General features: G+C 35.7%; 1 non-coding gene across 1 annotated transcript; it reads right to left on the minus strand.

Moving 5' to 3' along the window:
- Positions 1-28,088: 28,088 nt before the first annotated feature.
- On the minus strand, positions 28,089-28,195 carry LOC141694432 (small nucleolar RNA R71). Its single transcript, XR_012563739.1, has one exon. It is a non-coding gene; the product is annotated as a small nucleolar RNA R71 (small nucleolar RNA).
- Between the last annotated feature and the right edge of the window lie 43,894 nt (positions 28,196-72,089).

The following is a 72,089-nucleotide window of genomic DNA, read 5'->3' on the forward strand; positions in this document are numbered from 1 at the left end:
AGATTTTGCTCTGATACCACTTGTTGGGTAATGAATACAACACAAGGGGTGAATGTGTTTTGGATTATTTTAAGCTTTTTGGACAGTTATGGATGGTAAATAAAGTAATCTAACTGTAGAGTAAATATGTTTTAACAAGAATAATAAAATATGCACATGAATACACTATCTTTCAAAACTCACTTAATTTTATATTAAAATCAAGTATGTCTTGCTACAAATTTCTGGGTTCTTTGTTGATTAAGGACTCAGTTTCTCTGTTCAGAGTTACAAGATTTTCTAGATCTATTTTGTTACATCTAAAACAGCATCCAATATTTACTTTATATAACAGTAAACACCAGTTTTACACAGCATGCAATAGCATGTACTAAACCCTACTTTAAGTTAACTAAAACTTTCTATTTCTGGCTTAGTGTATCTTTGCAAATTGTGCATATCTGTGACTTTACTTTGTCAGTTAACCTTGGCCTTTGATCTTGTACTCTTCAAGCTGCTTTTGTAGACTTTTCAAATCAGTGATTGATTTGTTTGTTGAATAATAATCTTGGATCTTTAACTGATCTGCATTCTATACTTGAGTTTTACATCGAGATCTCCAGTTTGTTATATATATAGAGAGAGCTCGATACTCAATAAGTCATAAGTATAATGACTTATCGAGATCTCTTATTACTCTATAGTTGTTTTGACTTATCGAAGTCTCTGAGTTCTCAAATGTGAACATGACTTGTCGAGATCTCTTAGTTCTCGAATGAGCTTGGCTTGTCGAGGTCTCTAAGCCTTCGTATGTAGAATTAACTTGTCGATATCTCTAATCTTCATATCTTCATTTTGGCTTATCGATATCTCTGAGTTCTCTAATGCATAAATGGCTGGTTGATATCTTCAATCTTCATATCTTCAATTTGACTTGTCGATATCTCGAGACTTCTCTATAAGTTGTTTCTTGACTTCTCGATAAGTCATTCTGGAGTTCTCGAATGACTTCTCTATAAGATTTAATATGTGACTTGAAGATTTCTTGACTTAAAATGTTTTTCCCAAAATAGATTTATTTAACTCCAAGCTTCTTCACATTGTCTCTGAGGCATGATCTTCTTCCAGAGTTTATTATTAGGCTTGAGAATGTTTATAGAAAAATACTCCAGTCCAATCTATTTACACCTTTACAGACTTAAGTAATACAATACAAAATGCAAACTTAGATCATCATACAACTTACTTAGGGCTGTCAATTTGACTTAGTCTTGTTATATCACGGGTATGTCTTGCACAACAATAAAAATAATCGATTAACTATCTTTAATTGATCAATTAACCCAGGTAATAACTAACTAGATGAAATCCACAACCAGTTATACCAAGCCGATTTAGATATAGAAAATCCTTTTTCAACAACATATTTCGCAATTGTTTGGGGTATTAATTGGGCGCTTCTTCTTTTAAGAGTGTAATATTTTTTGAAAAAAAATGGGCAGCACTTCCTCTGTGTGACGCACTCATTCTCGGGGTTAGGAAATGATGACCCACACACCTCTAAACTATGAACTAGATAAGTATAAACCCTGATTATCTACTAACAGGATCAAACAGGATAAAGTATGAGACAAGATTACAACTACCAACCATAGAATATAATTTACAACCCAAAATAAAATCAAATATACATAGTCGATCCCGACTTGGAACCGACAGATAACCCATTATATCTTAACAACTTTTCGGCTAAGCGCTTACTCACTCAAAACCTGTACTACCTGCTCTGGCAACCGGAAGCCCTCAACACGGTAGGGACCACCAGGTACGCTCTTACGAGCAGTGCGTCTAAGCCTGGCCATCTTCTTGCTTAAGTGCCATGGTTAGATTAAAACTAACATATGAGTATAAAAATCAGCAAGTAACTAAAAAAATAGCTCTACGATACAAAATCCATAATATACCATTATAGATCTCAGGGCATTCTAATTTATCATTTCTAGGTGGCAGATTTCTATCTTTTGGGCTATAAAAGGGTTATGAAGAAAACTTTGGGCTTTCAAGGAACATGGCTCAAGATAGGGTGAAAGCCGACATTCATCACAAATCATTAATAGGATCACAAATGATCTTTCAAATGGAAAGCGATAATCTTTTTATTATTAGGAATCAACTTATATGATTGATAATATCAACATAATCAAAATCAGGGTTCACAAGCTTTAAGCTTCACAATATCACAATCAATTTTTTCAAAACAATATAAACCTTTTCATTTTCAAGGAATCAATTGTTGAATAGGAAATTCAATTCCTCTTTTCTTTTTAAATAGTTATGGAACCCTTGATTGGACTACTTTATCTTTCATTTCATAATAATACGGGTGATCAGCCCGTATCGACCTCCATCCGGTCTTTAAGGTACCAATGGCAAAATTTCAGCCTTAAACTAGACTAGCCCTGCTAGCCTCTTAACATGACTGGACTAGCCCCGCTAGCCTCTTATCCATCAGAAATTCGTTTGGAAAACCTTGTGTTGGAAAAAGAAGGGTTTTACTAAATTCATTTTATCATTACCAAGAATATGAAATCATTCAGACTATTTCAAGTCGAAACTCATTCTTAAGTTCAATTTCAAGAATTCAAAGTTAAGGAAATGAATCAAGGATAAGCAAGGTTCAATTCTAGGGATCTTAATCAAATGATAACAAGGTTCTCAAGTTAGGGAAATCAAAACCGTTTCAAGGATCAATAGGGTATAAGGTAAATAAAGGAATGAAGGATCATTACACAAGGGATTCGTAAAGGTACTTATAGGGTTTACAACAGTTCATGGTATAACAAGTGATAAGAATAAGAAAAGTTTACCAAAGGGCTGGATCAATAAACTATCAATGACAAGTTCACAAGATCAATGACAAGGTATCTCAAGAATCAATAACAGGGGTACTTTACTATAAAAGTTCAATAATCTACATATCATGAACAATATCCTCTTTATAACCATTTACACAAGTAAATAGAGTTACTTGTCTGAATTCGCTTTCCGGTTTCACAAGGGTTGAACTACAGCTGCCACCTAGTATACCTTTCCCTTTCCTAGCCTGAATGCCCTCACACTCCGAATCTACAATCAAAACCAAAACCTTAATTAGATTCCCACTTGACGTTTCCAGAATGCTTAACATTTTCCTTAATCGCAATACCCTAAGAGTATATATATACTCAAATATATTCACACAATATGTCTATACCATAAGTTGAATACTTTAACCATATAGACTTCGAATCACGCATTACAATATGAAAATGACAGATATCATTTAATCCTTGCATTTTCACTCTATACTTAAGTTATTATATCTCTTATATAGCCTTATATCATGACTATTCAATTCTTCCCTTTTTATCATCCAATTCGAACCAAAACTCACACATAAATCACATAATTTCTAGAAATCACACATGCATTCACTTAGCATCAAATCAATCCCTTTTAATGCCTATTTTTCATTCGTCTATAACCACAAATCACAATCCAAGAATCAATCATTGACATGTATATATCAAAATTGCATAAAAACTTAAGATCAATCCAACTCTTATTCTCTTTAACTCATTTTTAACTTGAACGCTTACATGCAAAGCTATATCTTAACATGCACCCAAATTCTCATGTCGATCCTTGCTAGTAACTAATGCAATAAGAATATAGACTCACAAAAATCAACTTAACCTTCTTCTAACCATAAGATCCATTTGGAATTTTTAAAAGAAACACACATGCATAGAGAAATTTTGGCATGCAAAGATCTGAATCGCAAATTCAACTTATTTTAAGCCTTAACTTAGACATTCAACTCATTTCCCTTAGAAATCAAACCTAACTTACTCGATTATACTCAAATCTTACATGCAATCATCAATTTACTTCTTTTAAACCAATAATTATTCTAATTTCCCACTATTATTGAAAAACTATAATCCACAATCATTTTATTCAACAAAATCAACTTAATAACTTCAAAAATCAAAAACCCATTTGGTTTTTAGGCAATCACCACATGCAAATACCGAAATTTAGTTTTATAAATATTAGAGCTCAGTAATAACATCATCACTCCTCACCGGTACGGTGGCTTCATGGTGGTGCCCTCATTTGAGGGTTTCCAACCATAAAACCCTTGATTTTCCATCAATTTCTCAAAATAACTAACATGCACATCTTAGATATCATTCATTTGCAAGAAATCATGCTTAAACAAGGTGACAACAACAAGAACAACAAGAACCGAGAGGTTCTTGGTGAACACACATACATCGAACACACACAACATACATACACCTACATGCAAGTGTATTCTTGCATCTTTAGAGTATAAGAAGCTTAAATCTTGATTCAAGATTGAATTTTAATGGAGGTTATGGAAGGAACAAGAAGAGAGAGAGAGAGAGATTATACCGAGAGAGAGAGAGAGAGAGAGAGAGAGAGAGAGAAGAGAAAGCCGAGAGAGAGATGAGAGAAAAAGAGAGTGAACTGGGTTAGGAAAAAGAAAGAGGGGAGGGGAATGAGGTTATATATAGTGAGTAGCCAAGGGTATAAATGTCATTTACCCATTAGCTTTTAGGATTTTCCCTTTATTCCTTAATTCGGATTTCAAAAAAAAACAATTTTGATAAATGAACAACCCTCTCAGAAAAGATGGGAATGCAAAGAATAAAATTTTAAAACGTAGATCTCGAAATTAGCTTTCCAACCATATCTTTAGAATAATTTTTGAGCGAACGGTCGATTAGATACGGATTTTACAAAATTACGCTGGAAATAGCATTTTAACTCCATAAAATCAATTTAAAATACAACGATCATGAAATAAATCTGCCAATCATTTTTATAAAGTCTCTAGGACTATTTTGAAGATGACAAAACAAATTTCATGCCTTGACCATTCTCGAATAATTTTATAAAAATGTATAAAGGTTCAATAAACCTTATTTTAAATCGAATAATTCCCTTAAATCCGTTTTAAAAATTAACAGATCACGTAATCATGCATACAGACAAGCAAGCATATACTTTCACACATCATAACTCATGTCTGATCATAAAATTTCCCTCTTTATCATTATTCCTCTTTCTGCGTACCTGGTCACGTTCTGCCTGACGGCCCGACGCTCAGCGTTTCAATTATGCTTCATAATTACATTTACCAACCGACACGTCACTAGAACGCAATACTTACTTAAACATTCCATTCATATAAACACACACATTTCATATTTAAACATTTTAATCCCTTTTTAAGACGAGTTCCATTCTACCTGACGGCCCGACAACACAGCTTAACCCCTAAGCTGACTCTTTAAATTGGAACGTATCTATCTATATTCCCAGATACTAATATACAATAAAGACAATTAACCATCACTTAATCACATAATTTATCATTATACCACAAAATCATATTTATTCAGTTAATTATGTCACGAAATTCCCAGTCGTTACACTCTGTATTATTGACTTCAAATCAAACTCAAGCTAACACCCACAACCACCAAGTCATAAACAAGTATATCAATAAACTTCTATCAACCAAACTTATGATTTCATAATACTTTAACATGTATAATAATGGTAACCACACGTACGTGGAATTGACATCGATCACAACGTACATCTTCAATCATACTAAGGTCGATGGCGAATATTTAATTAATATGATTACATATTTTCTGCTCCTTGAAATATAACAGAATATCTCTAATAAATATAATTACCAACTTATACCAATATTTCTTGAAAATTACGCTCATTATTTTCATAAACTTTTGGTGCTTTTGTCAATCTAAATGCCCTTATTAACAACTCATAATGTTTATACCTGATTCGTAAAGTTGTTTTATAAATATCTTCTAGCCTGATTTTCAATTGCTAATACCTCATGTATACACTATAAGAATTTGGTTAATAAACATCGGTTTGTGGCTGATGTCTATGTTGTTTGGCAACCAATGTTGATACCGGTGATGTATATTCTAGACATCGGTCATACACCGATGTCTTTTACCCCATTAGACGTTGTTTCTGGCAGACTAGTTGATGTCCATGCATTGATTTTTCATAAAAAATGTTAAAAATTAATAATTTTATAAATAAATTACACCTAGTACACGATATTAAACATATAATGTCATATTTTTTTACCACGTACACATCATATGTTTTATTTTAAGTGATGTATAAAACTATGTTAAACATCAATTTCTTTCATAAAGATGATGCCTATCTGTATTTAGACATCAATTTTAAAATTAAAAAGGTGATGTCTATTTGGCCAATTAGACATCAAGTTTTACACGTTTTGTCTATGTCTTTTCTACTATTTAGATATCGATTTTTATTCATCGAAAGTGATGTTAAAAATATATTATAACAGTACTAAAATGTTTTATATGCATAATTTGAAGCATTATTTAAACCCACAACCACCAAATCAATAAGTAAACAATGAACTAGCTAAACACTTATATTAACCAACATAAATATCAAGTATCTAGTTTTGTTACATAATCATTCAATACCAAACTAAGAGTTATTTACCGTAGTGCACATAAGGCCTACATTATTCAATAGTAATTTTACTATCATCAGCTGTTGCAATGTATTAAATGGCTACTTAAAGGGTATCATTCTTTTGCTTTGTACTTTTGTACCAAAGAAATTTTCTAAATAGGAACTTATTCTTTATTATCAATCTTTTTCATTATACATGACTTGAGTTTCACTAACAAAGATGTAGTTATCTGAAGGTGAAGAACATGTTGATGGTGAATACTCATAATGATTTCCATCCCTCAAAATATTTCCTATCGCTGCAATATTCCGCCGCACTTCAACATGCATCTCGTTTGCAAAACTCTTTATATATTTCTTGTTCCTCTTACTAGTACATGTACCACTTAGAGAAGTGTTACGAAACCTTTGACATCCATATATCAAATTCTGACATAGAATAAATAATCGGTGTTCGGCTCTATCTAATTTCCAGTTTGCCTCCTCTAAATCAGCTCGGAGACTTTCAACTTCAATTTCAAGGTCAGCCTTTCTAGTATGATTATTAATGATTTTTCCGAGATTTTCATGAATAGACTCATCACTATCGGAAGCATCACCGAAATTATTCACGAAATCATCACTATCGGAGCTAGGGTCATAATTTGACGAAGGTGGTGGTAAACTATCAACATGATCTTCTTTGTCAGACATATCAACCTCAACGTATTCATCTGCCATCTATAAATACCATAATAAAATATTAATATCTTTAAAACTCTCAACTCATAGGTTGCGCCTAAAAGGCAGTCTACATAAAGCTAACCTAGACTCTGAATACCAACTGTAATATCCTGACTTTCTAGACAATAAATTACACTAAAATATCAAACTTTAACTATAAATTTTGTTCATGCTTAAAATAAGTCTCAAATAAGACAACACGATTTTTAAATCCAAAACAGAAATTATATCATATAGATGAAAATAAAGCAAATCCAAAGAGACGCAACTCTAAATAAAACATTATCACTATAATATTATTTCGAATAAGCTCAAGCCAAATTCATTTCCTTGTCCGTCCCAAAAGTAGCACTTGAAAATTTGTAAGTAATGAGTCAACAACCCAACAAGAAAATAATTCGACACTGGTGGATCAAGTAGTTCATAATTTTATAAAACCTAAATTATTGTCCAAAATTCATATGACATAAAATATAAGTTAATTCAACAGCTTGTTAAGGCCACAAGTACCTGGTGACACAGTATCAAAAGTTCATAATTTCTGTCAATAATGCGCCCATTACTAAGGTATTATAGAGTGTGCGCTCCAGAAGACATCATAAGTAGCACTCCTTAATAAGGTATCAAAGGCTAGTTCCGGAACTATGCGCAATTACTAAATGGTTCATATGGCAGAGCTCCCTACAAATTCTTATTTCTAAAACAGGGTACTTGATCCATAATTTTTAAAATAAAAGCAGTGCAAAAATATTTAAAAGATTTCAAATAAAAATAAATTGTGAAAGTTAACTTACATTAATGTGCTAATGACAGTCCAAAATATTGTCAAGTAATTTTTATATTTAAATAAATCAAACAAAGATGGTTACTAACCTAATTTATACAAGTAAGGCAAATGCATTAAATCAACGTGGTAAAACATCATGTTGAGCGGCAGTGTCACAGTCAGATAGATCAATACATATTAGGATTATGTACACTAGCATGCTGACAAATAGAGTAATATGCCGACAACAAAAACAGAGTACAAATGGACAAATTTTAAGATTTTAAAACATAATTTAGATAGTGTAAAATATATAATAATTAACAATAGCTTTTCATTAATTAAATCAAATAAAATACTTAGTGACTCTATCATAATATATAAATTAAGCCAAATACATTATTAACACAAAAATAATTTATAGAGAAAATGAAAATAAATTTACACATGTTACCGTACACATTAAACTTACTAGATATATAACATTATGAAAAATAAATAATAAAAACATAGAGTAAAAAGCACTTTGTGTACGTACACTTTAGATGTCAGACCACTTGAAATACTATAGTTCATAAACTAGCACTTGTTATACTGCAGTTCCAGTTTACTTAAAAAGTGTGGCTCCCCGTATAACACCCAAGCCCACAACCGAATGCGTACCGGACCCAATAACCCACCACAGGTCAGTCCGAAAAAGCTAGTGATTTGGTACACATTGGTTGTTTACTTGTATCTATAAAGGTCTCAAACACTCTTATTCATATCGATGTGGGATGTTACAAACACCCCCTCTTATAGGATTCAACATCCTCGTCGATCTCACAAACAAACATACGGAACTCGGGCAGTATCTTTGAACTTCCGGCCGGATAGAGCTCTGATATCATTTATAACACCCAAGCCCACAACCAAATGCTTACCGGACCCAACAACCCACCACAGGCCAGTCCGAAAAAGCTAGTGATTTGGTACACATTGATTATTTACTTATATCTATAAAGATCTTAAACACTCTTATTTATATCGATGTGGGATGTTACACGCCGTCTATTTTGTTTAACTCCGTTACTTTTTTCAGAGGTAAATAAGTCTTTTTCACTTCATCTTCTTCATGTCTTCTTCCCCAACCCCATTTTCACCATTAACACATATCTGGGAAATTAAAACTTGAATATCTCATTCGTTTCTTAACAAAATCATGCATTCTAGTTATAACGCCCTCAATCTCGGGGTTAGGAAATGAGGACCCACACACCTTTAATCCATGAATTAAATAAGCATAAACCCCGATTAGCTACTAACAGGATCAAACAGGATAAAGTATGAGACAAGATTGCAACTACCAACCATAGAATATAATTTACAACCCAAATTAAAACCAACATTGTATAGTCGATCCCGACTTGGAACCGACAGATAACCCATCGTATCTTAACAACTTTTCGACTAAGCGCTTGCTCACTCAAAAACATATATTACCTGCTCTGGCAACCGAAAGCCCTCAACACGGTAGGGACCACCAGGTACGCTCTTATGAGCAGTGCGCCTAAGCCTGGCCATCTTCTTGCTTAACTGCATGGTTAGATTAAAACAATACATATGAGTATAAAACTCAGCAAGTAACTATAAAACAGTTCTATGATACAAAATCCACAATATACCATTACTGATCTCAGGGCATTCTACTTTATCATTTCTAAGTGGCAGATTTCTATCTTTTGGGCTATGAAAGGGTTACGAAGAAAAGCTTTGGGTTTTAAAGGAACAAGGCTCAAGATAGGGTGAAAGTCGACATTCATCACAAATCATTAATAGGATCACAAATGATCTTTCAAATGGAAAGCGATAATTTTTTCATCATTGGGAATCAATTATATGATTGATAATATCAACAGAATCAAAAATCAGGGTTCACAAGCTGTAAGCTTCACAATATCACAATCAACTCTTTTCAAAACAATATAAGCCTTTTCATTTTCAAAGAATCAATTACTTAATAGGAAATTTCAATTCATTTTTAAATAGTATGGAACCCTTGATTGGATTACTTTAACTTTCAATTCATAATAATACGGGTGATCAGCCCGTACCGACCTCCATCCGGTCTTTAAGGTACCAATGGCATAATTTTAGCCTTAAACTGGACTAGCCCCGCTAGCCTCTTAACATGACTAGACTAGTCCCACTAGTCTCTTACGTCTCAATCCAATCCATCAGGAATTCGTTTGGAAAACCTTGTGTTGGAAAAGAAAGTTTTTTATAAACTCATTTTATCATTACCAAGAATATGAAATCATTCAGACTCTTTCAAGTCAAAACTCATTCTTAAGTTCAAAATTCAAAGATAAGGAAATGATCAAGGATAAGCAAAGTTCAATTCTAGGGATCTTGATCAAATAATAACAAGGTACTCAAGTTAGGGAATCAAAACCGTTTCAAGGATCAATAGGGTATAGGGTAAACAAAAGAGTAAAGGATCATTACACAAGGGGTTCGTAAAGGTTCTTATAGGGTTTACAACAGTTCATGGTATTAACAAGTAATCAGGATAAGAAAAGGTTACCAAAGGGTTTGAACAATAATATTATCAATAACAAGTTCACAAGAACAATGATAGGGTATCTCAAGAATTAATAACAGGGGTACATTACTATAAATATTCAATACTCTACATGGCATGAATAATATCCTCTTTATAACCATTTACACAAGTAAGTAGAGTTACTTGCTTGAATTCGCTTTCCTGTTTCACAAAGGTTGAACTACTGCCACCTAGTATACTTTTCCCTTTCCTAGCCTGAATACCCTCACGCTCCGAATCTACAATCAAAAATCAAAACCATAATAAGATTCCCACTTGACGTTCCCAGAACCCATAACATTTCTCTTAATCGCAATACTCTAAGAGTATATATATATACTCAATTATAAATACAAGCACATTTATACCAAAACCTGTATACCTTGACCATATAGACTTTGGATCACGTATTGCGATATAAATATGACATATAATATTTAATCCTTGTGTTTCAAACTCTATACTCGAGTTATTATATCACTTATATAGCCTTATATCAAGACGATTCAATCCTTCCCTTTTCATCATTTAATTCGAACCAAAACACACACATAAATCACATAATTTCTAAAAATTTACACATGCATTCACTTAGCATCAATCAATCCCTTTTGTACCTATATTCCATTCGGCCCTTACAACCAAACACAACCAAGAATCAGGCATTAACATGCAAACACCAAAATTGCATAAAAACTTGAGTTCAAGTCACTACTATTCCTTTAAATCATCTTTTAGCCTAAACGCTTACATGCAAAACTCTATCTCGACATGCATCCAAATACCCATGTCGATTCTCGCTAGTAACTAATGTTGTTAGCACATAAACTTACAAAATCAACTTAATCTTCTTTTAACCATGAGAGCCATTCGGATTTTTCAAAAGAAACACACATGCATAGATAAATTTGACATGCACTTTCTAGAACCAAATCGAAATCACGCCTATAGTTCGTTTAAACACATCAATCAACTTTAATCCCTTAAGATCAAGCAAGAACACCTGAATTTTCCATTAATCAAGACATGCATGCATCATTTGGAGTTCTTAACCACATCTCAATCCACTTATTCAAGAATCTCTACAATCAATCAATCAACAAATCATTTTCATCATAAAATCAACTTAATAAACAAGAACCATTCGGTTTTCAAGCAAAACATCACATGCAACTTCTATTTCGATTCTTTAAATCATCAACTAATCAAATTTCTCAATTACTTATAAGAATATTCATTAACAAGTCATTTTCATCCAAGAAACAATCAAATTTATTTTCCCAAAATCAAGGACCCATTTGGGTTTGTATGAAATCACCACATGTAAACTTTGAAAATAGATTTTATGATTAATAGAGCTCAGTAATAACATCATCACTCACTGCCGGTTCACCGGAGTTCATCACCGGTGGCGGTGGTTTCACGGTGGTGCCCTCATTCGAGGGTGTCCAACCACAAAACCACCAATTCTCCTTAAAAATCACAGCAACAAACACATGCAAGACATAATCATCATAAAATCGCATCATCTTGGTTCTATAAAATAAGAACTCGGCAAAAACCGAATCCAAACACACACACACACTCGCATGCAAGTACCAAACCACACATGCAAGTGAATCAAAGCTTATATAAGTAACAAAGATGAAGTTTTATGGAAGAATCCATAAAAATTAAGTGAAGAAGAGAGATGTACCGAGAGGAAAAAGAGAGCGAGAGACTTCGAGAGTGAGAGAGAAAAAGAGAGAGAGAAATGAGAGAATGTGAGAAATGAGTGTGGTCATTGTTCCATACTTTTACATTTCTTTTCCTTTTCTCTCTTATTTTCAATCCAAAAACGAATTTAATCAATAAATAGCTCTCCCAAAAAAGATGAGAATGAAACGAATAATAATTTTACAATATAGATCTCGAAATTAGCTTTTCAGCCATATTCTCGGAATAATTTTTGAGCGAACGATTGATTAAATACGGATTTTACAAGATTATGCTGAAAATAGCATTTTAGCTCCATAAAATCATTTTAAAATACAACGATCACGAAATAAATCCGTTTATCACTTTTAGAAAGTCTCTAGGACTATTTTGAAGATAACACAACTAGTCTTATGCCTTGACCTTACTCGAATAATTTTATAAAAATGCATAAAGGTCCAATAATCCTTATTTTAAATCAAATAATTCCTTAAATCCGTTTAAAAATTAACAGATTATGTAATCATGCATACAGAAAAGCAAGCACATATATTCACACATCACAACTCATATATGATCATAAAATTTCCCTTTTTATTATTATTCCTCTTTTCACGTATCGGGTCACGTTCTGCCTGATGGCCCGACGCTCAGCGTTTCAATTACGCTTCACAATTACCTTTATCAACGGCCACGTCACTAGAACGTAATACTTACTTAAATATTCCATTTCACATAAACACACATATTTCACATTTAAACACTTTAATCCCTTTTTAAGATGGGTTCCGTTCTACCTGACGGCCCGACAACACAGCTTAACCCCTAAGCTGGCTCTTTAAATTGGAACGCATCTATCTACGCTCCCAGATTCTAATATACAATATAGACAATTAATTATCACTTAATCACATAATTTATATTCATACCACTGAAATCATACTTTATTACATCGCGAAATTCCCAGTCGTTACACTAGTAATCAAATTGAATCCTAGATCATCCTTGTTGTGCAAGACATGCCTGTATCATAACAACACTAAGTCAAATTGACAGTCCTAAGAATTAGTTGTATGATAATCCTAAATTTATATTTTGTATTGTATTATTTGAGTTTTTAAAAATATGAAAGATCGGAGTATTTTTCTGTAAACAGTCTCAAGCCTAAGAATAAACTCTGGAAGAAGATCAAGAAGATCATGCCTCAGAGAAATTATGAAGAAGCTTGGAGTTGAATAAATCTGATTTAGGAAAAATGTTCTAAGTCAAGATATCTATAAGTCACAGATCAAGTCATATAGATAAGTCATTCGAGAACTCTAGAATGACTTATCGAGAAGTCCAAAATAGCTTATAGAGAAGTCTCAGAGATATCGACAAGCCAAATGAAGACATGAAGATTGGAGATATCGACAAGTCAAATTATCATTAGAGATCTCAGAGATATCTACAAGTCAAAATGTATATAGAGATCTCTAAGATATCGACAAGTCATTTATGCATTAGAGAACTCAGAGATATCGACAAGTCAAAATGAAAATATGAAGATTGGAGATATCGACAAGTCAAATTATCATTAGAGATCTCAGAGATATCTACAAGTCAAAATGTATATAGAGATCTCTGAGATATCGACAAGTCATTCCTACATGCAGAAATTTGGAGACCATGACAAACCAAGTTCACGTTTAGAGAACTTAGAGAGCTCGACAAGTCAAAGACACTTATAGAGAACTCAGAGATCTCGATAAGCCATTATACTTATCGAGATGTCAGTTCTCTATAGATCAAACTGGAGATCTCGATATGAACCTCAAGTACATAATGCAAAAAAAGTTAAAGATCCAAGATTATCAATCAACAAATGATCTAATCAATTAGATTGATAAGTCTACAAAAGCAGCTTGAAGAGTGCAAGATCAAAGGCCAAGATTAACTGACAAAGGAAAGTCATAGACCTACATGATTTGCAAAGATTCACTAAGCCAGAAATGGAAAGATTTAGAGATAACTTAAAGTATGGTTTAGTACATCTTATTGCATGCTGTGTAAACCTGTGTTTACTAATCTATAAAGTAAACATTGGTCCTTAGTTTTTAAGAGTATCAAACAGATCAAATTTTTCTTGTACTCTCTCAAGGAAGAAGCTGAGTTCTTTACTTACAATGAACCAAGGATTTGTAGCAAAATAATAACTTGATTTTAATACAAAATTAAGTGAGTTTTGAAATATTGTGTGCACTATTTTATTTCAACTAACATAATATTACTGCATTTCTAATCTGCTTTGTTAATCAAGTAATAAACATTCAAAAAGCCTAAAAAATATTCAAAACATATTCACCCCCGCCCCCTCTCTGTATTGTATTCATTACCTAACAATCCTATATCCATTTATATCATCAAAATCATCAAAGTATGATGTTTTAAATTTCTCGATTTCTTATACATTTTTATCAAATTTGGGGGTTTTATTTTCAATCATTTATCATAAAAGATGATGTTATGAATATATTTATCTCGTTGTTTACTATCGATTCTTGTATATATATGTGTTGTTGGATTATGGAATCGATAATCGGGGTCGAGGGTTTTCTTCTAGATTTGTTTTGCTTTTTAGTTGATTGGTTTGACGTATGTTGCTAATAATGGGTTTAATAGATTGATAGGAGTTATAGCTTCATTTTGTGACATGAATCGTAATATTTTATTGTATTTTGATTAATTCAAGTTTTGACTAGAAAAGGTTTGGGTTTAATCGAGGATTGAACGGAATTGATTGAACGTTCATTCATAGTAGTTATCGTAGTGGTTATATGTGAGTTGTTGAAAGGCATATGTCATAGCCTATTTGTTTATTCGAGGATTTAACTCAACTCAAATAAGGATGTCACAAGTAAATAGTGGTTCTATCGTCAAAGAGATCTCACTAAGTAACATATGTCAAAGGATTAAGTAACATTGTTCATCTACAGACTTGAGGACTTAATTCACTGGAAGAAGCTCAAGAAATTGATCAAGCCTCGGTGATATAAATCAAGATAGTGGATTTAATCAAGTGACAGAGATCTCGTCAGGGTATCAAATATTTACAGGGATTTAATCTGAAGAAAATCAAGTTATTAAAGTCAAGACATGAAGAAACGTCACGGAAGTTAGTCACTCATGAACCAGACAGTACATCGAGTGTCAACATTGAAGTGTGGGATTGATTCATAATTATCAGAAGATTTTCAGAAGAATGGTTGTTGTTCAAGAGTAGTATTAATTCTCTATTAATTAATTAAGTCGTATAATTTAATTAAGAAAATAAATTATATCTGCAAAGATTAATTTATTGATTAATTGGATTAATTGATTAATTAATTCTGAATTAATATTATGCATTTTCAGAATTGATTTTGAATTTAAATTCAAAATTAATTCAGCAAGACAATCTTTTGTATTAGTATGACAATCGGTATGACAATCAATAGTCATACCGAAAGTCATGCCAGTTCATTTAATTGTCTTACTGGAAGTTCTACCAGCTGTTGGGATTGTCTTGCTAGTTCATTCTTTTGTCATATCGATAGTTCTACCAGCTGTTGGGATCGTCTTGCTAGCTCAAACGGATTGTCTTGCCAATTTAGTTAATTTCTGTTGAATGAATATAAAAGAAAAATCTCAGACAGAAGCCAATTGATAACAGAACAACAACCTGAAGAAAGAAAATATCAGAAGCATTTCATCTCTCTCAACTGCATTCAGAGCCTATTAATTTCTAGTCATTAATGTTAAATTCAAACCACTAGAAATCATTATCTTGTTGTTGTGTAACTATCTTGCGGATCAAAATCCCTAGAACTTAATCTCAAATTGCTTTAAGCATTTGATCTTTTTATTTCAAAAATAGAAAAAGTTCATGTCGAATTTATTCTAGATTTGGAATAATTTATTTGAGATTAATCCCTTGTAAACGATACCGTTGTTGTAACGCCTTTCAAGTTTAATAATAGTTTTATTTAACTTGAATTTTGTTTCACTTTTTTATTCCGCATTTTATTCGATTAAACGGTATAGTTTGTATTCAACCCCCCTTCTACAAACATATTGGGACCTAACAGTTGTAAAGTAAGATTTGATCATGTTTGGTGTGAAAAACGTGATGAACCATACTGTTTTGGTTGTATTGAAGGTCTTGGCGGTGGCCAGAATCTGGGTTTCTCATATTCCGGTGAACCTGTTCTTCAAATGAAGAAGATGAAGTGCAGATGACTGTTTTACTCCTGCAAATGTTAACAGAGTTTGACGGAACGGACATGAAGCCACACTTTGTAAGTAAACGGTAAATATAGTATAGCAAGAGCTAGTTTATGAATTGTACTATTCCAAGTGATCTAACACCTAAAGTGTACGTACACAAAGTGCTTTTCACCCGCTCTGGAAACATGTATAAACTTTACTTTAACTAACATACAATTAATAAGCACATTATTAACCCATATCTAATATAAGAATAAATATATACATAACATATTTAGTATAATAATATGTCAAAACAATACAAATTCATTTTCTTTTAACAATAAACTATCCATGACTACCAAAATCAGATAATATATAATAATAGTAGATAATACAATAATAGCAATAATTATAATAATACATAATCGTAATAATAATAATAACAAAAAATATGCAAGTTATTGAACATGTTATATAAAATAATAATATTATAATGAAACACATCCATACACGCGTATATATATAGTTATAATTGTATCAAATGAGAACATAAATTATTAACCTGCTACTTTGTAGACACCTACATAATCTAATAAAATTATATAAAATCACATGTGCATAGATTTCCTACCATAAATTAATGACTAATTTTAAAACATGACATTTAAATATTTAACTAATTACATACCCAAGTACATAATAAATATCAATATCTAATAGCATGTATAAATCTTGTATTATATCACATCAACAAGTATGCGTACATGAATACGCATTTGAATGAACTTGACAGCTATATAAATTAATTGTATTAAAGTGAGTATAAAAAAGTAAAAAAAATACATTTTAAAAGAATGTTAGAAGAAAACAGAGATAATGAGGAGTACATGAGAAATAATATGTTGTGCAAGAAATAAATGAGGTGAGATACATATATTTATTTATAAATTTGACATAGTACACTCTTAATATAATAGTTATTTTTCACCCACTATTTCAAAATGACATATATCTTATTTCTGAGTAACGATTCTGTTAGATATATTTGAGATGTCATGTCTAATATGTTTCATGTTTAGTTTTCAGATCTTAACAAACAGGAAATATCAGTACTTACTGGAAGTCAGAACTTAAGGATTTTAGAACTTAGATTATCAGAAGATAAATATCAGAAGATGGATATCAGAACTTAAGTACGAGAGGACTAACAGTTAAGGAAGGAAGCTGATTTACATGAAAGAAGATCGAGACTAATAAAAAAGAAGATATGCATGGAAAGAGTTAGATGATAAGAAGACTTGTATAAGATATCTGATTGATATATTTTAGGAGACAGAATTATATTCCATATCAATTAGAAGTTATCTTGTAACTGTGTACTATATAAACACAGACATAGGTTTACACTATATGTGTTATCATTATCGATAAGATCATACATTATAACCTAGCAGCTCTCGTGATAATTGTTCATCACTAAGAGAGAACAGTTCCATTGTAACATAGTTTATTATATCGAATATATCTATTTACTGTTACTTGTGTTCGAAATCAATTTGATTGTATTCTACACTGTATTCAACCCCTTTCTACAGTGTTGTGTGACCTAAAAATTGGTATCAGAGCCTATCTATTAACAAACATACAGTAAAGATCCAAACAATCATGTCTGAAGAAGCAGAAAATCCAACCAAGCCCACCAAAACTGAAGAAACTAAAAATACTCAAATCCACAGTCGATATGAGACTATTAGGGTTCCCATACTGAGACCTTCTGAGTATCCCATATGGAAAGTGAAGATGGTTATGTTTCTGGAAGCTACAGATCCTGAATACCTTGACAGAATTAATGAAGGACCGCATAAGCCAACCAAGCTCTCCGTTGTAGTTGCAGATCAGCCAGCAAAGACCGTACCGAAGGAGAAAAGTGAGTACACAGCTGAAGATATCTCATCTATTGCCAAGGATGCAAAGGTAAGGCATTTGCTGCATAGTGCCATTGATAATGTCATGTCAAACAGGGTAATTCACTACAAGACTGCAAAGGAGATATGGGATGCTTTGGAGACAAGATATCAGGGAACTGATGCAATCAAGAAGAACAGGAGGACTATACTCACTCAAGAGTATGAGCACTTTGACTCAAAAAGTGATGAGTCATTAACTGACTTATATGACAGGTTTGTCAAACTCTTGAATGATCTATCACTGGTGGACAAGGAATATGATCTTGAATATTCAAATCTAAAATTCCTTTTAGCTCTTCCTGAAAGTTGGGATTTGAAGGCTACTATTATAAGAGTCAACTATGCTCTTGATGAAATTTATGGTATGCTCAAGACTTATGAACTTGAGATGGATCAAAGAAGCAAGATATATGGGAGAAAGTCAAGGACAATTGCTCTTAAGGCTGAGGAGGAATCCCCCAAAGTGGTTGTCTCAAAGAAAGGCAAAGGAAAAGCTCTCATCACAAAGTCTGATTCAGAATCATCAAGTTTTGATGATGATGATTCAGAAACTGAAAGTTTACCTGAAATAGATGCTGATGAAGAGATTATGAAATTTTGTGCTCTTATGGTGAAGGGTATCACAAAGATAGCCTACGGGAAATTCAAAAGGAGAAATAAGTATTTCAAGAAAGGTGGAAGTACTGATAAGAAAGGGTTCAGAAAGTATGAAGGTAAAAGTGCAAAGTCTGACAGAGGAGACAACTCAAATGTCAAATGCTACAATTATGGTAAAAGATGCCACATATCTCCTGATTGGAAGAAAGGGAAGAGTGACAAAGGCAAGGCACTTATCACAAAGAAGAAAAGCTAGACGGACACTTCAGATTCTGAAGATGAGGTGAACTATGCCTTGATGGAAAATGTTGATGGCAACCCTGAAACTGCTGAATTAAAGGTACCTCAAACAACTTATGCCTTTCATACTGATGATATTACTGAGTTGAGATTATATCTTAAAACCATGTTTATTAGCTACAGAGATCAAACTTTGACATGTGAAAGATTAACTTCTGAAAATCTTGCTTTTAAGAAAAGGAATGATTATTTAAAAAAAGAGTTAGTTATGTTCCATCAAACTGAGAAAGAAAGAGATGATGCTTTTATGTTAGAGATAAATTGCTAAAATTGAATAAATCTTTAAAAACTGAGTTAGAAAAAGAGATTATCAGGACTTGAACTAACTCTGGCAGAACAACTCAGAATTTATTAAGTAGTGGAAACTGGAAAGAGGGCTTAGGTTATGGAGATGATAAAAGTGAAAAAGGAACTGAACAAATTGAGCCAATTGTTGTTAAACAAACTGTTAAGCCAAAGGTAAATCTTGTTAAGTTTGTAGCTAAAACTGTAAAGTCTGATTCTGAAAAGATGAAAGAGTTAGTGACAGAAGTTAAGGAGAAGTCAACTTCTGACAAATTAGAACAGGATAAACCCTGCTGAAGTCAACATAGGCTTAATAACAAAGAAGTAGCTTAAGCATAAGCTGAAAGAAATAAGGAATGTCAACAAGGTTAAGGCAGCTAGGAAAAATAGGAATGGAAAGGAAGGTGTGAATAAAAGTAATAATTATATGCCTGTTCCTAATGCTCCTAGAAAGAAATATTATAACTGTGGAAACTCTAACCATCTTGCTTCTTTTTGCAGGAAGAATAAGAATATAAACTCTTTACCTCCTAAGTCAGGAGTTAAGAGTCAGTTTGTTAGGTTTAAGCCACAAAATCCTTATTTTCATTGTGGTAGTTTATGGCATTCCATTTATACTTGTAAGGAATATCATAATTTATACTACGATTATTATCAAATAAAACCTTCTTTGAAGAAAGTTGCTTTAATTCCTTCTAGTGTAAAGTGTGATTCAAAGTCTGATATAAGTTCTGATAAACAACATGTTAGCATAAACTCTGATATTAAATCCGCTGCAAATGCTAACAAACTTAAAAAGGCCAAAGGATCCAAGCAAGTCTGGGTCCTTAAAACTAAGCATTAGTGGTCTTTGTGATTGCAAGGCAACAGGAAAAACATCCTAGTACTGGATAGTGGATGTTCAGGACATATGACAGGAAATAAAGCCCTGCTCTCAGACTTTGTGGAGAAAGCTGGCCCAGGAGTTTCTTATGGAGATGGCAACATGGGAAAAACTCTGGGATATGGCAGTATTAATCTTGGGAATGTCATCATTGAAATAGTAACTCTTGTCTCAGGACTTAAACACAATCTGCTGAGTGTGAGTCAAATCTGTGACAGAGGTTATCATGTGGATTTCTTTGAAGAACACTGTGAAGTTGTAAGCAATTCTACAGGAAAAGTGGTTCTGAAATGTGACAAGCATGGTATCATTTATGAAGCCGGACTTTCAACAAGTTCTGATGGTTCTGCAGTCTGTCTGTTGAGTAGAGCATCAATTGAAGAAAGCTGGAATTGACACAAAAGACTCTCTCATTTAAACTTCAACATAAATGAGCTTGTAAAGAAAGATCTTGTGAGAGGACTGCCAAAATTAGTATTTGCTCCTGATGGCCTTTGTGATTCATGTCAAAAGGCAAAATAAAGAAAATCTTCTTTCAAGATCAAAACTGAGTCATCAATTTTTGAGCCTTATCACCTACTGCATGTTGATCTATTTGGTCCAGTCAATGTCATGTCTATTGCAAAGAATAAATATGTTATGGTTATAGTAGATGAGTTCACAAGGTACACTTGGGTGTACTTCTTGCACAAGAAGAATGAAACTACATCTACTCTAACTGATCATGTCAGACGGCTGGATAAGTTGGTTAAAGATTCTGTTAAAATTATAAGAAGTGATAATGGCACTGAGTTCAAGAATTCAATCATGGAAGAATTCTGCAAAGAGCATGAAATCAAACAGTAATTTTCTGCACCTGGAACTCCACAGCAAAATGGAGTTGTAGAAAGAAAGAACAGAACTCTCATTGAAGCTACACGAATTATGCTTGATGAAGCAAAGTTGCCAACCTACTTTTGGGCTGAAGCTGTGCAAACTGCTTGTTTTACACAAAATGCAACACTCATAAACAAGCAAGAAAAAACACTATATGAGATGGTGAAGAAAAAAAAGCCAAATCTGAAATACTTTCATGTATTTGGTTGCAAGTGTTTTGTTCTTAAGACTCATCTTGAGCAGCTGTCAAAATTTGATATAAAAGCTGATGAAGGAATTTTTGTTGGATATCCACTTTCCACAAAAGCCTTCAGATTCTACAATTTAAGAACAAGGGTTGTCATGGAATCTATCAATGTATCTTTTGATGATTAGAAGATTACTGGACTTGAAGATTTCAATGATCACGATCAGCTGAGATTTGAAAATGAAGACTTAAATTCTGATTCTGTAATTCTGATGACTTAAACTCTGATCCTGTAAGTTTTGATATCATTGAATCTGTGGTAACAACTCCAAAGGAAAATGCACCTATCCAGGGGGAGCAAGCTGGAAATCCTACCACATCTCAAGACTCTCAAGAAGCATCGGAACCTGTCACTGGCTCTTCAAGTTCTGATTCATCTAGTTCTGATGAGCTAAATTCTGATAATTCTGGAAGTTCTGATACTTCAAATCCTGAAGGATCCAAGTCAAACTTTGAAGTCTCAGAGAGCATAACTATAGGGGGCATCAGAAAATGCTGATGCAGATAGCATGGATCATGGGGGAGGATCAAGTTCTAGAAGTCAATTTCAATCTGCAAGGAAGTGGACCAAATCACATACACCTGACTTAATAATTGGAGATCCTGAAGCAGGTGTCAGAATTAGAACTGCAACATCAAATGAATGTCTCTATCATTCTTTTTTATCTCAGACTGAACCAAAGAAAGTGGAAGAAGCTCTTCAAGATGTTGATTGGGTGCAAGCAATGCAGGAAGAGTTAAATAAATTTGAAAGAAATAAAGTCTGGACCCTAGTGCCAAGACCAAAGAACATATCAGTTATTGGCACAAAATGGGTGTTCAGAAACAAAACTGATTGTGATGGCATAATTAAAAGGAATAAATCAAGGCTAGCTGCTAAAGGCCACTCTCAACAGGAGGGTATTGATTATGATGAAACATTTGCGCCAGTTGCTAGATTAGAATCCATAAGGATCTTTTGGGCTTATGTTGCTCACAAAAAGTTTAAAGTCTTTCAAATGGATGTGAAAAGTGCTTTTCTTAATGGAGAATTGGAAGAAGAGGTCTATGTTGAACAACCTCCAGGCTTTGTGGATTCAAAATTTCCTACAGGCTTGACAAAGCACTTTATGGCCTTAAGCAAGCTCCTAGAGCATGGTATGAGACTTTAGCTCATTCCTTCTGGAAAGTGGATTTCACAGAGGTACAATTGATAAAATACTGTTCAACCTCAACCATGGAAAGGACTTACTTTTGGTACAAATATATGTTGATGATATCATATTTGGTTCTACAAATGCCAAACTCTGTGAGAGGTTTGCAAAGCTAATGCAGTCAAGATATCAAATGAGTATGATGGGAGAACTTAGTTATTTTCTGGGCCTTCAAGTCAAGCAGAATGAAGAAGGTACTTTTATCTGTCAATCCAAGTACACCAGAAATTTATTGAAGAAATTTGGAATGTAAGATAGTTCAACTGCATCCACTCCCATGGCCACTGCAACCAAATTAGATAAAGATATTGGCTCATCAGTAGATATTACTAACTACAGAGGTATGATTGGTTCATTACTCTATTTAACTGCAAGTAGACCAGATATCATGTATGTTAACTGTCTTTGTGCAAGTTTTAGGCTGATCCAAGAGAACCTCACTCAATAGCTGTGAAAAGAATTTTCAAGTATCTTAAGGGTACAGCTGATCTGGGATTGTGGTATCCTAGAGAATCAGATTTTAAGCTAATAGGTTACTCAGATGCAGATTTTGCAGGATGCAAAATAGACAGGAAAAGCACTAGTGGAAGCTGCCAATTTCTTGGAGGCAGATTGGTTTCTTGGTTTAGCAAGAAACATAAGTCAATTTCCACATCAACTGCAGAAGCAGAATATATTGCTGCAGGAAGTTGTTGTGCACAGATTCTTTGGATGAAGAATCGGTTACTGGATTATGGGTTAGAATTTTCTAAAATCCCTATTTACTGTGATAATTAAAGTGCTATTGCTATGACAGGTAATCCAGTTCAACACTCAATGACAAAGCACACAAGCATTAGGTACCATTTTATAAGGGAAAATGTGATGGAAGGTATAGTGGAATTGCATTTTATTCCAACAGATCAACAACTAGCAGATATCTTCACAAAACCACTATGTGAAGCTACTTTTATAAGACTGGTAAATGAACTTGGAATGGTTTCAGGTTCTTTCTCTAAATCTGCTTAGTTTTTGTTCTCATGCATCAGACTTTATGATCAGTGTTTACAAATTGTCTTATCTTCATGAAATCTGTTCTTTAATTGAAATTCATTATATACTGATTATTATCTGATGTGGATCTTTAAACTCTGATAGTGTTTTGAATGTTCTGTGACTATTCAATCCAATGAGGATAACTGTGCTAGATGCTGACCTATTAGTCTTTAACATACTAGAAATCCCATGTTTGAATTAGTTGTTTATGTGGAAACTCATTAACACAAGCAAATTCTGATTTTGAGGTTAGTCAAGTTTACTTTGTGTATCTTATTACTAAGTCACAAACTAGATCCTTGCTTCTTATCTGTCAGATTCTGATGTCAGTAAATCTTAAGAATGAACTAAATGCTGATAAGCCTCACTTATCAAAAGAAAAGAAAAGAAAAGAAAATACAAGTCAGGTACTCCTTTGAGATCTAGAGTAAATATGTGAAAGGGAAGACCCAAGTGCATTGCTGGTATTAAGTAATATGCATTTAAAAAGCAAATAAATTTTCTTGGTGACTTTTCACATTCTCTGATTACTGGAAAAATACTATGACAACAGCATAAATTCTGATAAGCAGTCGTGACTCACTTACACTGAGAAGCCACTGTAAAAAGGAATTTCAAAAGATGCATAAAATGAGCACAAACAGTTGAGGTGGACTCTTGCATAAATTTGTTCTATAGTAGACTTCATGATTGATGACAGATTTTAAGCACTTTTCTTAGTTATGCCTTATTTCTAAGATGTACTGAAGTTTATCAGACTTTAATCTTTATCTGATATTTTACTGAATGCACACACTTTCACTCCATATGAATGATGAAAATTACTGTGGTGATTAAGTTATTTCTGTCAAACAGTTAAGTGTCATTTGCATAAATTCTGAGGACAAGTTTTGATGGAAGTTCTAATGATTAAACTCTGAAGAAAATAAGTCAGTATTTGTATGAAGAATCACAGAAAAAGATATTCACTTTTTGAGTTCGGAAGCCATATTCTGATGACTGTTAAAATCTGATATAAGTTAAGTTCTGATATTAAATCCTGATGGAATGCTTGATGCTTACGTGGCATTGTTCTTTACTTGACTTATTTGTGGTTAAAACTGAAACAATCATATTTAAATCAGAATATATTTGGGTAAGATAAAAACAGTCATAATCATTATGGGTTAGTGGTAAATGTGTTTGTCCTGAAAAACTGCATGTGCACGATAATTATTGCTTATTTTACGTGCTCATTAACTCATGTTTTAACTGTTTACTGACTGTTCACACGTTGCCAGGTGTAAAGTGTATCTCATGCTTCAAAAATATAACTGTTGAGTGGAGAGAGTATATATATATGGGAGTTAAAAGATTTTCTAATCTTTTACTTACTTTTCTATTCTTAATCTCTTTTATTCTCTCTCTCTCTCTCTCTAATATTCTCTGAAGCGTTTTCTTTCAGGACTTTTATTAAACACCTTGCAAACAATATCTTTCTCACTTAATTTCTTCAGAGATGGCACCAAAAGACTTGATTTTCAATGGAGCTAAGTTTGTTCCTAACAACTACTCGTCTATTCTTAACAAGGTTGAAGCTCCATCGGAACTTCACTTTATTCAGGATTTCCTTGCTAATTCTGATATTGGGTATGTTTTGACCCAACCTGAAGTAATCTCTGGAACCCAAGTGCTGGAGTTTTGGAGAAGTGGAATCTATGATGATGGTGGTGCTCAAGGGTCCCCAAGTATTATCTTTACAACAGGGGAGGATTAGCATGTCGTGACGTTGGCTACAGTTTGTAAGCACTACAGCTGCCTGAGAACTGCGTTTATACAACTGTTGAGGAGCCAGTTCTTCAAAATATGATGGCCAGTCTGGGGTATGAAAAGACATTGGCAAATTTGGGTCAATTGAAGAGATCCAACATAAGGAGGGAATGGAGTTTCTTCTTTGACTGCATTACAAAGACCTTCGCCAACAAATGTTCTAATTTTGATGTAATCCCCATACTCAGTCAACAAATCGGGTATGCTCTCATTAATCAAACTGATTTTGATTATGTGATAAGTGGTATTTTATACCACTTAGAACGTCTTATAATGGCTTGAATTGATGTCTTGAAATCAAGTATTTTGTGTATTTGATGCGTTTTTCTAGTATTTGTGCATTTCAGGGTATTACTTGTGTTTGAGGGGAGATTTCATCAGGAATAAGCCTAAGTTTGTGCTTGGTATTGCAAGTGGGAAGTTAGGAGCAGAACGCAGCAGAAAACAGGAGCAAATTAATAAATTTTCCAGTAAGGTGTTGGGCGCCCGCTCAGCCTGGCTGGGCGGCCGCTCAGGAAGCTGGGCGCCCGCTCAGGATTGTTGGGCCGCCGCTCAGGGGCATAAAATAAGATACTGATTTTTAGACTCCTGATTATGTTGGACTTCCGACTTCTGAGATAGCTGGGACTTGTGGGGCTTCTATATAAGTAGTTTTCAGAGACGTTTCACATGTAGAGAATCATGATATCAATCAAGGAGTAAGGAGAGAAGGAAGAAGACCGTTTTAGCACATCATAATGAAGAAGAGAAAGCATAGTTTTCTTGTGATTCTTTTATTCGTTGTATCAGTGGATGCTAGTTTTCTTTACTTTGAACCTTATTACTCTTGTGACGTACTCTGGTTTTAATAAGTATTTTTATTAGTTATTCTCGTGTATTATTATCATGTTTTCATATGAACCCATGGTGACGATGAGTTCAATCATGGGCTAATCGTGATCATGTGGTCATAACGGATTTACTATGGAATTCTTTAGTTAGTTGTTTAATACCTTAGTGTGTGATGATTGTATGATATCTAGTATTGGTTGTGCTTATTCGTCTTATGTGCGTCGCGAACATATAAGATAGGGTATTAATCTCTTGTAAAGCGACAATGGATCTTGAGGTTTAGAACTTGTCATGCTAGCATAGGTTCATGTATGTGTATGCATGATTAGTGGGTAACTCCAGCCGTTTTACTTGCCCTGTGTAATCATAAGGAATAACTTGTGCTTAAATCGTTATGTTGTCAAATTCTGTAAACATATAGGGTCTCAACATAATTGATGCCTATTCAACTTCTATCTTAATTATGGATGTTTGGTAGAATGGTATTAGTACAACGAAAGTTGGCTTTTATCGGTTTCGTGTTGTTTGATTAATATCATCACCGTTACATGCTAAAGGTAATAACAATATCTATTGAAGGAAGTAGTAATGAAGTTATGATCTCATGTGTGTTTAATATTGTCAATTCAAGTATCAATTAAGTGTTTAATTCTCGTAGTTAATTATAGTTAATAATTAGTTAATCAAATCTACGTGTTATTGTCTTGACATTGAGAAGTAATCATATATTGGTGAGTAAGTGTTAATTGAACATAATTAGTCTGAGTCTCTGTGGGAACGAACTAGAAATTATTCTATATTACTTGCGAACGCGTATACTTGCGTGAATTATTAGCGCGTGTCTTTCCACCTAACAAGTTTTTGGCACCGCTGCCGGGGACTCGGCGTATTTGTTTAGTTTATGTACTTACCGTCAGTGGTCATTAGGACTCATTGATTAAGACGTGTTACTTATTGTTTCCGGTTGTGTTTCAGGTACTTTAGCGAGCATTTATGCAAACACGTTCTCGTACTCGCAAGAGGACTTTAGATACGGCTGAGGAGACAGACTCAGTTCTTGATATTCCGGAGAAGATAGATTTTGAAGATTCGGATAAAGAGAGTGAGCAGAAAGAACCAGTAATCATGGGTGATCGTATAGTTCCGGCAGATCCAGCTCTTATGGACTTTTCTCGGCCTAAAATTGATGACATTCGGTCAAGCATCCTTCATCCGGCTATTCAGGCCAACACTTTTGAAATCAAGCCGGGCACTATTCAGATGGTGCAGAATTCTATTTCTTTCGGAGGTGCTGCGACTGAAGACCCCAACATGCACATCAGGAATTTTGTCAAGATCTGTAGTACTTTCAAATATAATGGTGTGACTGATGAGGCTATCAAGCTGAGGCTTTTCCCATTCTCTCTAAGGGATAAAGCTAAGGACTGGTTACATTCTGAACCAGCCGGGTCCATCACTACTTGGCAAGATCTTGCGCAAAAGTTTCTGGTGAAGTTCTATCAAATGGCGAAGACTACAGCTATAAGGAGTGCTCTTACTCAGTTTGCGCAGCAACCAACAGAATCTATGTGCGAAGCTTGGGAGCGCTACAAGGAGATGTTGAGAAAGTGTCCACATCATGGTATGCCTGACTGGATGGTGATCACTGGTTTCTATAATGGTTTGGGGGCCCAATCTCGGCCCATGCTCGATGCAGCAGCTGGAGGCGCCTTGTGGGCCAAAAGCTATACTGAGGCTTATAATCTTATTGAAACTATGGCTGCAAATGAGCATCAAAACCCAACTCAAAAGATGATTCATGGGAAGGTAGCAGGTATCCTGGAAGTTGATGCAGCTACAGCTATTGCAGCGCAGCTTCAAGCGCTATCTTTGAAGGTCGATTCTTTAGCCACCTATGGAGTCAATCATATAGCTATGGTCTGTGAGCTTTGTGCAGGTTCTAATGATACGGATCAGTGTTCTCTTGTTAATGAATCTGTTCAGTATGTGAACAATTATCAGCATCTGCAGCAGCCTGTGCCAGCTACTTATCATCATAACAACAGAAATCATCCCAATTTCAGCTGGAGTAATACTCAGAATGTTATCCAGCAACCATATCATCAAGGCGTAAGTAAACAGTTTAATCCACCTGGATTCCAGCAACCACAACATTATGCTCAAAGGCAATCATATCCTCAACAAGGAGGTGTTGCTCCACCTTCTAGTGCTGATTTCGAGGAACTCAAGCTGTTGTGCAAAAGTCAGGATGTTTCTATCAAGATCTTGGAAAATCAAATCGGTCAAATAGCCAATGCAGTGCTCAATCGTCAACCTGGCACACTTCCCAGTGATACTGAAGTGCCAGGCAGGAAGGAAACTAAAGAGCAAGTCAAGTCTATTACCTTAAGGTCTGGAAAAGTTGATGATGCTGAAAAAGCGAAAGACGAAGAAGCTGAAGTTGTTGATGAAGAAGAAAAGCAAAAGGAGAAAGCGGCGGAACCAAGGAAGACTACTGTTGAACATACTCTGCCTGAGGGTAATACAGGGGAGAAACAACTTTATCCTCCACCACCTTTCCCTAAGAGATTGCAACAATAAAAGCTGGATAAGCAGTTCGGTAAGTTTCTGGAGGTGTTCAAGAAACTTAACATCAACATACCTTTCGCTGAGGCTCTGGAGCAAATGCCTAGTTATGTGAAATTCATGAAGAGTATTCTTTCAAGGAAGGTGAAACTGGATGACCTTGAGACCGTTGCTCTAACGGAAAAGTGCAGTGCTGTGCTGCAACAAAAATTACCTCCAAAGCTTAAAGATCCAGGTAGCTTCACCATTCCCTGCACCATTGGCAAGTTATCTTTTGACAAATGCCTGTGCAATTTGGGAGCAAGCATCAATCTAATGCCATTGTCTATCTTCAAAAAGTTGAATTTTCCTGATCCAAAGCCCACCTACATGTCTCTACAATTGGCTAATTGTTCTATTACATATCTACGAGGCATAGTGGAGGACGTGTTAGTAAAGGTGGATAAGCTCTTCTTCCCTGCAGACTTTGTTATTTTGGATTTCGAGGAAGATAAGAAGATCCCCATAATCTTGGGAAGACCTTTCTTGGCTACAGGCCGTACCTTGATAGATGTGCAGAAAGGTGAACTTACTATGAGGGTGCAGGATCAGGATGTGACATTCAATGTATTCAAGGCGATAAAATTCCCTACAGAAGACGAGTAATGCTTAAAAGTGGATTTGATTGATTCTGCGGTAACTTCAGAACTTGATCATATGCTAATGTCTGATGCATTAGAGAAAGCCTTAGTTGGGGAGTTTGACAGTGATGATGAGGATGGCAATGAGCAACTACAATATCTAAATGCTTCTCCTTGTAGGCGAAAGCTAGACATACCATTTGAATCTATTGGTACTTCTGATCTCAAGAATGCTGAAGGAAAGCTCAAACCATCTATTGAGGAAGCACCTACTTTGGAGCTTAAACCGTTGCCTGAACACTTGAGGTATGTTTTTTTAGGCGATGCATCTACTTTACCTGTTATTATTGCATCTGACCTTTCAGGTAGTGAGGAGGACAAGCTCTTGAGGATCTTGAGAGAATTCAAATCAGCTATCAGATGGACTATAGCAGATATCAAAGGGATCAGCCCTTCGTGCTGCATGCATAAAATTATGCTAGAGGAAGGTAGTAAGCCGACTGTTGAGCAACAGCGACGACTTAATCCTATCATGAAAGAAGTTGTGAAGAAAGAAATTCTGAAGTGGCTAGATGCAGGAATCATATATCTTATTTCCGACAGTTCTTGGGTGAGCCCCGTGCAATGTGTACCTAAGAAAGGAGGTATAACTATGATAGCAAATAAGAAGAACGAGCTCATCCCCACTCGAACAGTCACAGGATGGAGGGTATGCATGGATTACAGAAAGTTGAACAAGGCCACGAGAAAGGATCACTTCCCTCTTCCATTTATTGATTAGATGCTTGACAGGTTGGCCGGTCATGAGTATTATTATCTTCTGGATGGCTATTCGGGGTATAATCATATTTGCATTGCACCAGAGGATCAAGAAAAGACTACCTTCACTTGTCCATTTGGCACATTTTCTTTTCACAGAGTTTCGTTTGGCTTATATGGCGCACCTGCCACTTTTCAGAGATGTATGATGGCTATATTCTCTGATATGATTGGAAATAATGTCGAAGTGTTCATGGATGACTTCTCTGTCTTTGGACATTCGTATGATGAATGTTTGAATAATCTTCGTGCGGTTCTCAAAAGGTGTATGGAAACTAATCTGGTGCTCAATTGGGAAAAATGTCACTTTATGGTACGTGAAGGCATTATTTTTAGGCATAAGGTCTCTAGCAAGGGTCTTGAGGTGGATAAAGCCAAGGTGGGAGTCATTGAAAATCTTCCACCACCAATTTCTGTGAAAGGAATCCGTAGTTTTCTTGGTCATGCGGGTTTTTATCGTCGTTTCATTAAGGACTTCTCGAAAATATCTAAGCCGTTGTGCAATTTGCTCGAGAATGATTTGCCTTTCAAATTTGATGACGAATTGTTAGTTCCTTAACAATATAGCAAGAATTACAAAAGGGGGTTGAATGGAATTCTTGAACCTTTTTTTTCTTAAAATAAAAATGTTCAACTCGATTATGGATATATTTGTTTTGATTAGCACAATGCGGAATGTAAACTTGAATGAATCAAAACATAAGTAATTAAAAACAAGAGTCTTTAAAAACTTTCTGGTGGATTTAAACAATTCCACCAGAGATATATTTAATATATCGAGAGGACTCTGTGTGCAGAAATGCCCACAGCTGCTTACACAAAAAGAACTGCTAAGAACACAGGAAATGCTAAAGATAGTGATTACAAAGATTTCTCTGATGTTGTTTCTTAGCTCTCTCAGTTATTTTTCTATTTGCTACTCTCTTGGTTTATATAATACCAAGAATACAAAGTCAAAAGAACTGAACAAATATAAAATCTAACAGTCTTGATCTTTGCTGCTTTTCGTCCTCTATTACCCAGTTAATGAGCTTCCACAGTGTACTTGTATCCAACTCAACGGCTGTGTGTCAGCTTTCACTGTTCAACTGATGTTTGAATCTTGATCATCTGTCGACTTTCAGATCATCCGTCGATGACTTAATTGATCATCCGTCGACTGCTATGTTAAACATCCGTTGATAGCTATTTTGGTCATCCGTCGAAGCTTTGTTAATCATCCGTTGGTAGCTATTTTGGCACTTGACTTCATTTCACTTATACGGAATTACAAGACATTGCTTATGTACAGTTAATCAACCTATTCTGCATATCTAGTTAAAGTCAACATGACTTATATGCCACTACAGATTCTATACAAAGGTGCATACAACACCGTGCTACAAACTTATTACATAAGCTACTCACTCGATGGATAATAAGTTAATCATCCGTCGGGACTATAATGAGTTATCCGTCGGGACTATAATTCTTATCCGTCGAGTGCTACATTATTTCACTAAGTAAAATCTACTTAGATGTTTTGTTTAGGTAATCATCAAGTACTCAACATATTCACAACAATCTCCCCCAATTTATGTCTACTGGAATTGTAGCCATAAATTAAGAGATACTTGATGATGACAAAACATCCTAAACATATATCTTTAAAGATAAGTAGATAAAACTGAAAGTGCTTCAATTTAAACAAAAATGTACAAGGTTTGGATCACAGTCAGTTCAAGATGCTCTTCTAGTCTGAGCAGATTTTTCTAGTTTCTTGAAGGTCTGGATCTTCTTCCAAGCTTTCTGTTGTTTTCTTCAATTTGATTCTGGAGCTGTCTGTGGAATTCTAATTCATCAGATTCTGAGAGATCTAACATTTCTTGCATTTCCAAGAGAGTCTCATTGCTAGAGATACTCAATTGGTCTTCTAATCTGAAGAATCTTCCCACACCCTTGTCATCCATGAATTCCATCAGCCAGTAGGGCCTTAGATGCACTCTTCTCCCTGTGTATGGGATGATAAGAGTTTTGGGTAGTGCATCTTTGACTCTAACACTCCTTAGCTCTTCAATCTTCTTCAATACTAATCTTCTTGTAGTTACATTGCACCCAATGTTTTTCTTGAAGGATGAATAGATTTTGATCAACACAACTTGGCTTTCTTGAAGTATCCTGTGAAGAGGCCACTGAATCTCCCTTCCCCCTTTGTACTTGAACACCAACCTTTCAGGTAGGTTTCTGTATGCATCAATTGCCCTTACCTCATCCAGCTCCTCCAGATAAAGGTTTAGATCTAAGAATTCTTTGATGTCACTGTTGGATTTTAATCGCAGTGGAGGCATGGAAAAACACTTTTACACATACAAAATCCAAATAAAAGCATATAAATCGTGGTAAAAATTCGAGGGATCGAATCTAACCTTTAAAATAATTCGGAGACAACGATCAGAGATCCTTAGCAGTTGCTCCTCAAGTGTGAAGCACTTCACCAGTATCCACCAAGAAAATGATGTTAAGGAGGAGGAAGGAGGTGGAGAGAATTGGGTTTTCCAAACTTTTTGGGTTTTGGGGTTCGAATAAAATATAGGGTCTATAATAGTATATTTATAGGCAAAATTTTCAGCTGAAATTTTCCCATAAATATTATTATTATTATCCCATTTATTATTCTCATTAATAATTAAAACACCTTTTAATTATTAATCCTTTTTCTAAACACTTTAGAAATAATTCTCTCTCTTGATTTAATTTCCAAAAATTAAATCCTTAATTAATAATATTAAGAACTTTTCTTAATTAATTTATAATCAATTAAATCTCATTTAATCAATTATTAAATTTGCCAATTAATTATTTATTTCACAAATAAATAATTATTAGCCATTATTAATTAATTTCTCCACCATTAAATCATTCTCTTTTTATGGTGTGACCCTGTAGGTTTAATATTAAGCCGGTAGTAGAAATAAATAATAATAAAACTATTTTATCATTATTTATATAAATTCTCTAATTTATTAAATATGATTAATTAATTAATCACATTTATTCTACATCGTGAGGGATACTTCTCAGCATATCGCGACTATCCGGATAATATGAATTCACTGCTTAGAATACCAAGAACCTATTCAGTGAATAGTTACCGTACAATAAACTCCTTCTACCCTACAATGTCCCGATTAAATACAAGGCATGGATCTCGTGTCAACCCTATCTAATTCAATCATTTGCTTACCATTTACTATGTGTAGTTCTATGCAAATTAGAAACTCCTTTCTAATTTCATTCACTCTGGTCAGAGATTCCTGAACTAGCATAAGTGGATCAGCCTTGAACATTCGCTTCCTTCACTGGAAGGGGTAGATCCTTTATTGATCATACACTATCTTCGTGTACAAATTCCTATACCCAGTAGAGCCCTAATAATTGTCCCTGGAGACTAAGAACTAAACCAAAGCATAGTTCAGTGTACACAAGATGACTATGATGACCTCAAGTCTAAGGATACTTGTACAACTATCACTATGTGAACAACTGCTGACACGTGAGTGAACTCCATCAGTTGTTCAGCTGTGCGAGTCATGTTCAGTGAACTTATTCTATAATAAGCACCTACATACTAGCTATAGTGTCACCACACAAATGTCTATGAGAACAGACATCCTTCATAATGAAGCAAGCATAGTATGTATCGATCTTTGCAGATTATTAATTACCAGTTAGTAATCCTATGACCAGGAACTATTTAAGTTTAGAGTTATCATCTTTTAGGTCTCACTATTATGATCTCATCATAATCCATAAAAAGCTTTACTCTAAACTATGGTATATCTTATTTAAACACTTAAATAGATAGAGCCCGTAATAAAAACAAAACAAGTCTTTTATTAATATCAATGAAATCAAAACAGATTACATAAAAAGTTATCCCTAAATCCTAATACATGATTGGACTTAGGACATATTCCTTTCAATCTCCCACTTGTACTAAAGCCAATCACTCTGGTATCTAATACCCATCTAGTCTTTATGACGATCAAAGTGACTTTCAGAAAGTAGCTTTGTGAGTGGGTCTGCTATGTTATTATGTGTGTCAACTTTATTTCAATACAATACAAGAAATGTTACCGCGCTCCCACTAACCCTTTTGTAGACACATGGTTCATCTACGTTTTCGATAAAATCAAACTCTTCGATTGTCTCATCAAAATAAATGTTCCATCTACGAGAAGCTTGCTTTAAACCACATATGGTTCACAGCAGCTTACACACTAGGTTTTCATTTCCCTCGGAAAGAAAACCATCTGGCTATATGCCAGATCTAATAGTCGTAGTAAGCAACAATCGCAAGCAAACTACGAACTGATTTTAACAGGGCTACAGGTAAAAGGTTTCATCAAAGTCAATCCATTGCCTTTGTTTGAATCCTTTTATCACAAGCCTGGCCTTATAGGTCTCCACCTGGCCATCTGCTATAATCTATCTTTTGTATACCGTATACATAGATTCCATTCCGGATTTCATGGCAATATGCCATTTCTCTGAGTCAACACTACTCATAGCCTCATTATAGGTCACAGGGTCGTCATCATCAATGATCGACAACTCATTGTCATTCTCAATGAAAACGCCATATTACCTCTCAGGTTGGCGAGACACTCTCCCTGATCTATGAATGGGCTGTTCCACAAAAGGTTGGTAAGTCAGAACAGGTGTTTCCACTTGATCCGTAGTAGTTTGTGCTTCTTGAACTTCATCAAGTTCAATTTTGCTCCCACTGTTTCCTTCAAGGATAAACCCCTTTTCCAAGAAGGTAGCATGTCTGGAGACAAACACCCGATGATCGGTGTAAAAGTAATACCCCAAAGTCTCTTTAGGATATCCCACAAAACTACATTTTACGGATCGATATTCCAGCTTATCTGGGTCAACTTACTTGACATAAGCTGGACATCCCCAAATCTTAACGTGTTTAAGACTCCGTTTCCTTTCTTTCATATCTCATACGAAGTTTGAGGAACAGATTTGGAAGGCACCTTATTCAGTAAATATGTTGAGGTTTCCAATGCATAACCCCATAGGAATACTGGAAGATTTGCATAGCTCATCATGGACCGAACTATGTCTAACAAAGTTCGATTTCTCCTTTCAGATACCAATCTGGAGGAGTCCACTGGGAGACTATACCATTTACTTTGAGATAATCTAGAAACACTCCATTAAAGTATTCACCACCTCGATCTGATCGAAGAGTTATAATACTATATTTGGTTGTTTCTCCACTTCATACTTATATTCTTTGAACTTTTCAAAGGCTTCAGACTTGTGTTTCATCAAACACATATCCGAATCTAGATCTATTATCCATGAAAGTAATGAAGTATGAAAATCCACCCATGGCTTGCGTAGACATTGGTCCACATACATTTGTGTGTACCAATCCTAGCAAATCTGCAGCCCTCTCTCCATGTCTACTAAATGGAGACTGCAGTGCCACTAGGAAGTGAGATTTTCATCATCCCTTTTCTTTTATTAGTTTGTTCAATCTGAAGTAAATTATGTCACATTTATACAGACCATTATTTAAAGTACCACGTTCAGAAAGAATATTATCTCTAAGAATAGAACATTCATTATTCTCAATAATAAATGAAAATCCAGCCAAGTCTTACATGGGAATAATATTCCTCACAATCGAGGGAACAAAATAACACTTATTTAAAACAATAGTCTTGCCCGTAGGCATATGTAAATGAAATGATTCTACATCTTCAGCAGCAACTCTTGCTCCATTTCCCATCAGTAGAATCACCTCCTCTTCCTCAAGAGTCCTACTTCTCCTTGGTCCCTGCAACAAATTGCAGATTTGAGAACCACAGGCGGTATCTAATACCCAAGTAGAAATTTGATTTAATGACATATTCACTTCTATCATGAACATACCTGAATCAGAAGCGGTAGTCTCACTACCCTTCTTCTTCTTCAATTCTGCAAGGTAAACCTTGCAGTTCCTCTTCCAGTGCCCCACCTTGTTACAGTGAAAGCAAACAACTTTGCATTTGGGGTCTTCAGCTTTTGGTGGAACCGGCGTTTTCTCACCTACTTTCTTCTTCTTGGAAGGGTTCCTCTTCCTTTTCTTAGGATTGGAACCTTCACCAATTAGAAGAACAGAACTCTTCTTAGGGGGAAAATTCGATTCCGTAGTCTTCAACATGTTGTGGAGTTCAGGCAGGCTGACATCCAACTTATTCATGTGAAAGTTCACAACAAACTGCGAGAACGAACTCAGAAGCGATTGCAAGACCAAGTCTTGGCTCAGCTCCCCATCCATGGCAAAACCAAGTTGTCCAAGACGTTCAATCAAATTGATCATCTTAAGTACATGGTCATTCACAGATGATCCCTCAGACATCCTACAACCGAACAGCTCCTTCGATATCTCATATCGAGCTGTCCTCCCTGCCACATCATACAACTCTGGTAGATGCATGAGGATAGTGTGAGCATCCATATGCTCATGTTGCTTCTGTAGCTCAATGTTCATGGAAGCTAGCATGATGCATTGAGCAATATTTGCATCATCTATCCACTTACGATACACAACATGTTCATCATTATGTGCATCACTAGCAGGTTCAGTAGGCTTAGGTGAGTCAATCACGTATTCCAGCTTCTCAATCCTGAGAACAATTCTCAAGTTTCGAAGCCAGTCAGCATAATTAGGACCAGTCAATTTGTGAGCATCTAGTATGCTCCTGAGTGATAGTGCAGAAGACATAACGTAAAAGTAAATCTGTAAATGATAAACACATAACAACACTTAGCAAATAATCAATTTCATTTTAAAATACTATATGAATCAGGTCTTTATTTATAAGTGGCTCCCACTAGTTTACCTAATTTATTCAACCCCCTACGTGAAAAATTAAGCATTCATAATGCTAGTGGGAATAGGGATCCTACATTCCAATACACAACCCAGGTTGTAGCACGAACCGCCATGTAATGTTCAATAGGCAGACAACTCTTGTCAATTACATCTTATGTTATTCCCTAATCAAACTTTAGCCTCTTGAATAATTGAGTCTCGGCTGTGGCACGACAAACTCAATATTCTAAGTCAAGTCTAACCCAACATTCCGTACAGTTGAATCAGTCCCCAAAGGCCCACGGTTGTGGCACGTACCGACCTTTAGATTCTTATTCAATGTACACATCTCTATATAATAGACAAGTATTTCTTATTTCGAAATCAAAGCCCTCGGCTGTAGCACGAACCAACAATGATTCAAAAATAAGAACTACTTTCTATCATGTTGGAAGGCTGTGACCGACACAAGCCCGTTGTATCATTGGCCAATTACTACTTGATATTATTTAATTTTAGAGGGATTATATTACGTTACAATCATAATCATATTATAAAGAGATTCTTCCTTTTAAATTAAATATTTCAAATCAATAATCAATAATCAGATGATTCCCAGATCGGGTGGAGCATTGTCAAGAGGCGTCACTTAATAACCCTTTCTTACAGATAGAAATCTGTTGTTGACAGAATCATCCTTTCTCTCATATCGAAAATTCATATTCAATTATGTGTTTCATAAACACAAGAATCTCATGATTGTATTCATAATATTATTCTTAAGGTTATGAAACAATTTCACTATACTAGGTTGTCTAACAAACGCCTTATGTTCATTTAAGTTCACCTAAATCTATCATCGCATGATAAACTAAGCATATATCACATATATCAACATGAATAAACATCAAGGTAGGCATGTTATATCATCTAGCACATTAGTCTAAGCATTATACATCTCTATGTATCACATGAAGCATTTAAAAGCAGTTAAAACAGTGAAAAACAGCTTTAAAACACTTACGGAAATATAAACAGTTCAAAACTTTTATATCAACTAAAATTGATCACTCCATTAGATCCGTCTCGGAAAAACGAATCCAACGGTATATTGCACGCCCAAAACGGAGTTACGAAACTCCCAGAAAATCAAATTTAATGTGGACAGTCGGGCTGTAACGCATTACAGGAACGCGTTACAAGTGAAAGGAATATGTCCTAAGTCCAATCATGTATTAGGATTTAGGAATAACTCTTTATGTAATCTGTTTTGATTTCATTGATTTAAATAAAAGACTTGTTTTGTTTTTATTACGGGCTCTATCTATTTAAGTGTTTAAATAAGATATATCATAGTTTAGAGTAAAGCTTTTTATGGATTATGATGAGATCATAATAGTGAGACCTAAAAGATGATAACTCTAAACTTAAATAGTTCCTGGTCGTAGGATTACTAATTGGTAATTAATAATCCGCAGAGATCGGTACATACTATGCTTGCTTCATTATGAAGGATGTATGTTCTCATAGACATTTGTGTGGTGACACTATAGCTAGTATGTAGGTGCTTATTATGGAATAAGTTCACTGAACATGACTCGCACAGCTGAAAAACTGATGGAGTTCACTCACGTGTCAGCAGTTGTTCACATAGTGATAGTTGTACAAGTATCCTTAGACTTGAGGTCATCATAGTAATCTTGTGTACACTGAACTATGATTTGGTTTAGTTCTTAGTCTCCAGGGACAATTATTAGGGCTCTACTGGGTATAGGAATTTATACACGAAGATAGTGTATGATCAATAAAGGATCTACCCCTTCCAGTGAAGGAAGCGAATGTTCAAGGCTGATCCACTTATGCTAGTTCAGGAATCTCTGCCAGAGTAAATGAAATTAGAAAGGAGTTTCTAATTTGCATAGAACTACGCATAGTAAATGGTAAGCAAGTGATTGAATTAGATAGGCTTGACACGAGATCCATGCCTTGTATTTAATCGGGACATTGTAGGGTATAAGGAGTTTATTGTACGGTAACTATTCACTGAATAGGTTCTTGGTATTTTAAGCAGTGAATTCATATGATCCGGATAGTCGCGATATGCTGAGAAGTATCCCTCACGATGTAGAATAAATGTGATTAATTAATTAATCATATTTAATAAATTAGAGAATTTATATAAATAATGATAAAATAGTTTTATTATTATTTATTTCTACTACCGGCTTAATATTGAACCTGCAGGGTCACACCATAAAAAGAGAATGATTTAATGGTGGAGGAATTAATTAATAATGGCTAATAATTATTTATTTATGAAATAAATAATTAATTGGCAAATTTAATAATTGATTAAATGAGATTTAATTAATTATAAATTAATTAAGAAAAGTTCTTAATATTATTAATTAAGGATTTAATTTTTGGAAATTAAATCAAGAGAGAGAATTATTTCTAAAGTGTTTAGAAAAAGGATTAATAATTAAAAGGTGTTTTAATTATTAATGAGAATAATAAATGGGATAATAATAATAATATTTATGGAAAAATTTCAACTGATGCGTTACAGCCCGACTGTCGATATTAAAATTGATTTTCTGGGAGTTTCGTAACTCCGTTTTGGGCGTGCAATATATTGTTGGATTCGTTTTTCCGAGACGGATCTAATGGAGTGATCAATTTTAGTTTATATAAAAGTTTTGAACTGATTATATTCCATGAAGTGTTTTAAAGATGTTTTTGACTGTTTTAATTGCTTTTAAATGCTTCATGTGATACATAGAGATGTATAATGCTTAGACTAATGTGCTAGATGATATAACATGCCTACCTTGATGTTTATTCATGTTGATATATGTGATATATGCTTAGTTTATCATGCGATGATAGATTTAGGTGAACTTAAATGAACATAAGGCGTTTGTTAGACAACCTAGTATAGTGAAATTGTTTCATAACCTTAATAACAATATTATGAATACAATCATGAGATTCTTGTGTTTGTGAAACACGTAATTGAATATGAATTTTCGATATGAGAGAAAGGATGATTCTGTCAACAACAGATTTCTATCTGTAAGAAAGGGTTATTAAGTGACGCCTCTTGACAATGCTCCACCCGATCTGGGAATCATCTGATTATTGATTATTGATTTGAAATATTTAATTTAAAAGGAACAATTTCTTTATAATATGATTATGATTGTAACGTAATATAATCCCTCTAAAATTAAATAATATCAAGTAGTAATTGGCCAATGACACAACGGGCTTGTGTCGGTCATAGCCTTCCAACATGATCGAAAGTAGTTCTTATTTTTGAATCATTGTCGTTTCGTGCCACAGCCGAGGGCTTTGATTTCGAAATAAGAAATACTTGTCTATTACATAGAGATGTGTACATTGAATAAGAATCTAAAGGTCGTTACGTGCCACAGCTGTGGGCCTTTGGGGACTGATTCAATTGTACGGAATGTTGGGTTAGACTTGACTTAGAATATTAAGTTTCTCGTGCCACAGCCGTGACTCAATTATTCAAGAGGCTAAAGTTTGATTAGGGAATAACATTAGATGTAATTGACAAGAGTTGTCTGCCTATTGAACATTACATGGCGTTTCGTGCCACAGCCGGGGTTGTGTAATGGAATGTAGGATCCCTATTCCCACTAGCATTATAAATGCTTAATTTTTCACGTAGGGGGTTGAATAAATTAGATAAACTAGTGGGAGCCACTTATGAATAAAGACTCGATTCATATAGTGTTTTAAAATGAAATCGAATATTTGCTAAGTGTTGTTATGTGTTTATCATTTACAGATTTACTTTGTACGTTATGTCTTCTACACTATCACTCAGGAGCATACTAGATGCTCACAAATTGACTGGTCCTAATTATGCTGACTGGCTTCGAAACTTGAGAATTGTTCTCAGGATTGAGAAGCTGGAATACGTGATTGACTCATCTAAGCCTACTGAACCTGCTAGTGATGCACATAATGATGAACATGTTGAGTATCGTAAGTGGATAGATGATGCAAATGTTGCTCAATGCATGATGCTAACTTCCATGAACATTGAGCTACAGAAGCAACATGAGCAGATGGATGCTCACACTATCCTCATGCATCTACAAGAGTTGTATGATGTGGCAGGGAGGACAGCTCGATATGAGATATCGAAGGAGCTGTTCGGTTGTAGGATGTCTGAGGGATCATCTGTGAATGACCATGTACTTAAGATGATCAATTTGATTGAACGTCTTGGACAACTTGGTTTTGCCATGGATGGGGAGCTGAGCCAAGACTTGGTCTTGCAATCGCTTCCGAGTTCGTTCTCGCAGTTTGTTGTGAACTTTCACATGAATAAGTTGGATGTCAGCCTGCCTGAACTCCACAACATGTTGAAGACTGCGGAATCGAATTTTCCCCCTGAGAAGAGTTCTGTTCTTCTAATTGGTGAAGGTTCCAATCCTAAGAAAAGGAAGAGGAACCCTTCCAAGAAGAAGAAAGTAGGTGAGAAAATGCCGGTTCCGCCAAAAGCTGAAGACCCCAAATGCAAAGTTGTTTGCTTTCACTGTAACAAGGTGGGGCACTGGAAGAGGAACTGCAAGGTTTACCTTGCGGAATTGAAGAAAAAGAAGGGTAGTGAGACTACCGCTTCTGATTCAGGTATGTTCATGATAGAAGTGAATATGTCATTAAATCAAATTTCTACTTGGGTATTAGATACCGCCTGTGGTTCTCAAATCTGCAATTTGTTGCAGGGACCAAGGAGAAGTAGGACTCTTGAGGAAGAGGAGGTGATTCTACTGATGGGAAATGGAGCAAGAGTTGCTGCTGAAGATGTAGAATCATTTCATTTACATATGCCTATGGGCAAGACTATTGTTTTAAATAATTGTTATTTTATTCCCTCGATTGTGAGGAATATTATTCCCATGTTAGACTTGGCTGGATTTTCATTTATTATTGAGAATAATGAATGTTCTATTCTTAGGGATAATATTCTTTATGGACGTGATGCTTTAAATAATGGTTTGTATATATGTGACATAATTTACTTCAGATTGAACAAACTAATAAAAGAAAAGGGATGATGAAAATCTCACTTCATAGTGGCACTACAGTCTCCATTTAGTAGACATGGAGAGAGGACTGCAAATTTGCTAGGAATGGTACACACAGATGTATGTGGACCAATGTCTAAGCAAGCCATGGGTGGATTTTCAAACTTCATTACTTTCATAGATGATAGATCTAGATTCGGATATGTGTTTGATGAAACACAAGTCTGAAGCCTTTGAAAAGTTCAAAGAGTATAAGTATGAAGTGGAGAAACAAACCAAACAGAGTATTATAATTCTTCGATTAGATCGAGGTGGTGAATACTTTAATGGAGTGTTTCTAGATTATCTCAAAGTAAATGGTATAGTCTCCCAGTGGACGCCTCCAGATTGGTATCTGAAAGGAGAAATCGAACTTTGTTAGACATAGTTCGGTCCATGATGAGCTATGCAAATCTTCCAGTATTCGTATGGGGTTATGCATTGGAAACCTCAGCATATTTACTGAATAAGGTGCTTTCCAAATCTGTTCCTCAAACTTCGTATGAGATATGGAAAGAAAGGAAACTGAGTCTTAAACACGTTAAGATTTGGGGATGTCCAGCTTATGTCAAGAAAGTTGACTCAGATAAGCTGGAATCTCGATCCGTAAAATATAGTTTTGTGGGATATCCTAAAGAGATTTTAGGGTATTACTTTTACACCGATCATCGGGTGTTTGTCTCCAGACATGCTACCTTCTTGGAAAAGGAGTTTATCCTTGAAGGAAACAGTGGGAGCAAAATTGAACTTGATGAAGTTCAAGAAGCACAAACTACTATGGTTCAAGTGGAAACACCTGTTCTGACTGAACAACCTTTTGTGGAACAGCCCATTCATAGATCAGGGAGAGTGTCTCGCCAACCTGAGAGGTAATATGGCCTTGTCATTGAGAATGACAATGAGTTGTCGATCATTGATGATGACGACCCTGTAACCTATAATGAGGCTATGAGTAGTGTTGACTCAGAGAAATGGCATAGTGCCATGAAATCCGGAATGGAATCTATGTATACGGTATACAAAAGATAGATTATAGCAGATGGCCAGGTGGAGACCTTTAAGGCCAGGCTTTTGGCAAAAGGATTCAAACAAAGGCAATGGATTGACTTTGATGAAACTTTTTACCTATAGCCCTGTTAAAATCAGTTCGGATTTTGCTTGCGATTGCTGCTTACTACGACTATGAGATCTGGCATATAGCCAGATGGTTTTCTTTCCAAGGGAAATGAAAGGCTAGTGTGTAAGCTACTGCGAACCATATGTGGTTTAAAGCAAGCTTCTCGAAAGATGGAACATTCGTTTTAATGAGACAATCAAAGAGTTTGATTTTATCAAAAACGCAGATGAACCATGCGTCTACGAAAGGGTTAGTGGGAGCGCGGTAACATTTCTTGTATTGTATTGAATTAGAGTTGACACACATAACAACATAGTAGACCCACTCACAAAGCTACTTTATGAAAGTCACTTTGATCGTCATAAAGACAAGATGGGTATTAGATACCATAGTGATTGGCTTTAGTACAAGTGGGAGATTGAAAGGAATATGTCCTAAGTCCAATCATGTATTAGGATTTAGGAATAACTCCTTATGTAATCTGTTTTTGATTTCATTGATTTTAATAAAAGACTTGTTTTGTTTTTATTACGGGCTCTATCTATTTAAGTGTTTAAATAAGATATACCATAGTTTAGAGTAAAGCTTTTTATGGATTATGATGAGATCATAATAGTGAGACCTAAAAGATGATAACTCTAAACTTAAATAGTTCCTGGTCGTAGGATTACTAACTGGTAATTAATAATCCGCATAGATCGGTACATACTATGCTTGCTTCATTATGAAGGATGTCTGTTCTCATAGACATTTGTGTGGTGACACTATAGCTAGTATGTAGGTGCTTATTATGGAATAAGTTCACTGAACATGACTCGCACAGCTGAACAACTGACGAAGTTCACTCACGTGTCAGCAGTTGTTCACATAGTGACAGTTGTACAAGTATCCTTAGACTTGAGGTCATCATAGTCATCTTGTGTACACTGAACTATGCTTTGGTTTAGTTCTTAGTCTCCAGGGACAATTATTAGGGCTCTACTGGGTATAGGAATTTGTACACGAAGATAGTGTATGATCAATAAAGGATCTACCCCTTCCAGTGAAGGAAGCGAATGTTCAAGGCTGATCCACTTATGCTAGTTCAGGAATCTCTGGCCAGAGTAAATGAAATTAGAAAGGAGTTTCTAATTTGCATAGAACTATGCATAGTAAATGGTAAGCAAGTGATTGAATTAGATAGGCTTGACACGAGATCCATGCCTTGTATTTAATCGGGATATTGTAGGGTAGAAGGAGTTTATTGTACGGTAACTATTCACTGAATAGGTTCTTGGTATTCTAAGCAGTGAATTCATATTATCCGGATAGTCGCGATATGCTGAGAAGTATCCCTCACGATGTAGAATAAATGTGATTAATTAATTAATCATATTTAATAAATTAGAGAATTTATATAAATAATGATAAAATAGTTTTATTATTATTTATTTCTACTAACGGCTTAATATTGAACCTACAGGGTCACACCATAAAAAGAGAATGATTTAATGGTGGAGGAATTAATTAATAATGGCTAATAATTATTTATTTATGAAATAAATAATTAATTGGCAAATTTAATAATTGATTAAATGAGATTTAATTAATTATAAATTAATTAAGAAAAGTTCTTAATATTATTAATTAAGGATTTAATTTTTGGAAATTAAATCAAGAGAGAGAATTATTTCTAAAGTGTTTAGAAAAAGGATTAATAGTTAAAAGGTGTTTTAATTATTAATGAGAATAATAAATGGGATAATAATAATAATATTTATGGGAAAATTTCAGCTGAAAATTTTGCCTATAATTACACTATTATAGACCCTATTTTTATTCGAACCATTGAACCCCAAAACCCAAAAAGTTTGGAAAACCCAATTCTCTCCACCTCCTTCCTCCTCCTTAACATCATTTTCTTGGTGGATACCGGTGGAGTGCCTCACACTTGAGGAGCAACTGCTAAGGATCTCTGATCGTTGTCTCCGAATTAATTTTAAAGGTTAGATTCGATCCCTCGAATTTTTATTCATGATCTGTTTGCTTTTATTTGGATTTTATATGTGCGAAAGTGTTTTGCCATGCCCCGCTGCATTTAAAAATCCAACAACAAGCCATGTAACGCATTCCGGTGATGCGTTACAACCCTTTTAACCAATTAAAAGGTGTAACGCATTCCGTGAATGCGCCACATGGTGTAACGCATTCCCGGAATGCGCGACACCCCCTTTTTTTTCTTTTGCAGCAGCCGCTTTTCTTTCTCGGAAAACGAGCCTGACATCTGTGTACCTTTCTTCCCGTGCAATCACAGACAGCATGCAGACAAGCAATAGATGTACATATATATACTTACAAATAATATATATATATATATGATTTATTTAATTACGAATTTAATTGTAAGAACTTCAAAAATTCATAATAAAAAATCTATACATCCTAAAATTATGAAAAAATACCCAGACGATCTACAACACTTGTAGAACCCAGATCAATATTCAAAAATATTCTGAGAAACGATTTCTCATCAGACAAAATTAATCCATGATATAACTTGTAAAAATCATAATTAATTCATACAAGCACATAAAATTCTGAAATTTTTACCACAGATCTATATGCATACAACCTATGCTCTGATACCATTGTTGGATTTTAATCGCAGCGGAGGCATGGCAAAACACTTTTACACATACAAAATCCAAATAAAAGCATATAAATCGTGGTAAAAATTCGAGGGATCGAATCTAACCTTTAAAATAATTCGGAGACAACGATCAAAGATCCTTGGCAGTTGCTCTTCAAGTGTGAAGCACTCCACCCGTATCCACTAAGAAAACGATGTTAAGGAGGAGGAAGGAGGTGGAGAGAATTGGGTTTTCCAAACTTTTTGGGTTTTGGGGTTCGAATAAAATATAGGGTCTATAATAGTATATTTATAGGCAAAATTTTCAGCTGAAATTTTCCCATAAATATTATTATTATTATCCCATTTATTATTCTCATTAATAATTAAAACACCTTTTAATTATTAATCCTTTTTTCTAAACACTTTAGAAATAATTCTATCTCTTGATTTAATTTCCAAAAATTAAATCCTTAATTAATAATATTAAGAACTTTTCTTAATTAATTTATAATCAATTAAATCTCATTTAATCAATTATTAAATTTGCCAATTAATTATTTATTTCACAAATAAATAATTATTAGCCATTATTAATTAATTCCTCCACCATTAAATCATTCTCTTTTTATGGTGTGACCCTGTAGGTTCAATATTAAGCCGGTAGTAGAAATAAATAATAATAAAACTATTTTATCATTATTTATATAAATTCTCTAATTTATTAAATATGATTAATTAATTAATCACATTTATTCTACATCGTGAGGGATACTTCTCAGCATATCGCGACTATCCGGATAATATGAATTCACTGCTTAGAATACCAAGAACCTATTCAGTGAATAGTTACCGTACAATAAACTCCTTCTACCCTACAATGTCCCGATTAAATACAAGGCATGGATCTCGTGTCAAGCCTATCTAATTCAATCACTTGCTTACCATTTACTATGCGTAGTTTTATGCAAATTAGAAACTTCTTTCTAATTTCATTCACTCTGGCCAGAGATTCCTGAACTAGCATAAGTGGATCAGCCTTGAACATTCGCTTCCTTCACTGGAAGGGGTAGATCCTTTATTGATCATACACTATCTTCGTGTACAAATTCCTATACCCAGTAGAGCCCTAATAATTGTCCCTGGAGACTAAGAACTAAACCAACGCATAGTTCAGTGTACACAAGATGACTATGATGGCCTCAAGTCTAAGGATACTTGTACAACTATCACTATGTGAACAACTGTTGACACGTGAGTGAACTCCATCAGTTGTTCAGCTGTGCAAGTCATGTTCAGTGAACTTATTCTATAATAAGCACCTACATACTAGCTATAGTGTCATCACATAAATGTCTATGAGAACAGACATCCTTCATAATGAAGCAAGCATAGTATGTACCGATCTTTGCGGATTATTAATTACCAGTTAGTAATCATATGACCAGGAACTATTTAAGTTTAGAGTTATCATCTTTTAGGTCTCACTATTATGATCTCATCATAATCCATAAAAAGCATTACTCTAAACTATGGTATATCTTATTTAAACACTTAAATAGATAGAGCCCGTAATAAAAACAAAACAAGTCTTTTATTAATATCAATGAAATCAAAACAGATTACATAAAAAGTTATCCCTAAATCCTAATACATGATTGGACTTAGGACATATTCCTTTCAGTCACACAAGTACAGGTAGTCTCCCCTGTTGACCTTGGGTTGAGCTTTGACTACTGACTTGGATTTGAGAGGTGACAGCTTCACTCTCTTGACTGCCCTTGATTTTGTCCTTCTTGGCTTAGTAAGAATTGGAAAGTTGAAGTCAGGAATTGGTAATTTATCCCACTCTATTGGCTCATCCTTTGGCACAATAGGCTCTCCATGTATGTTCCTGTAGGGGTCCACCACCCTTATGTCTTCAAACACCACAGAGGGCTTTGATGCTTGAGTTTCAGCTTGAGTGGATTCCTTTGGAAATTGATCTTCCAATTCCTTGTCAACAACATCCAACTTTCTTTTTGTTCTTTTAGCCAGTTCTTTCTTTCTTGAGGATTTCTTCTGTTCTTCAATCTTTTTCTCTCATTCAGTAGCTTGAGATGGTTGAGAGGGAATTTGTTGAGAAGAATTCACAGCCTGTAGCTTGGCCAAGATAGCAAACTGTTCTTTCTTTTGTTTAGACTTCTTTGAATCTAGAGCAGCTTGCCTCTTTTCCTGCTTCAATCTGGCTTTTTCTTCTTCCTTTGCATGAGCAAATTGTGGATGTCCAGCTACCACACAAATTTCCTTCCCATTTCTGAATATCTTTGCAATTCTCTTTCTTGAGGCTGAATCAGCTGGATCTTTGTAGAGGAGAATAGATCTTGACATAAGCTTCTTTTCATCAGGCTTGGGTGTCTCATACACAGAATCCATAGGGTTCTTCAAAGATAAATTTGGATAGTTTGCCCTTGGTTTAAGAATTATCTCAGCCTTTGTAGTTTTGATGCAGGAAGATTGTCCTTTCTCCAGATAGTTCATGCTCATCTCATTCACATTGATTGGCTTGACATGAGAGTGATGGATGGCTGACTGATCTGGTTCCTTGACTAATTGAAACTTTTGCTGTATTTCCTCATCAATCTTTTTCCAGTTGATCAGAGTCAACTCTCCTTTATCAGCATCTTTCAAATTTGCTGCTGCTGCATTTATAAGATCTATACCATCTGCAACTGGTGGCTTGGAGATAGTAATTGAAGGTACAATTACTTTGCTGATTTGAACTAGAAATTTCTCCCCCTCAGTTGGTCCTTTCTCCCCCTTACTTGATTCTCTCTCCCCCTTTTTGTTATCATCAAGTGTAGGAGTTAGGCTTTGTGCTTTAGCCAGTTGCATAAGAAGATTTGTCTGAGTCTATTGATTTTGAAGAAGTAGAGCCACTGAATTCTCAATAACCTGAACTCTGTTCTCCAGCTTGGCTATCTTCTTGTCAGAATCTGATTCTCTCCTTAATCTTAGTAATAGATCATGCATGGTACCATATGGCATTATTGAATCCAGCTTCTCAGAGTTGTATATCTTTAAGTCAGCTATATCCTTTTTCAATTCATCCACACTGAGATTCTGCCTTGAGTGTTGGATCTTCATTAAATGTAAAGAGTCTAGGTGAGCTTGAAGAACAGCCTTGGTACCAGCATCTGAAGCTTCCTGAAGGGCCTGCTGAATAGCTATCACTTGTTTTACCAAAGACACCTCAAATTGCCCTGGTGTAAATTCCTTTGCCCATGCCCATTCAGGTAAACTGAAAGCAGAACTTGGGCCTTCAGCTCCCCCTAAGTCCATGCTTCCATCCAAAGAACCAGAGTCATCATCATCAGAATTTACTCCAAATTCTTCAGATGGCTCTCCAGCTTGAGAAGGCATTCTGTTCACAGCAGCTTTATCTCTTTGAAGAGATTATGTGGTGTGCACTAGATTCAAAGTCTGCTCTGCCTCCACATTGCCCTGAGCAGCCAATAGTTGATAGGCTTTTTAGCAACATCCACAATGATTGACTCACTAGCAATGGCTGGTTCCATCCTTATTTCTCCAGTACCTGCCTTTCTCTCATATTCTCTCTTTTGTTGCATCAGGGTCTCACCCTGGCTCCCCACCCTCACACCCTCACCTTTACCTACTAAGGTGGGACTCCTCTCACTCACTTTTGTCAATCCTGAATGAATGGATTGCTGAGATTCACTCTTTTCCTCTCCTTTTGCCTGGGAGCAACCCAGCCTCTCACTCAATGCACTCTCCTCTCTCAGTCCTAAGAGTGATTGTATTACCACCAAATCTTCTGCACTTGAAATTATTGAATTTTGAAGTTGTGCAGAGACACTCGACGGATAAGTGATATCCGTCGGGTGAGTGGTAAAGCTATCCGACGGATAACTGCTGTTAAGCTTATCCGTCGGGATACAATCACTACTCAACGGATGAGCAATATCCATCGAGAGAGTAGAAATGAATGAGGTGGGAAGAGAAACGATTGTTGACTCTGTGTTGATTGAAGTTATTTGAGGCACAGATGTCACAATAGAATCAGAAAGAATTGGCAAGTGAGCCAACAAATCATCTAAAAGATTATGCTCACTTGCACTAGATTTTGGCTTCCCCAACAGAGTTAAAGAAAGGGAATCAGGAATTGAAGTGTTTATCATGTCCACTTCCAGTGAGTTAGTTGGTGAGTATTGTGTTTCTGTGGCTTCTATTGTAATAACCCCCAAAATTTTCAACTTTTTGTAACCCTTGTGAATAGTGTTTTAGCTGAATGAGAAAACTTTTCATGCCACACTATGTAGGGGTTCTGTTATGGATATTCTGGGATATTATTAGTACTCTATGTGGTATATAAGTGTATGTAAAGATCGTCAGAATCCAATTTCCGAACACTTGGATTTTTCCCGGAAATCCACTAGATACGGAAAGGATTGAGTATAAGGTAACAGGATAAAAAGGATTTAAATTAAAGGATTATAATAGAGGATCATAAAAAGGAATATAATGTATTGAGAAAGGTTAAGGGAACCTAAGTAATAAGATCCCGGGTATGATCCTTCAAACGATAAACGAGAACGAAAGTTAAGCGAACCGTATAACAGATCAGCGGTCATTAGGCAAACGATTAGGAAGTTAAGCAAAGGGATTAGAGGGAGTTATGTCACCCAACCAATGAGAGGAGGACAAGGAGGGAAAGATGACATCACAACATGACATAGGCATGACATGGGAAGGAAGGAGGTGTGGTTGAATGAGAACCACACAAATTCAAGGGCAACAAGGTAATTAACTAAATCAAACACAAAAGCAAATCAACCAAGCCAAGTAAATTCATTCTTCATCAAAATCAAAAAGAAACCAAGGCTTTGTTCTTGAGAGCTCTCGGCTTTTTACTATTCAAAAGGCAAGGAAATTCAAAAATCAAAGATCCAAGCTTCCTAAATTGGTGAGTTAATTCCCTAATCATCTTCATGCTTAGTTAGGGCTATATCATGAGTTTAATCCATCAATTCCTTCTCCATCTTCTTCATTTAATCAAAGAAGAAGACTATGAATAGTGTTTTCAAGTTTTTAACTTGAAATTTTTCTTGTTTTCCTTGAAGATCCAAGCATTCCTAAGACTTCTCAAAGCTTCTTAAGGCTTCCTAGCTCCTCCCACCACTTCAAGGAAGGTATATCATCTCCAAACCCTATATTCCTATGTATTATAAGATGATTTTGATTAGTAGGATGATATTGTAGCTTGATGTTGGTGATTTAGAGTTTGGGATTGAATTGGTATTGAAATGGAATGGTAAATGTTGTTGTTTTAATTAAAAGAACTTAAGTATGGTTAAAGTTAAGCTTAGGCATAAGTATGAATGTTAAAATTGAATTGGTTGGGGTTGTTATGATGTGATAAGGGTGGATTTTGGTTGTATGTTGGATTTGAGGTTGAATTGGGTTGGTTTTGAATGGTTTAAAATTGGGAAATCGCGTAAACATAGCCGTCGTAACGTCCGATTTTCTTTAGACTGTTTTTTTTGCATAACATTAGGACCCGAGAACCCCCTTCTAGATTATGACCATTGCCATGTTTAGATAGCTCATGTTACGAGCTTCGTTTTGATATGTAGTTCGTTCGATTCCGATGCACGGTTTAGGAGAAACGACCGTTTCAAGTAACGGCGTTTTGCGAACGAAATTTTTCCCCTCGCCTTACTTTGAAACATAGGTTAAAGACCAAAAAGGGTTAATTAATGCATGAAACATTTATGGTAAGTGTGTTAGGCAGTTGGTAAGATACTCGCGAAGGAATCGCCTTAAAACTCGTAAAGGTTAAATTATTAAAAATGGTGGAGCCGAGGGTACCCGAGTGACTTAAGAGAATCAGTAAGCGCAAAACAAGCGTTAGAGTCTAAGATAGTTAAAGTATAGAATTACAAGTGACTTTGGTTTAATTCCAACTTACTTGTTGTTTATAGGTTACCAAACTCGTCCCGAGCCTTTTATCACCCCAAGTCGCTCAGGCAAGTTTTTCTACCCGTTATACTGTTGTTGTGATGTATATGTGTATATGCATTATCTTGCGATAGATGCATGTTGGTTAATTAGCAAATGTTGTTATATATTGAAGCATGTTGCTATGGTATATATATATGCATGCCTGTTTCGTATTTTTTCCATATATAATTGTTGATAATACCTATGCTAGAGGATAGCGGTAACTTGCATATACCCTTAGTATAGGGACCCAAAGGTGAAAACATTTTCTAAAACCGGGAGTCGAGGATCCCGAGTAGATTTTGTATATATGGATATAAATATATATATATATATATATACTTATATATATATGGTCATAGTTTTCAAAACTATTAATCGAATAAGGTTTATTCGATAACTTTAACTTTGTTTTATTAATGAATATTATTTCGAATATTATTCGAAGGCTTATGACTCCTTTATATTAAATGAATATTATTTTGAATATTCATTCGAGGGCTTATGACTCAGTTTATATTATTATTGAATATTACTTGGATATTCATTTGAGGATGTATGACTCCTTTATTTTATGAATATTATTTATAGTATTCATTCGAGGTATTATGACTCCGCTTATTACTTAATAATATTCTTTATTGTATTAAAGAATAAGGTGTCGATAATCAAACTTATTTTTGATTATTCAAATAAAGATATTACTTTCGTATAAGTATATCTTTGATTATTTGCTATTCATTCAAGTATAAGTTTTAATACTTCTACTTCAATTATTTTTATAAAGATTATTCTTTATGGAAATATTATTTAAATAATAATATTCAGTCATTTTCTAAATATTCTGGGGACTGATTTACTTCATTAGATCAGCTTTACTCCAAACACTCTATAAAGTGTTTTCGAGTCTTCAAAATGATTTTTAAAAGTTAGAGCGGATCCCAAAACTCATTTTTATATTTAAGATCTTCCTTTTTAAGGGGATTTAAATACTCGCTCAAAACCTGAGGGATCCGGCTCTGTGGTGTATTTTATATTCGCAACACGGTTGCAGTTTTGGTAAATGACTTGATTACTTACCCAACGTTCGGGAAGTAAGTCCATCTATTGAGTCGGCATAAGCAACATGGGCTCAGTGGGCGTCCATAATAGTGTAAGTGGCTCAGTGGGAGTCCATCAAATGCATAAGTGGCTGAGTGGCAGTCCAGCATAAGGTCCTATTGAGACCAGGGTGATGACCAGTGGGGAATTCGTCCATCTACTAGTAGAAAAGGTTACTTATGGGTATCTTTGCCTGATCAACAAGATATCTGGTTTATGCCAAAATTCTTTTTCTTTCCAAATTTATTGGATATTGCAACTCTGTTCATACTTTACATGACAGAGGTTTTCAGGAAATTGTATAGAGAAGATGTATATGTGGATATATATATATATATATATATCAGAACTTAATGAAGTATATCATGACTTCATTTCCTTTAATAATATTTCAAAGAATTAATCTATTCAAATCTTGTCTTGTAGTCTCATCTATGTGATGAACTGTTGAAAACTCTTTATACTTTGAACAGTGGTAGTTCAAGTAGTTTTATAAATGATATAAGTGTAGTGAAGTATTTGGTAACTTCATCCCTTGTTTTTACTTATATCTAGTAAGTAATTATCTTACACTTGATAAAAGATTCTAGTAAGTATCCATTTAGATACTTATATTATTGTTATCACTATATATTATCTTGCGAGCTGTAAGGCTCACTCTTGCTTTATTTCTTCATCACACAACAACAGTTAGGAAAGATGGCCAAACTCCAGCAGACCCAGCGCAAGCGCGTGGGAAGCGTCCCGCATCTTCCCGATGATGTTGTAGCTGCTATAGCTGCAGAGGTAGATCTATTGTAGATCAGACCATCTACTTTTGAGAATCAATTATGTATAATTATAACTTGTGGCAGATAATGGCAATTAACTGTAAATTTATCAAGTAATCATTTTGGGTTGTAATAACTTTTAAATTGTGGATTCAAAGACTTGTACTTATTTTCATCTCTGAGACTATAACGGGTTGTGGTGTGTGTGTTAGTGTGGGGTCACAGCATAAGGTTATTTATTATTAATTAAGTGAAGTGATATTGTGGAAAGAAAGACCGTGACGACCCGGATCCCCGACCCCGGATCTGGGGGTGTTACATCTATTATGAGAGATTTTGGCTGTGACTTCACATTTATTGGAGCCACATCAATCTGAATTTGAGAAGGTGCAGGGACTGTGTCTTTAGCACCAGTTTGCACTAAGTGTGTGCCCTGTGCATCCCCAGTTATTTTGGATTTCTTCTTTCTAGTGTAGGTTTGGTGTGAGCATGTGTCCCTAACCCTCTTGGCCTGTGCTCTTGGATGAGAGCTTTGTTCAATAGCCATATCCTTTTGGGAGGATGCAGCTAGAAGTGAGCTTTTGTCCTTTTTAAGCACTACAGTTTGTTGGGAAACTGCAGTGTGGCTAGGCTGGGATTCACTCAACTCTCCAACCTTATCCTTGGGGTTTCTTTGATGTTCACCCCTTCCCTCACCTATCTTACCCTCCTTCACACTCCCCTCTTTGGTTTTGGTAGATTTTTGAACTGGTACCTTTTGAGAGATACCAGAGGGGGTTTTCTTTGATTTGAATTTAGAAATTGCAGTTATTTTGGCAGCTTTGGTAGGCAACTGTTTGGTCATTGTTACAGATGCCATAGCTATGCCTGAAGTCAAAGAAATAGAATAGATTGGAATAGTTGAGGGTCTGGATGAACTTACCTCACTTACCTGAGGTGTCAGCATTACAGGGAAATAGAACATTGGCACATCCTTGTGATGGTTGGCTCTGTTCAAGTCTGTAATGATTCTCCTCTCTTGAACCCAACAAGCTAATTTGTTGTTTGGGTTCTCAAGTTCAATCTTTTGACAAAGATGGTTAGCCAAAAGCATAAAAAATCTAGCATAGTAAATATTCTTTCCTCTTTTGGCTAAGTCACCTAGTTTAAAACCTAACTCATACACAACAAGGTCACTGAAATTGTAATATTTGTCTGTAACTAGCATGTATAGCATGTTAAGCATGGAAATGTTCACAGAATCAAAATTACTGATTTTTCCAGAAAAGACTTTAGTTACTACATCACACAAGTAACTCCATTCCTTCCTAAGACCTAGTCTTCTAATTTCACTTAGTTTTGCAGTAGGAAGTGCATAGTGAATGAAATTGAGCATATTGACAATATCAGTGTCAGTGTGTGGTGCAGTTACATTATCATCAGGAATCTTGAAACATGCTTTTATTACATCACTATTGATACAGAAATCATTACCTTTGATGGTTAGAATGATGGTTTTGTCAGTAGAGTTGTAAATTGTTGTTGTCCACATCTCCTCAACAACTTCACAATAAATTGTGGGTGATTCCAGCATGGCAAAACTTAACTTGCAGTTGTGCACGAAGTCCATCATCTTATGATAGTCTTCAGATTGCTGAATCCCCTTATTGACCAAGGCAGTGAAGTTGTTCTTCTCATAGATGAACCCAGTCTGTGACATGATCTTAACTACGGGTGCCATTATTAGAGAAGAAAAGCTTGAAGAGAAAGAGGATTTTTGCTTGAGAGAGAATGAAGTAACACAGTTGAATTTGAGAATGATAAAAGAAAATGATTAGAATGAAATAAGCTTTTATACTTTTCTCAAAATCAACTGATAAAAATAATAAAGAGAAGTAAATTACCCAAAAGAAATTGTCTAAAATAGCCGTTTTAAAATAAACTGTAAAAATTCTACCCATTATCCGTCGTGTAATGCTTACAAACTATAAGTATACTCGATGGATAATGTTCAGGGAATTAACGGTTAAGATTTAGACACTTCGACGGATGAGGATAAGTTGATATCCATCGAGCTTTAAAATACTCCAGAAAAGTAATTGATTTTTATTTACAATTTTTATATCGACGGATGACTCAACTCGATGGATAATGGTCATCCGTCAAGATGCAAATTTTGACTTAGCCAAAATTTTCATCCAAGACTAAAAATCAGTTAAATTTCTGGCTACCTTTCAACTTGCAAAATAATTCAGATAAATTCAAGAGTAATTAAGCATACCTAACTCACTTACCAACCTAGAAAAGGTGGATTCATCCAGTGGTTTTGTAACACCCCCAGATCCGGGGTCGGGAATCCGGGTTGTCACGGTCTTTCTTTCCACAATATCACTTCACTTAATTAATAATAAATAACCTCATACTGTGACCCCACACTAACACACACCACAACCCGTTATAGTCTCAGAGATGAAATTGAAATAAGCACAAGTCTTTGAATCCACAATTTAAAATTATTACAACCCAAAATGATTACTTGATAATTTACAGTTAATTGCCATTATCTGCCACAAGTTATAATTATACATAATTTGATTCTCAAAAGTAGATGGTCTAAACTACAATGGATCTACCTCTGCAGCTATAGCAGCTACAACATCAGCGGGAAGACGCGGGACGCTTCCCACGCGCTTGCGCTGGGTCTGCTGGAGTCTGGCCATCTCTCCTAACTGTTGTTGTGTGATGAAGAAATAAAGCAAGAGTGAGCCTTACAGCTCGCAAGATAATATGTATAATGATAACAATAATATAAGTATCTAAATGGATACTTGATAGCATCTCTATCATACGTAAGATAATTACTTACTAGATATAAGTAAAAACAAGGAATGAAGTTACCAATACTTCACCACACTTATATCTTATATAAAGCTACTTGAACTGCCACCGTTCAAAGTATTATAGGTTTTAAGAAAACATCCCATAGATGAGACCACAAGTTAAGACTTGAATAGATTCAATCTTTGAAAGATTATTGAATGAAAAAGTTATGAGATACTTTATTTAGTCCCGGTATATATATATCCACCTATATATACCCCTTTAAACATTTCCTGAAACCTCTGTTATGTAAAGTATGAACAGAGTTTGAAACATCCAATGAATTTTGGAAAGGAAAAGAATTTTGGCATAAACCCGATATCTCGCTGATCAGGCAAAGATACCAATAAGTAACCTTTTCTACTGTAGATGGATGAATTCCTCACCGGTCATCACCCTGGCCGCATTAGGACCTCGCGCTAGACCGTACCCCGGCCCCTCACGCGTTGATGGACTGCCACCCAGCCACTTACACAATAATAGACCGTACCCCGGCATGTCGCTTATGCCGACTCAATGAGATGGGCTTACTTCCCGAACGTTGGGCAAGTAATCAATTCATTTACCAAATCTGCAACCTCGTTGCGAATATAAAATACACCACAGAGCCGGATTCCCCAGGTTTTGAGCGAGTATTTAAATCCCCTTTAAAAAGGAAGATCTTAAATATAAAAATGAGTTTTGGGATCCGCTCTGACTTTTAAAAATCATTTTGAAGACTCGAAAATACTTTAAAGAGTGTTTGGAGTAAGGCTGATTTAATGAAGTAAATCAGTCCCCAGAATATTAGAAAATATCTGAATATTATTAATTAAATAATATTCCCATAAAGAATAATCTTTATAAAAATAATTGAAGTAGAAGTATTAAAATTTATACTTGAAACGAGTATTAAATAACCAAAGATATACTTATATGAAAGTATTATCTTTATTTGAATAATCGAAAATAAGTTTGATTATTGACATCTTATTCTTTAATAAAATAAAGAACATATCTCAGCAAATAATCGGAGTCATAGATCCTCAAATGAATATTCAAATAATATTCAATAAATAAAATAAGCTGAGTCATAATACCTCGAATGAATATTATAAATAATATTCATTAAATAAAATAAAGGAGTCATACATCCTCAAATGAATATTCAAATAATATTCAATAAATAATATAAAAGAGTCATAAGCCCTCGAATGAATATTCAAATAATATTCAATAAATAATATAAAAGAGTCATAAGCCTTCGAATGAATATTCAAATAATATTCAATAAATAATATAAAAGAGTCATAAGCCTTCGAATGAATATTCAAATAATATTCAATAAATAATATAAAAGAGTCATAAGCCCTCGAATGAATATTCAAATAATATTCAATAAATAATATAAAAGAGTCATAAGCCTTCGAATGAATATTCAAATAATATTCAATAAATAATATAAAAGGAGTCATAAGTCCTCGAATAATATTCGAAATAATATTCAATAATAAAATAAAGTTTAAAGTTATCGAATAAACCTTATTCGATTAATAGTTTGGAAAACTATAACCATATATATATATATATATATATATATCCATATCCATATATACAAGATTACTCGGGATCCTCGACTCCCGGTTTTAGAAAATATTTTCACCTTTGGGTCCCTATACTAAGGGTATATGCAAGATACCGCTATCCTCTAGCATAGGTATTATCAACTGAACTAACAGATATATATTTCAAGAATATGAAACAGGCATGCATATATACCATATCACATGCTATAATATATCGCAAGAATTTGCTAAATAACCAACATGCATCTATCGCAAGATAATGCATATACAAGTGTATACATCACAACAACAGTATAACGGATAGAATACTTGCCTGAGCGACTTGGGGGTGAGAAAGGCTCGGGACGAGTCTGATAACCTATAAACAACAAGTAAGTTGGAATTAAACCAAAATCACTTGTAAATCTATGATTTAACTAACTTAGACTCTAATGCTAGTTTTGCGCTCACCGATTCGCTTAAGTCACTCGGGTACCCTCGGCTCCACCATTTTTAATAATTTAACCTTTACGAGTTTTAAAGCGATTCCTTCGCGAATGACTTACCAACTGCCTAACACACTTACCATAAATGTTTCATACATTAATTCACCCTTTTTGGTCTTTAACCTACATTCCAAAGTAAGGCGAGGGAAAAAGTTTCGTCCGCGAAACGCCGTTACTTGAAACGGTCGTTTCTCCTAAACCGTAAATCGGAATCGGACGAACTACATATCAAAACGAAGCTCGTAACATGAGCTATCTAAACATGGCAGTGGTCACAATCTAGCAGGGGGTTCTCGGGTCCTAATGCTATGCACAAAAACAGTCCAAAGAAAATCGGACGTTACGACGGCTATGTTTACGTGATTTCCAAATTTTAACCCATTCACAAACAACCCAAATCAACCTCAAATCCAACATACAACCATCCTCCATCCTTATCATATCATAACAACCCCAACCAATTCAATTTAACCATTCATACTTATGCTTAAACTTTACTTTAATCATTCTTAAGTTCTTTTAAATCAAAACCACAATAATTACCATTCCATTCACTACCATACCAAATCTCAAACTCTAAATCATAACAACAAGTTACAATATCAACCCACTACTCAAAATCACCTTATAATATATATGAACCTAGGGTTTGGAAATGGTATACCTTCCTTGAAGTGGTGGGTGGAGCTAGGAAGCCTTAAGAAGCTTTGAGAAGCCTTAGGAAAGCTTGGATCTTCAAGAAAAACAAGAAAAAGTTCAAGTTAAAAACTTGAAAACACTATTCATTGTCTTCTTCCTTGATTAAATGAAGAAGTTAGAGAAAGAATTAATGGCTTAAACTCATGATATAGCCATAACTAAGCATAAAGATGATTAGGGAATTTTCTTACCAATTTAGGATGCTTGGATCTTGATTTTTGAAAAATCTAGCCTTTAAAAGTGTAAAAAGCCGAGAGCTAATATGAAGAACAAATGCCTTGGTTGTTTTTGATTTTTGATGAAATGATTTTGCTAGCTTGGTTGGCTTGATTTGTATTTGATTTAGCAAATTACTACCTTGCCCTTGAATTTGTGTGGTCCTTATTCAACCACACCTCCTTCCTTCCCATGTCATGCTTACCTCATCCTCATGATGTCATCCTTCCTTCCTTGTCTTCTTTCTATTGGTTGGATGACATCATTCCCATTAATCCCTTTGATTAACTTCCTAATCGTTTGCCTAATGACCGTTGATCTGTTATACGGTTCGCTTAACTTTCGTTCTCGTTTATCGTTTGAAGGATCATACCCGGGATCTTATTACTTAGGTTCCCTTAACCTTTCTCAATACATTATATTCCTTTTTATGATCCTTTATCATAATCCGTTAATTTAAATCCTTTTTATCCTGTTACCTTATACTCAATTCTCTCCGTATCTTGTGGATTTCCGGGAAAAACCAAAGTGTTCGGAATTGGATTCTGACGATATTTACATACACTTATATACTTCATAGAGTACTAATAATATCCCAGAATATCCATAACAGAACCCCTACATAGTGTGGCGTGAAAAGTTTTCTCATTCAGCTAAAACACTATTCACAAGGGTTACAAAAAGTTGAAAAATTTTGGGGTTATTACAGTCTCCCCTCCTTAAAAGGATTCCGTCCCGGAATCAAACAGAAAACAAATGGGGGTACTTTTCTAGCATTGTGCTCTCTAGTTCCCAAGTTGATTCTTCCACATTATGATTCTGCCATAGTACTCTGACTAGCTTGATCACTTTGTTCCGAAGCACCTGCTCCTTCTTATCCATAATCCTTACTGGCTTCTCCACGTAAGTTAGATCTGGCTGCATATCCACCTGCTCATACTCCACTATGTGCCTGGCATCCCGATGATACCTCCTTAGCATTGACACATGGAACACATTATGAACTTGTTGCAAATTAGGGGGTAGGGCTAGCTCGTAAGCTAACTTTCCAATCCGTCTTAATATCTCGAAAGGTCCAATGTATCTTGGGCTTAGTTTTCCTTTCTTTCCGAACCTCATTAATCCCTTCCAAGGGGATACTTTCAACAGTACTAAGTCCCCTACTTCATATTCCTTGTCCTTTCGGGCTAGGTCTGCATATTTCTTCTGTCTGTCTTGGGCTGCTACAAGTCGCCCTCTGATAAGATCCACTATATCTTTGGTCCTTTGGACCACTTCGGGTCCGAGCATCTTCCGCTCTCCTACTTCATCCCAGTATAAGGGAGATCGACACCTTCTTCCGTACAAGGCCTCATAAGGCGGCATTCCGATGCTAGCATGAAAGCTATTGTTATAAGAAAATTCGATCAACGGCAGGTGATCATCCCAACTTCCTTTAAGGTCTATTGCACAGACTCTCAACATATCCTCTAGTGTCTGGATGGTCCTTTCACTCTGTCCATCCGTTTGGGGATGGTACGCGGTACTCATATTTAACTTGGTCCCCGCACATTCCTGAAAGCTCCTCCAAAATCTGGAGTTGAACCTTGGGTCTCGGTCTGAGACAATGGACGCTGGGACTCCATGTCGCGTTACTATTTCCTTAAGGTAAATGTCCACCAGTCTATCGACTGTGTATCTCTCATTGATAGGAATGAAATGAGCTGACTTTGTCAGTCGGTCTATAATTACCCAAATGGCGTCGTGATTGGCTTTCGTCCTTGGCAAGCCTACAACAAAATCCATCGCTATCTGTTCCCATTTCCATTCGGGAATCTCCAGGGGTCGCAAAAGTCCACTGGGTCTCTGGTGCTCTGCCTTTACTCTTTGGCAAGTCAAACACTTGTTCACCCATTCTGCTACGTCCCTCTTCATGTTGGGCCACCAGTAATATTCCTTCAAATCCCTATACATCTTGGTACTTCCCGGGTGAATGGAATACCTTGAACTATGGCTTTCATCCAAAATCTCATCTTTAAGTTCTTGAACATTCGGAACCCAAATTCGGTAGGAATACCTCATTATCCCTTTATCATCTTTCTCAGTATGGATCTTCTCTCCAGTCATTGACTCTCTGTCTTCATTCATTATTTTCTCCTGGCACAATCTGATCTTTTCCAATAACTCTGGCTGCATTGAGATCTCAAAAAGCTTTTCAGTTCCGGTTCCGGTTACCTTTACCTCTATTTCCATTTTCTCAAAATCCCTTATCAATTCTTCCGAAGTCGTTATCATTCTGAGTCTTTCCTTTCTACTAAGGGCATCAGCCACCACATTGGCTTTCCCTGGATGATAGAGAATCTCACAATCATAGTCCTTGATTAGTTCTAACCATCTCCTCTGGCGCATGTTGAGCTCTTTCTGCGTAAATATGTACTTGAGGCTCTTATGGTCTGTGAAAATCTCGCACTTCTCTCCATACAAGTAGTGCCTCCAAATTTTTAAAGCAAATACTATTGCTGCGAGCTCAAGGTCATGAGTAGGATATCTAACCTCGTATTCCTTCAATTGTCTCGACGCATACGCAATAACTTTACCGTGCTGCATAAGCACACACCCTAATCCTTTGTGCGACGCGTCACTATATATCACAAAATCTCCTTTTCCATCCGGCAATGCCAATACCGGAGCCGTTATCAACCTTTTCTTTAATTCCTGAAAACTGTTCTCGCATTTCTCCGTCCATTCAAACTTCTCTGTCTTACGAGTAAGTCGTGTCAAAGGGGCTGCGATCTTCGCAAAGTCCTGTACAAATCTACGATAGTAGCCGGCCAATCCTATGAAACTCCTTACCTCTGTGGGTGTGGTTGGCCTTTCCCAATTTGAGACCGCCTCTATCTTGGAGGGGTCGACCAATACTCCTTCTTTATTGATCACATGTCCTAAAAACTGTACTTCATTCCGCCAGAATTCACACTTCGAGAATTTGGCATATAACTGCTCCTCTCTGAGTATTCCTAGAGCTATCCTCAAATGCTCTGCATGTTCTGCCTCAGTCCTTGAGTAGATCAAAATATCATCGATAAAAACTATCACACACTTGTCCAAGTACTTCTTAAATACTCTATTCATTAAATCCATGAAAGCCGCTGGGGCGTTGGTTAGTCCAAAGGACATTACCAAGAACTCATAATGCCCATACCTGGTACGAAACGCTGTCTTGGAAATATCTTCAGGTTTAATCTTTAGTTGGTGATATCCAGTTCTCAGGTCGATCTTGGAAAAATAAACAGCATCCTTTAGTTGGTCGAACAGATCGTCTATTCTAGGTAATGGGTACCTGTTCTTTATGGTTAGCTTGTTCAACTCTCGATAGTCTATGCACAACCTCATGCTCCCCTCTTTCTTTTTAACAAATAAAACTGGTGCTCCCACGGAGACACACTGGGTCTTATCATACCCTTATCCAAGAGTTCCTGCAATTGGATAGCTAATTCCTTCATTTCTAACGGGGCTAACCGGTAAGGTGCTTTTGAAACTGGCGCCGTCCCTGGGGCCAACTCAATAGCAAATTCAATTACTCTATCGGGTGGTAATCCCGGAAGGTCTTGGGGGAATACATCTTCAAATTCGTTGACTACTGGAATATCTTGTAAGCTGGGCACCTCCTTCTGTGTGTCCACCACATAGGCTAGGTAGGCCTCACTTCCTTTTCGTAGCATCCTTTTGGCCTGAGCCACGGTCAAAATTTCTGCGTCTGCCTCTTTCCTCTAAATATAACTTCTTTCTTCCCGGGGATATTTAACTTAACTTTCTTCCCTTTACAGTCTATCTGAGCATCGTTGCTAGATAGCCAGTCCATCCCCAAAATCACATCAAACTCCCCTAATTTAAAAGGAATCAGATCAACACTGAAAGATTGCTCCCCTATGCCTATCTCACAGGCGGGGTGAATCTGGTTAACAGGAATAATTTCATGATTGGCTATTTCTACTTGTAAGGGTTCTATCAAGGGTTTAGCCTTAAGTCTTAACTTACGCGCAAAGTCCTTTGATATAAAAGATTTAGTTGCTCCCGAATCAAATAAAACATTTGCACTGACTGAATTTAGAGAAAGGGTACCTGCTATCACATCTGAATCTTTCATAGCATCCTGGACTGTCATGTTGAAAGTCTTCGCAGTAGGTGGCTTATTAGAAGCAGCCCTGCTTGCTCCCGAAGCTGCTGGTTTGTTCATTGGGCATTCCTTCTTCCAATGACCCGAGCGTCCACACTGATGACAATTGGTGGTTGGAACGACGGCAGGGGTTAATGATGGGCACTTATTTGAATAGTGGCCCTCCCGACCGCACTTAAAACAGGTTACTGGCCTTCCTTTACACTCCCCAGTGTGATTCCTTCCACATATGTTACAGGCTGGCAATGGGGGTCGAGATTGGTTGGGATAGGACATTCTTGACTTCCGGCCGCCCTGGCTCACACTCACACTCATTGGCCGCTTAAACCCAGTGTTCCTTCCTGGTAGGGACACTGCTCCTCGATTAAATCTAGTTGGGAAGCTCCTTCCTGCGGAACCTTCACCCATGCTCATACTTTTCCTCTTTATTCCTTTCTCCTCTCTTTCCTTCTGTATCTGTTCACTTCCAACTTCTACAATCGTTGCCTTTTGCACCAGAGTGGCATAGTCCGTAAGCTCAAGGATTGCCACCCTATTCTGAATCCATGGTTTCAGTCCCTGCTGAAACCTCCTAGCTTTCTTTTCCTCGGTGCTTACAAACTCCGGCACAAACCTTGATAATTCAGTAAATTTCGCTTCGTACTCTGCTACAGACAAGTTATTCTGCTTTAGCTCCAAGAACTTGAGCTCCATCTGGTTTTCCATAAACCTCGGGAAATACTTCCCCAGAAACAACTGACTAAATCTCTCCCAGGTTATTATAGCATCTGTCTCCATGTTTTTCTTGGCCTCCCACCAGTAGTTAGCTTCTCCTTTCAGAAGGTAGGTAGCAAATACAGTTTTCTGTGCCTCATCGATACTCAAAATCTCAAAAGATTTCTCCATTTCCTTTAACCATGCCCTTGCCTCAACTGGGTCGGCTGATCCGTGGAACTCAGGGGGCTTAAGGGACTTAAAAGCCCTGAAAGAGTTTGCCACTGCATTGTTACTTCCTTGAGGGGGTGGGTTGGGTTGACGTTCTAAATTCTGCCTTAGGAGTTGCATAAACTGACCCATGGGATCCATGGCTGGGTTTGGTACTGGTTGCTCAACCTCGGTTTCTCCTTCTTCAGCCTCTATCTCAAATCCCTCAACATCATATGTTTCCTCTTCTTCTTCATACAGGGAGTCATCCTGTTCCACATAATCCTCATCTTCCTCTTCACTGTGTTCTTGGTTTCTATTGTCCTGATTATGGCTTCCCTGGTCCTCAGATCCAGGGTTCGCCCTAGTTCCAATCTTTCTTGGCGGCATGATTCTGATAATAATAAAAACAATCATTGGGAAAATTCAACGTTAGGTCACAATCATATACAACATTGTGCCTTGCACAGCTCTTATAATGGGGAGAACGTATATCGCAATTCTATTATTTTAAGAAAGTTCCAATACGAAGTGCAGTAATAATAATAATAAAACAGTGATCCCGTCACTATGGAACTGAACTGAAAGGAAACAAATATATACATAATGCGAGAATACATAGTTTGATCTGGTCAAAAGTACAACAGTGCTACAGTCATCTGTCCCAAAAGTGATACACAAGAGTCTATCTGTCTAGTCAGAAAAAGGGATGCTATATACAAGTCAACTATCCCGGAAAATTGGCTCTTACTAAGGCCTCGGCTAACTAGACAACTAGACTATTCCATCATCAATCCTGAATCACACACCGGAGCGGGTCAGCTCCCAAACCCTTTCCATCGCACGACAGAAGATATAGTCGGCCTGCCGCCTGGAGATCCTACCATGCCTGTCCCCCTGGAGAGATCTGAGTCTCGCTCGGGACGTGAGCTCTATCCCCATAAGCTCCCTCCTCAAGGATCGGGGTATAGAAGCCCTGGTCTCATAAGCTCGGGTACGCCTACCCGCCCTCTCTGCATCCAACTCCCTCCTGGCCTCATCCAGTCGGGCCTCGGCAACAGCCACTCGGGTCCTCAAAACATCCTGAACATATCCATGAGCTAACGAAGACTGCCTGTGGGCAGGGTCAAGAGGTGGTGAATCCGGAGCCGCTGAGGGTGCCTCCTCAGTCTGCCTAGGCTCGGAAGTATGGGTCTCTGAGCTGTCATCATCAGGAATCCAAGATAGTGGTGGAGGGGTAGGGGCTCTGACCACCGGAAGTGTGGGTAAAGGGATACCAGCATACACTACCATAGATCCAACACGCTCCTCAGCTACTGGGACCTCATCCGGGTCCTCCTCATCTGGAATAGCAATAACCTCTGTCTCTGACTCCTCTGAGGGGTCCTCCTCATCTGAAACAGCAATGACCTCCGTCTCAGGCTCCTCTGGGGGGTCCTCCTCATCCTCCTCCATCTCAGGCTCCTCCTGATCCTCAACATCTAGCAATGCCTCATCATGCTCACGCTCGAACATCTCGGGGTCCTCCATCTCAGGCGCCTACACATTAAACGAGCTAAGTTACTATCATGATACTTATAAGGGTTCCCGTAAGGGTTTTAACTGTCAGCACTACTTTAAGTAGTCCGACCATGAACTTGGCAAGAGTTCTTATTATCTTTGTGAATTTATTATTATATCGTCGCATCATCTCTGAGGTTTATAACGCTTAGCTCTGATACCATTTCTGTAACACCCCCAGATCCGGGGTCGGGAATCCGGGTTGTCACGGTCTTTCTTTCCACAATATCACTTCACTTAATTAATAATAAATAACCTCATACTGTGACCCCACACTAACACACACCACAACTCGTTATAGTCTCAGAGATGAAATTGAAATAAGCACAAGTCTTTGAATCCACAATTTAAAATTATTACAACCCAAAATGATTACTTGATAATTTACAGTTAATTGCCATTATCTGCCACAAGTTATAATTATACATAATTTGATTCTCAAAAGTAGATGGTCTAAACTACAATGGATCTACCTCTGCAGCTATAGCAGCTACAACATCAGCGGGAAGACGCGGGACGCTTCCCACGCGCTTGCGCTGGGTCTGCTGGAGTCTGGCCATCTCTCCTAACTGTTGTTGTGTGATGAAGAAATAAAGCAAGAGTGAGCCTTACAGCTCGCAAGATAATATGTATAATGATAACAATAATATAAGTATCTAAATGGATACTTGATAGCATCTCTATCATACGTAAGATAATTACTTACTAGATATAAGTAAAAACAAGGAATGAAGTTACCAATACTTCACCACACTTATATCTTATATAAAGCTACTTGAACTGCCACCGTTCAAAGTATTATAGGTTTTAAGAAAACATCCCATAGATGAGACCACAAGTTAAGACTTGAATAGATTCAATCTTTGAAAGATTATTGAATGAAAAAGTTATGAGATACTTTATTTAGTCCCGGTATATATATATCCACCTATATATACCCCTTTAAACATTTCCTGAAACCTCTGTTATGTAAAGTATGAACAGAGTTTGAAACATCCAATGAATTTTGGAAAGGAAAAGAATTTTGGCATAAACCCGATATCTCGCTGATCAGGCAAAGATACCAATAAGTAACCTTTTCTACTGTAGATGGATGAATTCCTCACCGGTCATCACCCTGGCCGCATTAGGACCTCGCGCTAGACCGTACCCCGGCCCCTCACGCGTTGATGGACTGCCACCCAGCCACTTACACAATAATAGACCGTACCCCGGCCTGTCGCTTATGCCGACTCAATGAGATGGGCTTACTTCCCGAACGTTGGGCAAGTAATCAATTCATTTACCAAATCTGCAACCTCGTTGCGAATATAAAATACACCACAGAGCCGGATTCCCCAGGTTTTGAGCGAGTATTTAAATCCCCTTTAAAAAGGAAGATCTTAAATATAAAAATGAGTTTTGGGATCCGCTCTGACTTTTAAAAATCATTTTGAAGACTCGAAAACACTTTAAAGAGTGTTTGGAGTAAGGCTGATTTAATGAAGTAAATCAGTCCCCAGAATATTAGAAAATATCTGAATATTATTAATTAAATAATATTCCCATAAAGAATAATCTTTATAAAAATAATTGAAGTAGAAGTATTAAAATTTATACTTGAAACGAGTATTAAATAACCAAAGATATACTTATATGAAAGTATTATCTTTATTTGAATAATCGAAAATAAGTTTGATTATTGACATCTTATTCTTTAATAAAATAAAGAACATATCTCAGCAAATAATCGGAGTCATAGATCCTCAAATGAATATTCAAATAATATTCAATAAATAAAATAAGCTGAGTCATAATACCTCGAATGAATATTATAAATAATATTCATTAAATAAAATAAAGGAGTCATACATCCTCAAATGAATATTCAAATAATATTCAATAAATAATATAAAAGAGTCATAAGCCCTCGAATGAATATTCAAATAATATTCAATAAATAATATAAAAGAGTCATAAGCCTTCGAATGAATATTCAAATAATATTCAATAAATAATATAAAAGAGTCATAAGCCTTCGAATGAATATTCAAATAATATTCAATAAATAATATAAAAGAGTCATAAGCCCTCGAATGAATATTCAAATAATATTCAATAAATAATATAAAAGAGTCATAAGCCTTCGAATGAATATTCAAATAATATTCAATAAATAATATAAAAGGAGTCATAAGTCCTCGAATAATATTCGAAATAATATTCAATAATAAAATAAAGTTTAAAGTTATCGAATAAACCTTATTCGATTAATAGTTTGGAAAACTATAACCATATATATATATATATATATATATATATCCATATCCATATATACAAGATTACTCGGGATCCTCGACTCCCGGTTTTAGAAAATATTTTCACCTTTGGGTCCCTATACTAAGGGTATATGCAAGATACCGCTATCCTCTAGCATAGGTATTATCAACTGAACTAACAGATATATATTTCAAGAATATGAAACAGGCATGCATATATACCATATCACATGCTATAATATATCGCAAGAATTTGCTAAATAACCAACATGCATCTATCGCAAGATAATGCATATACAAGTGTATACATCACAACAACAGTATAACGGATAGAATACTTGCCTGAGCGACTTGGGGGTGAGAAAGGCTCGGGACGAGTCTGATAACCTATAAACAACAAGTAAGTTGGAATTAAACCAAAATCACTTGTAAATCTATGATTTAACTAACTTAGACTCTAATGCTAGTTTTGCGCTCACCGATTCGCTTAAGTCACTCGGGTACCCTCGGCTCCACCATTTTTAATAATTTAACCTTTACGAGTTTTAAAGCGATTCCTTCGCGAATGACTTACCAACTGCCTAACACACTTACCATAAATGTTTCATACATTAATTCACCCTTTTTGGTCTTTAACCTACATTCCAAAGTAAGGCGAGGGAAAAAGTTTCGTCCGCGAAACGCCGTTACTTGAAACGGTCGTTTCTCCTAAACCGTAAATCGGAATCGGACGAACTACATATCAAAACGAAGCTCGTAACATGAGCTATCTAAACATGGCAGTGGTCACAATCTAGCAGGGGGTTCTCGGGTCCTAATGCTATGCACAAAAACAGTCCAAAGAAAATCGGACGTTACGACGGCTATGTTTACGTGATTTCCAAATTTTAACCCATTCACAAACAACCCAAATCAACCTCAAATCCAACATACAACCATCCTCCATCCTTATCATATCATAACAACCCCAACCAATTCAATTTAACCATTCATACTTATGCTTAAACTTTACTTTAATCATTCTTAAGTTCTTTTAAATCAAAACCACAATAATTACCATTCCATTCACTACCATACCAAATCTCAAACTCTAAATCATAACAACAAGTTACAATATCAACCCACTACTCAAAATCACCTTATAATATATATGAACCTAGGGTTTGGAAATGGTATACCTTCCTTGAAGTGGTGGGTGGAGCTAGGAAGCCTTAAGAAGCTTTGAGAAGCCTTAGGAAAGCTTGGATCTTCAAGAAAAACAAGAAAAAGTTCAAGTTAAAAACTTGAAAACACTTTTCATTATCTTCTTCCTTGATTAAATGAAGAAGTTAGAGAAAGAATTAATGGCTTAAACTCATGATATAGCCATAACTAAGCATAAAGATGATTAGGGAATTTTCTTACCAATTTAGGATGCTTGGATCTTGATTTTTGAAAAATCTAGCCTTTAAAAGTGTAAAAAGCCGAGAGCTAATATGAAGAACAAATGCCTTGGTTGTTTTTGATTTTTGATGAAATGATTTTGCTAGCTTGGTTGGCTTGATTTGTATTTGATTTAGCAAATTACTACCTTGCCCTTGAATTTGTGTGGTCCTTATTCAACCACACCTCCTTCCTTCCCATGTCATGCTTACCTCATCCTCATGATGTCATCCTTCCTTCCTTGTCTTCTTTCTATTGGTTGGATGACATCATTCCAATTAATCCCTTTGATTAACTTCCTAATCGTTTGCCTAATGACCGCTGATCTGTTATACGGTTCGCTTAACTTTCGTTCTCGTTTATCGTTTGAAGGATCATACCCGGGATCTTATTACTTAGGTTCCCTTAACCTTTCTCAATACATTATATTCCTTTTTATGATCCTTTATCATAATCCGTTAATTTAAATTCTTTTTATCCTGTTACCTTATACTCAATTCTCTCCGTATCTTGTGGATTTCCGGGAAAAACCAAAGTGTACGGAATTGGATTCTGACGATATTTACATACACTTATATACTTCATAGAGTACTAATAATATCCCAGAATATCCATAACAGAACCCCTACATAGTGTGGCGTGAAAAGTTTTCTCATTCAGCTAAAACACTATTCACAAGGGTTACAAAAAGTTGAAAAATTTTGGGGTTATTACAGGTTTGGTAAAAATATCTGCAAGTTGCTTCTCACTTGGAACAAAATGTGACTCTACAGTACCATTCATTACATGTTCCCTTATGAAATGGTACTTGATGTCTATATGCTTTGTCCTTGAATGTTGCACTGGATTTTCAGTGATGGCAATTGCACTTGTGTTGTCACAGAAAATAGGAATCCTTTCAACTTGCAAACCATAGTCTAGCAATTGATTTTTCATCCATAAAATCTGTGCACAGCAACTGCCAGCAGCAATATATTCAGCTTCAGCTGTAGAAGTAGAAACTGAATTTTGCTTTTTACTGAACCAGGACACAAGCTTGTCTCCTAAAAATTGATAGGTTCCTGTTGTGCTTTTTCTATCAATTCTGCAACCTGCATAATCTGCATCTGAATAACTAGTTAGATCAAAACCAGAATCTCTAGGATACCAAATGCCAAGGTTTGGTGTTCATTTGAGATATCCGAAAATTCTCTTAATAGCTATCAAATGAGACTCTCTAGGATCAGCCTGAAATCTAGCACACAAACATGTAGCAAACATTATATCTGGCCTACTAGATGTTAAGTACAGAAGTGAGCCAACCATGCCTCTATAACTTGAAATATCCACAGACTTTTCAGTAGTGTTTAGTTCAAGCTTAGTTGCAGTGGCCATGGGAGTTTTTGCAGATGTGCAATCCATTAGATCAAACTTCTTTAAAAGATCAAAAATATATTTAGTTTGACTAATGAATATTCCATCACTAACTTGCTTAACTTGTAAACCAAGAAAGTAAGTTAGTTCTCCCATCATACTCATTTCATACTTGCTTTGCATCAGTTTGGCAAACTTTTTACAAAGTTTCTCATCTGTAGAGCCAAAAATAATATCATCTACATGAATTTGAACAAGTATGCTAGAGCCATTCACATTTCTGAAAAATAAAGTTTTATCTACAGTACCTCTTGTGAAGTGATTTTCCAAAAGGAACTTTGATAAAGTGTCATACCAGGCTCTAGGTGCTTGCTTCAGTCCATAAAGTGCTTTCAGTAGATAATAGACATACTCTGGGAAATTTGGATCTTCAAAGCCAGGAGGTTGACTTACATACACTTCTTCCTCCAAATCTCCATTCA

The sequence above is a fragment of the Apium graveolens genome, chromosome 10 (genome assembly GCF_009905375.1).
Source record: "Apium graveolens cultivar Ventura chromosome 10, ASM990537v1, whole genome shotgun sequence".
NCBI lineage: Eukaryota > Viridiplantae > Streptophyta > Magnoliopsida > Apiales > Apiaceae > Apium > Apium graveolens.